We start from the raw sequence: 72,089 nt of genomic DNA on the forward strand, positions 1-72,089 counted from the left end.
TGAGGAGGGGTAGATTGAAATGGTTTGGGAGGAAGGATGGGACTGGAGTCTATTGGTGTTGTGATGAGGAGGGGTAGATTGAAATGGTTTGGGAGGAAGGATGGGACTGGAGTGTATTGGTGTTGTGATGAGGAGGGGTAGATTGAGATGGTTTGGGAGGAAGGATGGGACAGGAGTGTATTGGTGTTGTGATGTGGAGGGGTAGATTGAAATGGTTTGGGAGGAAGGATGGGACTGGAGTGTATTGGTGTTGTGATGAGGAGGGGTAGACTGAGATGGTTTGGGAGGAAGGATGGGACTGGAGTGTATTGGTGTTATGATGAGGAGGGGTAGACTGAGATGGTTTGGGAGGAAGGATGGGACTGGAGTGTATTGGTGTTATGATGAGGAGGGGTAGACTGAGATGGTTTGGGCATGTGGAGAGGATGGAGAATGACAATTAGGTGTGGAAAGTGAGAAGTGTGAACGTCGGGGATTGGGTTGCGAGAGGCAGACCGAAAAAGACCTGGGACGAGGGATAAGGGAGTGAATAGGGAGGCTGCCAGAGATTGAGCAGCATGAAGAGGCGCCATTAGGTGACCAAGGCTGACGCAAGCAAGCATTTTGGATCCTTTATAAACAAAACGAAGTACTGCAACATTCCATTCAGTCGTTGTGGTGATAATGATAATAGTGATGATGTCAAGGCAGTTATCCCATTGTGGTGGTAGTGATGATGATAGTAATGGTAGTCGTGGTGGTGATGATGATGATAATAATAATAATAATAACGATGATGTTAAGGCCGTTATTCATTGTGCCAACTCATGTAAACACTTCATACATATTACCAAGGAAGTAGGATGGTAATGGGCAGCCTTCACGTGGTGGCACTGTGTATCTGGCAGGAGCAGTTGCGGCGTCCACCCAGGAACCAAACCACCACATAGTTCCCTGCACCTCGCCGTGGGAAGGACACAGGTGTGACCCTGGTGGGGGCGGTGTGTACCACAAGGGGGCGCCAGATCCCTACACAGGCTATGTACCTATAGCACGGCCCCACAGGTCTTGCTTACCTGTGGTCGATGGGTCTGCTCATATACCATTGTGACCCGTTTGCCATCAAGCTGCCCTGCCTCCATCCTGTTACTCTTATCTTTCAGTACCTTTTATAATCTTAATATGTCTTACAATAAATCTTAAGTCTAGTGAGGATTTTCGTAAGATGGGCAGACCCAACCCTTCCCAGAAATCCTCCTTAAGATGAAATAAATTGTCTTAAGATGAATTAAACGGTAAAGAAAAAGTTTATATGATTGACCTGCAGGGATTAAGGCCCGTTATTCTCCCTAACACCTCTTCCTGAGCGATTTACTTTCCTTATTACATCTTAGCCTCCTCTTCTGTGTTCCTAAGTGATTTGCGTATTACACCTTCCCTAACACCTCTTCCTAAGTGATTTATTTTGCGTATTACACCTTCCCTAACACCTCTTCATAAGGGATTTATTTTGCTTATTACACCTTCCCTAACACCTTTTCCTAAGGGATTTATTTTGCTTGTTACACCTTAGCCTCCTGTGTTCCTAAGTGAATTATTTTGCTAATTACACCTTCCCTAACACCTCTTCCAAAGCGATTTATTTTGCTTATTACATCTTAGCCTCCTCTTGTGTGTTCCTAAGTGATTTATTTTGCATATTACAACTTCCCTAACACCTCTTTCTAAGCGATTTATTTTGCTTATTATACTTTACCGTCCGCTTGTGTTCCTAAGTGATTTATTTTGCTTATTCCTAACCCTGTTCCTAAGCGATTTATTTTGCTTCGTATACCTTACTCTCTTTGTTACTTGTAATATCACCATACTTTGCATAAATAACATACAAAACGATATTAGCCAGCCATATCCAAGAATTAATCGGTAAGGAAGAGGTGTTAGGGAGCTCCATGAATGCCCAAAATACCTTTCAGTCCATATCACATCTTCGCTATCACATTTTTTTTTATCTACACATCCCCTACCAGTCCTAAAGCCATCTCATTCGTCCCTTAACACATTCTGATATCCTCCTTACCTTATGTATGTTAAATCTGTCACATACCTCACATACTAGGCAGATATACCACCGTTAGTTACATTTTTGTACATTTAAATCTCATTACATGGAAAAAGTGCAAAAATATAGGTGAGATGTTCGAGACGAGTGCCTGCCCTGAAAGATTTGAATATTTAAAAGGCAGAACAGACTCAGTGGCTATAGTGTTGCCATTGTGTGAGTCTACGTTGAGTGTCAAGCTAAATTATATGCTGTAATCCATGAAACTATTGGCTACATTCTTTTGATCAAATGCCCTGCACATCACACATGGATTGAGACAGTAGGATGTAGATGGAAGTAGTGAATATGTGTAGAACGAGTGAACTGCACAATTATTATTATTAATAGTAGTAGTAATATATATCTACTTTTCATGTTTTCATCTACCAATTATGTATTATTGGTAAAAATAGAATGTGGGTTATAATAACAGTGATGAATATTTAAATTTTCAAAAATAAATTTCCTCACCAGTTTGATTTAATTGGATTGAAAGAATGTCGGTTATATAAATCGTCCTTATTAACTAAATTCCTATTCAATTTTTCTGGCTTCAGCTTAGTATAGAAATATAATGAAGCAAAGGGAAATTTTAATGAAGAAAGCGTATAGGTATGGCGGACGGTGAGTATAATACAGGAAGTGAAAATAATGTTGGAATTGCCTATAAAAAAGCTGCCCGTTCAGAGCGTCTTCAGTCGTTGAGGAATCGTCAGAGGGGAAGGGTGCTCGCTGCTGAGTTCTCCCCGATTCGCCTCGACTATCTTTAGGTATTTATTCCAGTGTTATCAGTGAATTTATACCTTACTCCAATCTGAGAGTACAAAATGTCGGTGTTGGTGCCAGGAGGGGCGGTGAGGGACTTAAACAGCCGTATACCACAGCTTGATGAGGTGCGGTACATGTGTCAGCAGGAAGTGACGTGGATGTTAAGTAACTCCACTCGCTTTGACGGTCGGTTCTCGTTGGTGGACGTGGCGGAGCTGCAGGAGTGGGTGCTGGACCGGTGTACCGGGTTTATCGTGATTATCAACGTGCAGAACAAGATGCGTCACGCCGTGGTTCTGTACCGGGACGCGTGTGACGGGTACTACTATTTCGACAGCCTGGCAAATCCAATTCCTGAACCAATTACGCAGTATCTCCAGACCAGGTACTCCTGCCCCCCACACCAGGTGATTTATAAGCCCGTTTAGCTGCAAGGCAACCGCTACGGCACCTGTTTATTCCATAGCCTTAACCTGGCCATGTATATATATATGTAGCAGAGTGGGCTGGCCAGGTAGCGACATCAGCCAGGCGTACCTGAACGATCCACGCTCCTACGATGAAGTTGGTCTTGTGCACAATGTGATGGATCTGGTGGCTGAATTTCCAGAGATTATTGCCCTCAAATTGCCCTTCCTGCCCAAAAGCTTTTCCATTCGTTACTGAGCACCTCATTCAAATTCCCCAGTTATTCATTTTTGGGGCATTTCGAGTTTTAGCATCTTTTGGTTTTTACTTTGGCATTGTTTTATTTTTCTGGCATTTCTTTGGTCTTTTTAATATGCTTCGGTCTTAACTTTGGCATTTCATCATCTTTTGGTCTTTCCTTTGGCATTTGTAGGTGCTCAAACTGGGGTCCTAAATTTATGGCCTTTTGATAACCAACTGTTTGACCTTTTTGGACCCCACCAAAACCCAGGCAACATTTCTATATAACCCTTGGCATTTTTTGGATGCTAAACTGGCATTTTTTGGATGTAACCTTGGCATTTTTTGGATGCTAAACTGGCATTTTTTGGATCCTAATGGCATTTTTGGATCTAACCTTGGCATTTTTTGGATGCTAAACTGGCATTTTTGGATCCTAATGGCATTTTTGGATGTAACCTTGGCATTTTTTGAGCCGTATCTTGGCATTTTTCAAACGTAACTGGTTTTGCCCTACACCTTTCTCAAGTTTCTTGCTGTTACCATGGGGTTGGCCCTTCATTTCTTAGTAGAGTATTCACTTCGGGGTCATACATACATATATACCACACATTATCCTATATATTCTTCAGTCATGTCCCCCATACACGCTGATAAGCCATACAAGGCAATGTTATTAATCGTTCTGGGTAACTGTGAGGTTTCCTTCCCGGCATCAACTTCTGGGCTGTTCAGAGGACATGTTCCACCATTTGTGTCTTTCATCTTGTATGGTGACCACACAGACTAGACATATTTATTCCAAGTGAAGTGAGACAGGTAATGACATTTGGCTTTAAACCATAAGAGGCTGACAGTTTATAGTCAAGGTGAGTATGGTCAGATGAAACCCCAGTTGGTGTGGAAGTGTACAAGGATTTATATTAGTGTCTTTGTCTCTATTGCCAGACACCTTAATTTCGCAAGGGGTGGCCACAGATAAATCGGCTCCATGTCGCCCTGTCCCTCGCCATGTTACCCTGCTCCCAGCTCACACACCCCTCTCATTTTGATACAAAGAAAAAAAAAATCGCTTGGACTCACCCCAAGAAAGCTGGGGTGAATTGAGACGTCTTGGGGTGACTGGAGACGGGTTTAAAGTTGCTATAGTAATAATAATGACAACGAAGAGAACATCATTGTATTTGTTTAATAATCTTGATATCTGAAGCAACACAGGATCAGCTTAAACAAAATAATACCTGTTGTAATATTTTCCTTTTGATTTTTTTTTTTTGGGGGGGAATATTAATTAGTGATATATATAAAAAAGACCTATTGCTACTTATTGGCAGTGGATGTGTTTTATGTACTCGTACCTGTGCTGCCACTCCCTAGCAAGATTATACAGTCTTTTACATGCTCGTTACTGTGCTTCTTCTCCCTGGCAACGTTATACTGTCTTTTATATGCTCGTTACTGTGCTTCTTCTCCCTGGCAACGTTATACAGTCTTTTACATGCTCGTTACTGTGCTTCTTCTCCCTGGCAACATTATACTGTCTTTTATATGCTCGTTACTGTGCTTCTTCTCCCTGGCAACGTTATACTGTCTTTTATATGCTCTTTTAAGTCTGTAGAAACTGAAGAGCCCACCTGAATGGCCAGGTAAGGTGTCACTGAAGGAATGATCACGTATGTTAGTATAAATCTGGAAAAAAAAAAAAAAAATGGTCTTACTATAAACTTTGTCTCGTCTTTCGTGGGAGCTGATCACACCACGCTTCAAATAAAATAATAATAATAATTAAATAATGTGTCACTGAAGGAATGATGAAGTAGGTTAGCAAGATTCTGAATAAGAAAAAATGGTCTTCGTTTACTTCAAATTTTGTCTCGTTTTTCTTGGGAGCTGATCACGCCACGCATCAAATAAAAAAATAATGATAATAATAATACTAAAATAAATAAATAAAAATAAATAAAAAATGTGTCACTGAAGGAATGATGAAGTAGGTTAGCAAGAATCTGAGAAAGAAAAAATGGTCTTCGTTTACTTCAAATTTTGCTCGTCTTTCTTGGGAGCTGATCACACCACGCATCAAAAGTGAATAAATAAGCTGGATTTTGGCACTATGTTCATTGCTCTTGCTTCTGCATCTCCCTAATTATAAAAGGTGTGCTTAACAATACCGCTGGTCCTTTGCTTATTATTTGAGCCGCCTCAGTATTACGTTTGGGCCAGTCATACCCAGTGTTCATCCGTCTAAGCATTTGTCACTGTTTTTCCCTCCCTTCAGAACTCTCCCAGTGTATACTGATACTTTTCAACATAGTACTTCTCTTCCACACGCAGTCTTTATAGGGAAAAACTACATTAAGAGAAGCATAGGTAGCATATAAAAGACAAGCAGTTAATAAAAAGACTAGAAGCAGTTAGAATAAGCTGTGTGTACTTGAAGTAGTGAATTAAATGTCTCGATTAACCCAAGGAAAAAAAGAAAGAAAAGGAATTGGGACTTTAAATATCAGGAATACTAAAAGAGGTATTTAATTTATTGAATCAAATAAAACTAATCCTTTGAATAGTTCACCTGCAACAGTTCATGTGTTTTCCACCATAAATAACTTCAATAGAGCAAAATTACCAACAACTTTGATGTTCACCATGAAATGTTACTGAGGTGCAATTTCCTACACTCACCAAAATGGGTGTTACACGCATTTAACATTTTCCCTCTGAAAAGTTGTATTAACATGATTTGTAGTGGAAGCCCTGAGGTACCTTGTGAGCATAACAGAAAAAGAAGGATGAAGTAGTGAACGTTATAATATTGACTGTCAGATCATCCCGTCACCCGTCTCACTTCACCCCACTCGACGCCATAACCCATACAAATATTAAAGTGCCAAATGGTATATCTTTCCAATTTACCCAGTCAGTCCTGTGCCAAATAAATTAGCTCAGTTCTCTGTAAAGTGGCAAACGTTTTCTTTTATCCAGAGTCAATGAGAGAAAACGTACAGAGAAATAAGCTTTCCAGTTTGAACGAATATATAGCGGAAAAATTGAACCATCTGAAACAGGCACTAGTTGAGATGGGGCTTTCACTGGATTTCGTCAGGTTTAAATTTTCTTCAGACGGTACTAGGAAGAAATTGAATGTACAAAGACGTGGAACAAGATTAATCCCAGAACTCTCAAACAGAAACTACGAAAGGAAGATTGTGATTGTGAGATGGTATGGGAGGAAGGATGGGACTGAAGTGTATTGGTGTTGTGATGAGGAGGGGTAGACTGAGATGGTTTGGGAGGAAGGATGGGACTGGAGTGTATTGGTGTTGTGATGAGGAGGGGTAGATTGAGATGGTATGGGAGGAAGGATGGGACTGGAGTGTATTGGTGTTGTGATGAGGAGGGGTAGATTGAGATGGTTTGGGAGGAAGGATGGGACTGGAGAGTATTGGTGTTGTGATGAGGAGGGGTAGACTGAGATGGTTTGGGTATGTGGAGAGGATGGAGGTTTGTCAGTTGGATTACATCTTAAACTCTGAACCTAACACCTCTTCCTTGGTGATTTATTTTGCTTATTTCACCCTATTATGCAATCCAGGTGGACTAAGAGGCTGCATAACACCTTTTCATTAGCTATTTATTTTGTATATTCCACCCAATCATTGTTTTGTATGTAATTTATACAATTTAAAATTAACTTTGCATCAGTGTAGTTAGGTTTTCAACTGACAAAATCTCTGACCCTTTTCATCTCAGTGGCAGAGTGTAGTCAGAGGGTCAGTTTGATTAGTAACCAAGGAGACCCATTCCTACCTTCATGGTCAGAGCAACTCTAGCATTATGTTCCTGCCAACCCCAAAATATTTACGTCAGCTGAGACAGTGTGAAGGAGCCTAAGTGTCACAGCCTCCCTCGTATACCTCTCAACCCCATCCTTCTCTCATATACTTGTTCCCTTTTTCCACTCCACATACTCTCCTAGTTAGTCTCTCAACCCCATCCTTCTCTCATATACTTGTTCCCTTTTTCCACTCCACATACTCTCCTAGTTAGTCTCTCAACCCCATCCTTCTCTCATATACTTGTTCCCTTTTTCCACTCCACATACTCTCCTAGTTAGTCTCTCAACCCCATCCTTCTCTTATATACTTGTTTCCCTTTTTCCACTCCACATACTCTCCTAGTTAGTCTCTCAACCCCATCCTTCTCTCATATACTTGTTCCCTTTTTCCACTCCACATACTCTCCTAGTTAGTCTCTCAACCCCATCCTTCTCTCATATACTTGTTCCCTTTTTCCACTCCACATACTCTCCTAGTTAGTCTCTCAACCCCATCCTTCTCTCATATACTTGTTCTCTTTTTCCACTCCACATACTCTCCTAGTTAGTCTCTCAACCCCATCCTTCTCTCATATACTTGTTCTCTTTTTCCACTCCACATACTCTCCTAGTTAGTCTCTCAACCCCATCCTTCTCTCATATAGCCTACTTGATCTCTTTCCACGCCACATTCTCTCCTTGTCAGTCTCTCATCATTTAGTCTTGCATTCCATTTAGTCTTGTGTTCCAGGTAATGCCAGAGGGTTTTAGTCAGCTGAGTGGGGTATAGGACCCTTAGTCTGTATATCTATAATCACATGTCTTAATCACGGAAGGGGTGGCCACAAACAAATCGCATCCATGTCACCCTGTCCTCCATCACATTGCCCTCTCTCCATCTCACCACCCTTCCTCGTATACCTCTCACCCATCCCTCTATCTCATACACTTGATCTCTCCCACCACCTCACACTCCTTGTCAGTCTCTCATTCTCCATTCTCTCGACATGGCCAAAACATCTCAAGGTGCTTTAAATATGGTGAAATTAATCTTTTAATGGTGACTTGCAGTATGTTAAGGAGTAGCAAAGAGGAAGGGAGTGGAGGGAAGAGGAAGAGAAGGGGGAGATAAGGAGATGAGAGGGGGAGATAAAGAGGGCAAGGAAGGAGATATGAGCAAATAAGAAAAGGGAGAGGTAAGATGGTGAGTGATGGGGGGGGGGAGTAGGTGGAGGGGAAAGAAGATGAGGAAACAAGGGAAGAGAGAGGAAAAGAGAAATAAGAGATGGTGTAAGGGAATGGAGGAGCCAGGAGGTGAGAACGGAGAGAGAGACGAAGAGAGGATGTAAGAGAAGGAAAGAGAGTTGGTAAGTAAGCAGGGCAGATCACAGAAAACACACAATGCCGTGGTGTTCCTCCCTCAGTCATTTGAAAGGATTTGTGGGTAAGCTTTTTCCCAAACCAGTGCTTAACAATTACGTAAATTAAGAAAAACAATATTGGTAAACGCTTAAGCCATTTTAAATTTATACCAATCCAACCAGGCAAAAGAAACATCATTATTCAAGCTGATTTAGATTTTAAAAAGGCCGGCAACGTAAGCCAGCAACACCTGCCTCCGGGCTAGAGAGCAGAATAGTTTTGGAACATTATTTGTATAGTTAAATAATGTGGGTGAGAGTTCTGGTTAGTGCGATAATAAGGGTAGAAATAGTGTACATTTTTAAGGAAGAATTATTTAAATGATGTGCTTTATGCTTATTTTAGCGAGAAATATTGGTCTCATAAGCTGGTATTAGTAGAAACGTTCTCTGCCTTTCGTCGTATACATTAATTTCAAATATATAATAAACCACGGCTAATTTTATGAACAAAACATATTCAGAGTACAGACACTAATTTATTGTACATAATTAACCATCAATAACCAGGAAATTACGCATAATTCAGTAAGTGGATATTTAGCCAGATACGACGCGTGAGGGAGGGACGCCATGCTGGGGTAAGTTCATCATTTTATCGTTATTTTGGTGATTTATAGACCCATTAGAGGCCTTTACGTTATATTATTAAACAAAATGGATGACGGGGAGGATAATGAGGTAGGGATGAGGGCTGAAAATGCCAGGAATATAAAGTTACCAGATGTTAAATGACTGAGGCAGGAAGTTGTGTACTCCACTTATGTATTTAGTATTTTGAGAAACATTTCTTCCCTGTCAGGCTCACGAAAATTATTCCATATATTCCAGGTGATTTTTGGTGATTTTTATATTTGAGGGATTATATTACAGCATCAGGGATTATATTACAGCATCAGGGATTATATTACAGCATCAGGATTTGTATTTCAGCATTAGGGATTATATTACAGCATCAGGGATTATATTACAGCATCAGGGATTATATTACAGCATCAGGGATTATATTACAGCATCAGGGATTATATTACAGCATCAGGGATTATATTACAGCATCAGGCATTATATTACAGCATCAGGGATTATATTACAGCATCAGGGATTATATTACAGCATCAGGGATTATATTACAGCATCAGGGATTATATTACAGCATCAGGGATTATATTACAGCATCAGGGATTATATTACAGCATCAGGCATTATATTACAGCATCAGGGATTATATTACAGCATCAGGCATTATATTACAGCATCAGGGATTATATTACAGCATCAGGGATTATATTACAGCATCAGGATTTAACTTTCATCATTTTAAATCACTTGTAACACCTCAAATCATGATAAACAATATAAATAATAGTAATGTTTCGTCCAACGGTCATTCCTTTCATAATGAGGTCAGGTTGGGTGTCATTAGCCTTGTATTTATGTGTATAATTGATTTGGTGTATAATTAACTACTTATTACACTTTTATGCAATTTTTAAAACCCAAGATTTTGATAATAAACTTACCATATATTTTAAAACCTACAAATACTCATAATCTGATATATCTGTCTCTCTATTTCAAAACCAGCAAATATTCACACCAGTAATCTGTCAAATCTCTCTCAGCCACCTATTCTCAGTTCTCTCACTCATTAATCCCCCACTCCTGTGTCTCAACGTTATCATAGCTGTGTGTCTGCCTCTATCCTCCTCATTTATGCTACTGTCTCCCTCTGTCTGTATTTCCCACTACCTATGACCTCCAGTCTTTTAAACATATTGTATCCTGGCATCTTGATATGAATGGATCTTAAATTTGGCTCTCAGTCATTTTGTTTTTGTGTTTTCTTGGAGGGAACAGTTGGTGGACTTCTGGGCTTTGGTTACTTCTTTCTATTTACAGAAAAGCATTGTTATTGCTGTATGTCATAACCTTATATCAGTTTTGTATGCTATAATACTTGTAAGTTTGGGGCAGGCCAGTGAAATGGCAGGGGACAGGGTGACATGGAAGGGATTTGTTGGTGGCCAGGCCTTATGGGATTATGGCATCAGGTTATAACAGATAGATGACACTTGTACTACAGTAAAACCTCAATGTAACAGACTAATTGGGGCCCAAGCCATTCCGAAAAAAACAAGAGTCCGATAACAGCGACGTAGGGACTTCCCCCTGCTGAGCCAGACTTTTTCCAGTATATCAGACATTAGTCCAGATGGCACCAACAGGTTTTAAATGACAGCAATAATCAAATGGTATAATACTGTTTATATAATCTGTACTGTACACTGATAAACATGTCTTTTATTTACCTTATTGTGGTGAACACAGCTGAAGTGGTCAGGCAGTCCGGACTGCTTCTGGCTTTATCGGACTTTTTCAGATATATAAGAATTTAGTCCGGTAGCTCCTCGACTCCGATAAAAGTGAATTCCAGTCTGTTGAAGTCCATTTTGTACTGTATGTCTGTCTGGCCTAATGCTTGTCACAGATGTGTTCACTACAATACCCTTAGCACAAAAGAACTGCCTCAACACCTTAGCATTTGTTATTTTTGTTCCTTATCCCCGGTCTGTGTGGCCAAGCAGACCCATCAACCACATGTAAGCCAGTGGTTCAGTGGGGCCGTCCTACAGATACAGTAAAGTCCTTCATGTATGCAACAGGTCAACTCTGGAACTGTCTTCCTCTGTATTTCCTACTGCCTATGATCTCCAGTCTTTCATACGCAGTGTGTCCAGGCACATCGAAATGAACGGATCTTGAATTTGGCTTTTTGTTGTCTTGTTTTTTCTTGGAGGGAACAATTTGTGGGCTTCTAGACCTTGCTTACTTCTTTGCATTAAAAACAAAACAAAAAAAGAAAAAGGAATCCTGTAGGGAAGCAGCGTCCCTTGTGGTAGACAGCAGCTCGGTAGGGACAGACAGACCTAAGTCCTTGTGTGTGATGAGGTGTAGGGAAATATAAAGATGTTTGTGTCCTTAACCCCCAACTGCCGGCTGATGTGTAAAGCCGTCACGATGTCGGGCGCAGAGCAATGATGGTTGATGTGTATAGCTGTCACGATGTCGGGTGCAGAGCAGTGCTGGTTGACGTGTATAGACACAAGCATCATCCCGCCACCCATTGTACCGGTATTTTAACTTATCCATACTCATCAACGGCACCGCCTGCAGATGTGGGGATACATTCATTTGAAAGAGGAAGAGTTGCTGAGTCCTATGTATCATTAATTTTTTTCTTTAGCTGTTATAGTTGGGCAGATATTAGGGTTTGAAGTAAGGGTATTTTTTTCTGTCACAGATATCCCCCGTAGGGAGCAGCGTGCAACATGGGAAAAACCACGGCATGAAGGGGTTAAGGAACATGACGATGAAGGAATATATCTGGCCTTCCTGTATGTACTCAATGGATGGGTTTTAATGTGTACAGGATGGATTCTTATGTGTACTGGATGTATTGTAATGTTTGTATATAAGTAACAGTTTGTCTTTCGTCTTTTCAGGCAGTACAGCATCTGGTCAGCGTCAGCATCAGCAACACAGCCACAACATCTACAAACTTCATCTCTGCCGCTGCACGTCACTTCAAGCATCACCTCAGCAAGTTTTTATCACATCTGCTCTCCATAGATGACTTCTTTTGCAATTATTATTATTATTATTATTATTATTATTATTATACTTTATGACTTCTTTTGCAATTATTAATATTATTATTATTATTATTATAGTTTGCTCATTTTTGCCTGTGGATTATTGGACTTGACCCAGTGGACTGCAGGCTGAAGTTGTCCTTCCTCTGCAGTCCACTGACCTCCTTTTAGGGATAGAGAGGGAGCTGGGGGACGTTTGTATAACCAGGGCAGTAGAGCTGACTGTGTAAATCAGTGCCACTACTTGAAGGCTTCCCCTCCCTCATACACTCCAAGATATGCTGCTATTATTATTATTATTATTAGTATTATTATTCAGTAACCTTGGTCTGTCTTGGTGAGCATACCCATCAACCACAGGCAAGCAATCACCAGTATTTAACATAGCCTGCAGCAGCACACTAAGTCCTCTTTATAAAGCATATAATGATCAGTGATTTTTGCCATTAAATTAACATAGAAACACTGCCATGGAAAACAAATTAATTGGTACATAAAACCCTGATTATTATTATTATTATTATTCATTTCAGTAACCCTGGTCTGTCTAGCTGAGCATACCCATCAACCACAGGCAGGCAATCACCAGTAAATAATTTAACATAGCCTGCAGCAGAACACTAAGTCCTCATTATTAAGCATATAATGATCAGTAATTTTTGCCATTCAGTTAATGTAGAAACACTGCCATGGAAAAAAAATTAATTGGTACATAAAATCTGGATTATTATTATTATTATTATTATTATTATTATTATTATTTATTTCTTCATGATGTGTTAGGGTAATGTAATATGTGCTCCCATATTTGCAGCATCTGAAATGACATATGAGGTAAGATTCTGTTGCTTTTGTTTGGTGTGTAAGAAAACGCTGTTGATTCTGGTGAGGCTGTTTTCATTATATACTTGTTGACGTTGTATGATTGTATTCGCCTGGCAGAGAGTATTTACACTGAAGGGGTTACATACACTCTACTGTATTAAGAGTTGTATTGTATTGTTTATAAAGGCTCCAGCATGCATTGAGGCAGAGAGTATTTACACTGAAGGGGTTACATACACTCTACTGTATTAAGAGTTGTATTGTATTGTTTATAAAGGCTCCAGCATGCATTGAGGCAGAGAGTATTTACACTGAAGGGGTTACATACACTCTACTGTAGTGTCAACTACACTGAAGGGGTTACATACACTCTACTGTAGTGTCAACTACACTGAAGGGGTTACATACACTCTACTGTAGTGTCTTAAGAGTTGTATTGTATTGTTTATAAAGGCTCCAGCATGCATTGAGGCAGAGAGTATTTACACTGAAGGGGTTACATACACTCTACTGTAGTGTCTTAAGAGTTGTATTGTATTGTTTATAAAGGCTCCAGCATGCATTGAGTCAGCCATGGTCACCTAATGGCAGCTCTCCAAAGTGCTTAATCTCTGACAGCCTCCCTATTCAGTCCCTTATCCCTGAGGTCACACTCTATGACCTCGTTGCACGTCGTTTTCAGCCTGCCTCTTGCAGTTCTACCTCTCACGTTTACACTTCACACCTTCCACAGCCAGTTATCATCCCCCACAGGCCCAAACCATCTCAGTCTACCCCTCCTCATCGTAACACCAATACATTCCAGTTCTGTCCTTCCTTTCAACTCTTCCATCGTAAACCTAGCCCCCCCAGGCCTCGCATTCAAGGACGCACTACACATCCATCTAATCATTGTTGTTTTTGTACATTTGACCCTACAAACAACTTCCTCCATTACTGCCCAGGTCTCACTATCATACAGCATTACACTCCTGACACATGCCGCATACAAAGATCCCTTAGCGAAGCCCTCTCACTTTCAGGAGAGGCAACAGCTCCCTGAACTTCTTCCAACCACTCCTTACCCTAGCTCAGAGCTCCAGCCCCACCTCCAGCACATAACATGTCTTCCAAATAACAAAACTCTTCCACACACTCAAGAGACTCACCAGCAAGTTCAGTCCTTTCTTGCCTGACAATCTCCACCTGCTCTCCCCGACACACCATCCCTCCATCCATTGCCAGACGCCATGTATCCCAAACGGGGTGGTCAAGGGCTTAGAGTTAATTGTTTTACAGGGAGGGGCACTAATCCTCCACTAACCCCACTTGACACGTAGGACACACGTGAAATCAGCATTATCTCACAGTCTACCTCTAATACCACTACATCTCTTATGCACCCACTTATCACAAACACTGCACAAGATGGAGTTACTTCCCACACCCTTGTGGCAAATTGCACATGGCCTCTCTCTCACTCTCTCTGCTTTGACTACCATGACCAACCCTTGTGCCCCATTCCGTCTCCTCTTCCTGAGTTTTTCCCCGGTCTCCGTTTCATTCTCTGCAATCAGCACCAACTCATCAGCATACAACATCTTCCGTGGGAGTCTGTTTCTGAAGTCTTGTGAGAGAGCTTCAAGTCTGACAGGCAATAAGGGGCTCAAGACTGACCCCTGAAGCACACCAACATTAATGGAAAACTCATCACAGAAATCACCAATCACTCTCACCTGGGTGTGAGCACCCACATACATGGCCATAACCACCCTATCCAGCCAGTCCTCAATCCCGAGCTTTCTTATTGCCCACTTCACCACCTCCCCAGGGACTCATGCCAAAGACCTTGCTAATGTTTTATATAACCAGTCAGCAGAGTTGTCCAGCCATATCAGTGCCACCACATGAAGGCATCCCACACCTGAACCACAGTAGTATTAGACTCCTTCAGTAAACAATGCCTTTACTGTGCTGAATATAATTGTGTCTCAGCAGCAACAATACAATGAAGAGGACATCACCTGAATTAAACACCTCAGGGCTTTCACAGTTGATTAGTGTACCAGTGATAAAAAAAAGTATTGGAAATCTTTGAGTGTGACATTGTGATAGATTGACTATGATTATGGGAAGTGACGCAGTACTATGATTTATGGGAAGTGACACGGTACTATGATTTATGGGAAGTGACACGGTACTATGATTTATGGGAAGTGACGCAGTACTATGATTTATGGGAAGTGACACGGTACTATGATTTATGGGAAGTGACGCAGTACTATGATTTATGGGAAGTGACGCAGTACTATGATTATGGGAAGTGACACGGTACTATGATTTATGGGAAGTGACACGGTACTATGATTTATGGGAAGTGACACGGTACTATGATTTATGGGAAGTGACGCAGTACTATGATTTATGGGAAGTGACGCAGTACTATGATTTATGGGAAGTGACGCAGTACTATGATTTATGGGAAGTGACGCAGTACTGTGATTTATGGGAAGTGACACGGTACTATGATTTATGGGAAGTGACACAGTACTATGATTTATGGGAAGTGACACGGTACTATGATTTATGGGAAGTGACGCAGTACTATGATTTATGGGAAGTGACGCAGTACTATGATTATGGGAAGTGACGCAGTACTATGATTTATGGGAAGTGACACGGTACTATGATTTATGGGAAGTGACGCAGTACTATGATTTATGGGAAGTGGCACGGTACTATGATTTATGGGAAGTGACGCGGTACTATGATTTATGGGAAGTGACACGGTACTATGATTTATGGGAAGTGACACAATTATGTTGCTTTGCATCCTGCATTTGTGTTGTTGTCTTACATTTTACGGTTATATAAGCTGGATTCGTCATAGTAACATTGTACTACTTGGCCAATTAACTATTTTCGTGAATTAAACAGGCATGTCAACACTACCCAATGAACCAAAGACGAAGCATTTCACATCTTATCTGACCCAAGAGTGCCCATACTTGTTTTTATCGAGGGTACCTGCATATATTTATACATTTATACATACTGTACATCCATGCATTCATATCCATACATATAGTGTTTTATGCAGAATAGGATTATTTAGAACAGGGGCTCAGTCAGCTTTGGTTTTATTCTTGCTGCCACCCATCCATCCCATTACTGCCCCGTTGAGAGTGTAGGAGACAGAGGCTAGGCTGTGGACGGTGCACTGGACGAGGGAAAGTATATGGAGTGGAAATGAGTACATGCTGTGGAGATGAGTGGTGTAGGTAGGGCAGTGTAAAGGTGTGTTGTGTTATGAGTAGGACAATAAGGTTAAGGTTGAGAAGTGAGGAAGGCGTAAACACAGCGTGTGTGTTAGTAGAGAGGAGAGTTTAGGATGGAATAGGATGGTGGTGGGTGTAGTTCTTTCACCTTAACTTGGCCCAGATTTTAGGTCTTTCTTGGCTTATATTACATAGCTCTGTGGCAGAATCAGATAATGCTGCACCTCTGTGTTCTTTCCATAGCACTTTTTCGTGACTAGCATCATTTTAGGGAGGTAATAAGTTGTTACAACTCATTCTTCAAGATGGAGTGATGTCATTTTTAGGCCAGGTTCAGCTGGGTTGGTAAAGTGCAAATCACACGTGTAAAGAACTGCCAAGCCCAAGCTGCTCTTGTTACTGCATAGGACTTTAAGACGAGGGTACTGTAATGCATAATTAGGGGCAGGAGACTGACCTATGCCCCTGGTTGCATTTTATATTATAGAAGTTCCAGTCACATGTGGGATGAGGATCGTATCATGTAAACCACAGCTCATTCTGACCCTAGAGCTTTGTTAGATCACCAGGCAGCTTCCCTTTGTCATTCAGCTCTCATACACTTTCTTCCTCCGTCTCCATAACATTCTTGGGTTTCCTCTGAGTCATGTCACAAGTCTAATTATAGGTCTGCAGGTTAGTTTGTATGGCAAGAACACTGTTTTTCATCTTTCCATCTTATATACTCGTGATACTGGGTTATGAACATTGTAAGACCGTCATATAAGTCCATATGTTAAGGGGTCTTCACTCCATAAACTTATCAACGTATCGTAAAACTTTTACTCTTGGTACCACTACATGATTTGATTCAGCATTAGGGATATATACTTCTGATTGTAAATGGGTTAATGAAGGCCATAGCTTATCTGTAGTCACTTTGGTTTTCACTTGACAAAGATCCCTAACTCCTTTCAGCCCAGTTGATTGCCAAGTGTAATGATAGTGAAGGGTAAATTTGACTAGTAACCAAGGAAACTTCTGTCTCATTACTCGTCATGCAATCACAACTTAGTATAAAGATTGTAACTCAGGCCAAAGGGTTAACTAGTCAGCACTTTATTGTTGCTAGTTTTAGAATCACCTCCATTTTCTCAGCATTTGTACTGACAGTTTCTCTTTTCTTTTCAGGTGGCTGCAGACTTCATCCTCTCCCTCAGTCCTTCCCTCCATCCCCATCCTTTATCCTTACCTCTCTTCTTCCCTGCACCTCTCCCCCCTCTCTGTGGGTCGATGCAGCATCCCAGGAATCACCCACCTTCCCTCTATCCTCTGTCTTTCCTTCTGTCTGTGTGTGTTTGTGTGTCTGTGGCTTGTATTGTCACTGGTATAGGGGCTCACTACCACCTCTTCCCTGGTGAATTATTTTGCCTATTACACCTATAAATACTTAGGTGCTAATATGTATAAATAATACTCTGGCAGGGGCAGGTGGTAGGGAGTGTCCTTACCCAATGGCAATACAAGCCAGTGATGTGCAGGGGTGGTGGGGGAAGGGGGAGGGCTGGGAGGAGGGGAGGGAAAGGTGGGCAGGGGTTTAGATAGGGCCAGATTACCATCCCGGATGGGATTTTCGGGGTTGGCCTTGCCGGCGGGGCAATCTGTCTCCCCATCTCGGCCCCAACCCATCGTTTCTCTCTTCTCCTCCCAGCTTAAAGCCTTTCCCTTCCCCCACCTGACCAGCTCCAGTGGGTTTCCCCCCCCACCCAGTACCTCCATCAGAGTGATCTGACTCAGTCACTCACCCCAGCCAAGATGGTGGTGGTGGTGCTGGTGGTGGGAGTGTGTCCTGGGTGTGTGTGTGGAGACTTAGGTCCTTCCACACACACACATACACAGCACACTCCCACCACCAGCACCACCACCACCATCAATAGAAGGGCTGATGGTGGTGGTGGTGGTGGTGGTGTGGGTGTGTGTGTGGACTTACCCACCACACACACACCTATACCACCACCATCAGTGCTGTGGTGGACCCAGTGAGTGGAGGGTATGGTGGCTGCTACTGCCAGCCACCACACCCTCCACCCACTGGGTCCACCCTGATGCCTGGGGTGAGTGACTGGGCCAGACACCCTGGTGGAGGTGCAGCTGGAGCTGGTCAGGTCACCCCACCCCTGCACATCAGTGTGAATGAGTCTCTTCTTCCTTTCTACTAATAATATATTTTCTCTTTTATTACAGGTCACTAATATATCTTTTTTTTACAGGGTTCTCTTTTATTTCAGATTCTACACACAATGGACTTCACAACAGGTAAATATTTTCTTATATTTATTACACCTCTATGTCATTTCTTTCAAATATGGGAGCACATATATTATTTGTACATGTATATAAACCTGTGTACAATAAAATTATACCTTTGTACCAGAGACTTTTACTTCCCCAATAGTCAGGGCTGAGAGAGAAGAGAGGAGGAGGGAAAGTTAGAGGGGAAGGAAGGGGAGGAGAGGAGAGGGGGGAAGGAAGGAGAGGGGGGAAGGAAGGGGAGGAAAGGAGAGGAGAGGGGGAAGGAAGGGGAGGAGAGGAGAGGGGGAAGGAAGGGGAGGAAAGGAGAGGAGAGGGGGAAGGAAGGGGAGGAAAGGAGAGGAGAGGGGGAAGGAAGGGGAGGAAAGGAGAGAGGGAAGGAAGGGGAGGAGAGGAGAGGGGGGAAGGAAGGGGAGGGGAGGAGAGGAGAGGGGGGAAGGAAGGGGAGGGGAGGAGAGGAGAGGGGGGAAGGAAGGGGAGGGGAGGAGAGGAGAGGGGGGAAGGAAGGGGAGGAGAGGAGAGGGGGGAAGGAAGGGGAGGAGAGGAGAGGGGGGAAGGAAGGGGAGGGGAGGAGAGGAGAGGGGGGAAGGAAGGGGAGGGGAGGAGAGGAGAGGGGGGAAGGAAGGGGAGGGGAGGAGAGGAGAGGGGGGAAGGAAGGGGAGGGGAGGAGAGGAGGGGGAAGGAAGGGGAGGGGAGAGGGGGGGGAAGGAAGGGGAGGAGAGGAGAGGGGGGGGAAGGAAGGGGAGGAGAGGAGAGGGGGGGGAAGGAAGGTACGAGGAGGGGAGGAGACAGGAGAGAAGGAAGGTAGAGGAGGAGGGGAGACAGGGGAGAAGGAAGGTAGAGGAGGGGAGACAGGGGAGAAGGAAGGTAGAGGAGGGGAAGGAACGTAGAGGGGGCAAGGGAGGAGAGGAGGAGGAAGGAAGGGGAGGGGAGGAGAGAAGGAGGAAGGAAGGGGAGGGGAGGAGAGGAGGAGGAAGGAAGGGGAGGGGAGGAGAGGAGGAGGAAGGAAGGGGAGGGGAGGAGAGGAGGAGGAAGGGAGGGGAGGAGATGAGGAGGAAGGAAGGGGAGGAGAGGAGGAGGAAGGAAGGGGAGGGGAGGAGAGGAGGAGGAAGGAAGGGGAGGAGAGGAGGAGGAGGAAGGAAGGGGAGGGGAGGGGAGGAGAGGAGGAGGAAGGAAGGGGAGGGGAGAGGAGGAGGAGGAAGGGGAGGGGAGGAGAAGAGGAGGAAGGAAGGGGAGGGGAGGAGAGGAGGAGGAAGGAAGGGGAGGGGAGGGGAGGAGAGGAGGAGGAAGGAAGGGGAGGGGAGGAGAGGAGGAGGAAGGAAGGGGAGGGGAGGGGAGGAGAGGAGGAGGAAGGAAGGGGAGGAGAGGAGGAGGAAGGAAGGGGAGGGGAGGGGAGGAGAGGAGGAAGGAAGGAAGGAGAGGAGGAGGAAGGAAGGGAGGAGAGGAGGAGGAAGGAAGGAAGGAAGGAGAGGAGGAGGAAGGAAGAAAGGAAGGGAGGAGAGGAGGAGGAAGGAAGGGGAAGGGAGGAGAGGAGGAGGAAGGAAGGGGAGGGGAGGAGAGGAGGAGGAAGGAAGGGGAGGGGAGGAGAGGAGGAGGAAGGAAGGGGAGGGGAGGAGAGCAGGAGGAAGAAGGAATGGGAGATGAGGAGGAAGAAGGAACAGGAAGGGAGGAAGGAATGGGAGGGGAGGAGAGCAGGAGGAAGAAGGAACAGGAAGGGAGGAAGGAATGGGAGGGGAGGGCAGGAGAGGAAAGGGTTAAGAGGGGAGGGCAGGAGAGGAAAGGGTTAAGAGGGAAGGGCAGGAAAGGAGGAGAGAAGACAAGAGAAGCAGAGAGAGGGGAGGAGACTGGAGAAGAGAATAGGAGAGGAGACAGGAGAAGGGAAGAGGAGAGGAGACAGGAGAAGGGAAGACAAGAGACAGAAGGGAAGAGGAGACAAGAAGAAGACACGAGGAGACAGGAGAGAGGACGACAGGTAACATAAACCAATTACCTACGTTAACAATTGGATAAAATACCATACTGAATGAAATACAAAACCATGTATAGGAAATAAAAGAATAAGTTATATATGCTATTTCATTTTGATGGAAATAAGTCACCAAAGGGATTACGACAATTATGAAAATTAATTGTATACATGACCAGCCTTAGCAGATCAACTATACTCTCTTCACATTAACTTGGCCCAAATTTTCATCCATTTGTAGCTTTCACGTAGCTAGTAGCTGAAGAAGATACTATGGCTCTGAATCCTTTCCAGTGAACTTCATAACTACAACATATTATAGTGGCCAGCAATAGACAACACACTAACTCTACATCTCTCCACAAAACTTCCTTGTACCTAATATGATATTCTGGTGCTGATTTAGTGTTACAATGCAGCATTCTAGATCGAGACAGCAAGTTCAGGCCAAGCTAGAGTAAAAAGAGTGTATGTACCTGATAACTCCCTTCATCCGATCACATCTTTCATTATAATCAGGCTTCCATGATGATTTTATTCAGCTTAGGCAATGAGAGACCTGTAGTGAAGGGGTGGCTGAGGGCTGCTGTGTCTAACCCCTCCAGTCCTTTAAGTCTATCTCAGTATAAAACCATCTGAAGATAACCATAATAATGAAAATGCATCACCGGAGTTATGAGAATAATCAGCACAAATTACCACACCTACACCTTGGTAATTATGGTTCATCTGGAAAACTTACTATAGTTCCAAGTCAAGCTGAACCAAACTACACAATACTTAAGTCACAATGATATAGTCCCTTTACCCTAACTTGGCCCAGATTTCTGTCCTTTTGTGGCTTACTTCATGTAGCTCAATGGCTGAATGAAACATCACAGCTCTACACCCTTCTAATAGCACTTTTTTTATTACTATAGCGTTCTAGTGCTAGTGTATTGTTACAGGTCAGTATTCAAGATGGAGATGGTAAATTTTGGCCAAGTAAGTGTAAAAGGATTATACCTTACAAGTACTTAACTCATTCAATCAGATAATGTACAGTACTTGGTTTCATTCTTGCTATCTCCAGACTGTTTCAGCTTTGGACACACTTTTCAAACTAGATCAGATCAGATCCTGCCTTCATTTACAACAAGCAGTCGCCCAAAAGCTGAAGAAAAGCACCTAAAGGCAGCACGAATATCACTACAGCATGTCACACGGTTGATGGGTTAAGTTAGACATATTTCTGGATCTACTTCATGACTAAGAGGGTTGAGAGCACAAAAAACACTTACTTCTGACTTCAAACCAACTTCGTACAGACTCACAAGCAACGTTAAGTGAGGATAAAGATGTTAGCACTTTCCTGTTCCTTGGACACCCTGGAGCGACAAAGATTTAAATGCACAGATGTTCTTTTGGATGCCCCTGGGTGTGTTCGACTTCATCATTTAAGTTATTCTCTCAAAAAAAAATCAATACCGCTGCGACTATGGAAGATACTCTGAATCCAAAAAGCTCTTCAGAATCTACATTAAGTGCTCTGACAGCTAGACAAGCATGGGATTGGGTGGTGAGCTGGATAGGGGGTGCAATGAGATGGAACAGGAAAGTGTTAATACATCAGCAATGTTATACAAGGATTAACCATCTTTATCCAACCTCACCAGGTAAATTTCAGGTACAATTGTTTGACCCTAAAAATATCCACATATATACATCCTACATAATACTATAACTGGGAGGCAGCCAAACCACACACTATTATATTCAGCTCAGGAGAGACCTTTTGAATGAGAAGGGTTAGATTTTTTAATTCAAAGCTTCAGCGTGAAAGAGGGAGGTGTTTTGTAAGCTGGGCAAAGAATAGTCAGATGGGTTTTATTAAACTTAGGAGACTTTTGTACAAGAGTGGTCTGATACATCCTTCATTTAAAGCTCCTTGTAACTGCCTGACATTAGCTAGAATTATTTATCCATCTTATAAGACACTTAACTGCCCAGATTAAAATAGTCTTAATCCCTCACCAAAAAGTCTTGCCCTAAGCTCATCACACTGTCTGCCACAGCAGTTATAATACATGAAAAGGCATCACCACAGCGTTGTTTGCCCCCTTCGAGTGGCTTCTCCCAAGCTGAATACAATTATCTGGCAGGAACAGGAAAATCCATTTAAAAAAAAAAAAAAAAAAAAAAAAAAAAAAAATCAGCCTTATACCCTCAAAGATGTATAGGACCAAGACTGGGTTACAACAGTGCAGTGCATTTATACACAGATGAATACACTACTTCCCCTGACAGTATTCTGTGACTGAAAATTTGGCAGTAGCAAGACCATCCATAACAAAACAATCCCACACAACCCCCTTCAAGGTATACAGAACAGAAACTGGGCTATTATGATACAGTACATTTAAGTCCCGTCCACACGAGCGGGCAGTGTCCGACAGGTACACATGGTTATCAAATCACATTCCACATAACGCTGTACTTTTATCCTTCAGCATCCTGCGACAGTTCTTACTGTAACCCATATTGTCGTACTGCACTCAGTTCCGCCAGACACCTACTCTGGCCGCTGCCCAAATTCCACAGCCCAACCACTGCCCGGCCTGCCGTGTGGACAACAATGCAGGTGTGCCCAGTGGTAGCCACAGCCTGCCGGGAACTGCTCGATCTGGTAACACTGCTGAAGAAGCGAGGGATATATGTTCACAGCAGACAGTGCACTCGCAGCCCACCTCTCAGTGTGTCAACATCACCCCAGTCCACGGTGGGACCGGCTCTGCAGCAGCCGAGGGAGTCTGGCCTGTCCCTTCCACCTGGAGGTCGATGGCCATGGTCCTCTTGACCTGGAGGTTGAGGCTCCTCCGCCTTCCACCCTTCGACAAAGGCCAATGACCCTCCCTCTGTCACCACCTGGATTGGGGCCTTCCCTGCACACAACTGCAACCGGGCCTTCCCTCCTTGGTTTCCATCTGCTGCTGGGGAGCTGGTCAAGCCTACACAGCCCTACTCCATCACGGGCAAGGGGGTTGAGGGCAGCAATGGGGCGGTTTCAACCTGCAGCTCGTCGTTGGCGTCCCTTCCATCGGCACTGCAACTTCCACCCTGCTCTACTCGTCCTGCCCTGCCCTTGTCGACCATCTGCAGCCGGCCTCACTCTTCCACCATCGAGTCATCTCCTGCCCTTGCCGCCTTTCCTCGTCTGTCAGTTTTGCCTGCCCCGCTTTGCTCTATTTGGAGAGCATATTTCTGCACACACACTGACGGGCTCTCATGTTTGCCCGTGCCCCACCGCTGTTGTGGGGCGAATATCTCAACAACAACAACAACTCAGGCAATGCTCACCAGGGCACTGCTGCTCGTGTGGATGGGACAGATGACTGGCCTACTTCTGACTGGGGCACTACATAACTATAAAAAAAACTGCAGCCACTTCCTGAATGCCAATGCAACTGGGGCACTGATCATGACACCACCACACATCCCACTGAAAGTCATGGAGGCATTTTCCAACATTACAACTGACTGATTAACCAAAAACATAACTGATAGCACACCTGCCACTTATTATGCAGCTGGACCTAATCAGTGAAGTCTTCTCAACATAATATCATATGGCAGTGGTAATACAATTCATGGGAGGCCACCCCTCACAGCATGGAGCATCAGGAAGTATAAATAATGGTGAGGGATGGACTCAACTGCTGGTAACTCCTTGAGAACAATGATATAGTGTTTCTAATCAGTGCTATCACCTGGACACAGTTTCAAGCCTCTTATGAAGACTGGTTTTCCTTTCCAGCAGAGAAAATTTGTATGACACAGAGGGAATGAGGGGCAGCCACCATGTTTATCTGCAGTACTCCTATTAGTTACCTTAAATCACCAAGCCTGTACCAGGTTGTTCAGCCACCACCCCAGGATATGGGGCCACACTAATCATCCAGTTAACCCATCACCTCCCCCTTGGTGTTACCCTGGGTACTCTACAACCCCAACAGGGTGGAAGGACACCCAAGTCAAGTGGTATAATCTGCCCACATCAAGATCTTTATATTTCTAAATGCTGTCTACCAAGATTATGACTACACTAAAAATTGTTCTCAACTGCAATGGACTCAAATACAGAGCTGTTCTGTCCATGATTGGCTAACATCTGATGGTTTTATCCTTACTACTACTGTATACAGGGGAAGGAATAATGAAGAAACAGCACCAAGCCACTGCCTATATGGCAATGTAGAAGTAGGGGTAAAATAAAGGCTGCAAGAAACATGGAAATATAATGAAGAGAGATACAGAAGAGAATAGTAGAGAAAGATTAGAGACAAAATGGCCCCTTTTAGTCGCCTCTTACAACAAGCAGGGATACTGGGGAAGTATTCTTTCCCCCCCTCCCCAGGGGGCTGCTACTTACACAACTTTATCAACTTCAGAAGTGGCCTCCCATCATTCAAGGGTTGGAAAATGACAACAAAAGAAATCACAATTGTTTTATTCCTGCTACAAAAACAGGATTTTATTAAACATACACTGAGCTTTGTTGTATACAGCCTAATTTCACTGGTCACGTTTCAACCACCTGTCAATGTTCCAATACACTTCCAAGCAACCCACTGACACTGGTATCCTTATATTCCTGCCATTACCTTACACTGTGTTGGTATTTAATGAAGCCTGTATCTAACCCATCTTAAATAGGGGGGGGGGAATCAAGTAATACCACTAATTAGAAATACTATTCCTGTACTCAACGGGTTACCATCAGCTCATTCCATCCCTCTTCTATAACTTCCTGATGCTGCATCCTGTGAGGGGGTGGCCTTCCATAGCTACTCAAAATCTTAACCTTTACTCCTACTGTGGCCACATCTTACAATACACTGGAATGGGTTTGCATACAAGTGACAAGTGCTAAACCCACTACATTATACATACTACTGTTACTACAAAGATTTTATTCAAACTTCACAAGTGGTAGGGTTAGGAAGCACAATTAACCAGACCACAGGATATATACTTATCAGGAAATCTATATTCTAATCAGGGCACTTATTTCATCAGGTCATTTATCACAACTATAATCCAGCCTACTAGAATATGAAAAAGGCATACTTGAAATCTAGCACCAGGCAGGAAAGACCATGTGGCACTAAGATTAGGAAATACAATAATTCAAGGCACGGGAAATCGTTAAATGAGGAGCAAATTATAAGAACAAGAAATCATAAACCTAGATAAGAACAGGAGTCTCTCTCTAAAAGGAACACAGCAGCAAAAACTAATAGAGCACGGGAAGGGGTTGGATACAGCCTTCACTGACCTCAATACACAATCTACCTTCCCCTCCCTGTGGCCAGACCTTGTGGATTACGGACACTGAGGACAGGAGCCATAAAAGGAGTCCCATGAAATATTTTAGAAACTTCAAGGAGTTAATTTGTGGTACTGGATTATGGCAGGATATCGAGCTGGGCGGGGGATGGGGGGTGGGGGGGAGGTGTCGGGCGGGGCAGGTTTTGTGTGTGTGTGTGTGTGTGTGTGTGTATTGGGCCAGGGCGGGGCTGTGTGCAGGGCTGGGGCTGGGACGGGAGCGTGCGTCGGGCTGGGGCAAGGGTGTGTCGGGCTGAGGGGACGGGCGTGTGTCGGTCTGGGGGCAGGTGGGGTCTGGGGGCAGGTGGGGTGTCTGGCCGGGGCGGGGGTGTTAGGTTATTCTGGGGCTAATTCTGACCTACACCAACAAGGGTACCAATCTCAACCACCATGGAGCTACAAAATTTCTGATCTTTATGATGGACCTTTTATCACAAGGTCATTAGTTACTGCAGCTCTTTAATGGCTAATAATGGACCATATTCTCCTCAGTTAAGCAGGCTCCCTAACACCTCATCCTAAGTGCTTTATTTTGCTTATTACATCTTATCCTTTTCTGTTTAAGTGATTTATTTTGCTTACTACACCTTGCTATCCTCTTCTGTCACTTCTAGTATCACCATACACTTCAAGACCAAGGTGCAAAATTATATCCAGTCATATCCAAAAATAAATAGCTGAGGAAGAGGTGCTAGGGAACCTCTGAGTGACCAGAATATAGCTCAATCAAACCCATGTTGGTACAGCATTCTTTATTCACCATTACAGATCTCAAGTTCCCAAAAAATCTCATGGCACATCCAATACACAGCCTACATTAGCCTCTTCATACAACTATACATGGTAGTCAACTTAGCTCAGATATTTTACAACCAAAGTCCACATAGGCTTCTTCAATCTTTCAGAACATCTTATTAGTATTACCATTACAGTATTTTATTAACCTAGTCAGACTTTACCTAATCTAAAAATAATATATATATGAACTGGATGGGTTACACAGCTTTCATTAACATCTTAAATACAGCCATAGTTTCAATATCGTCATTAACTCCAACTGGACACTTTACATCTTATTCCTGCTACTGATATTTCAACTTGTGCTTTCAGAACTACAGGTTTTAGATGTAACCTTCATCAATCAATCATCATTAATCATTAATCATCAATCATTAAAAAACAATCATCAATCATCATCATTAACCCATCATGTCCAGGGGTTATTTTCATCACCCAAACCACCAGCAGCTGTTTCTCTTAAAAATCACCCTAATTTTAAACCATAATTTCAGCTAAACCTACAAAATTATAGTATATAATATGATGCAATAACCATACTAATACAATACTACTACAAATCACTGGGTCATGTATACATCCCATCCAGACATCCCCAGGTGGTCACGTATACATGCCACCCAGACAGAATGGGTTAATCAACATCAACATGGGCAAGACTTAGGGAAATATTCTCAATGTAAGGAAGCTCCCTACCATCTCTTCCTTAACAATATATTTTCCAAACTACACAAGAAAAATGACTGAGCAGCACCACAAATATATTGGTATGAAAGAAATGTTAGTAAGCTTCCTAACTGCACAAGAATTAGTTTAACCCCTAAAACGCGGGTCGTCCGTTTGCGACGCTCACCAAAAAGGACATAACGGCGGAGCGTCACGTTTGTGATTCGAGTTAATTTTGAATAAACGCGGGCAAGGATGTTCCAGCTGGTATTGTCTATCAGTACCGCCACCCTTTAGCTACAATTAGCATACTTTACCTTTGTACTACTGACCCCCGTTGTTGCCAAGTATCGCGTTTTTTTCCCCCCTACCCCCCCCACCACGGCCTGGCCAGCCTGGCTGTGATACATGGCAGCGCTCTGACTGCTCAGAACTGTAAATCTGCACTCTCCTCTCACAAGCAGTTTATGCTAATAGGAAACGCTTGTTTCCCCTGTTGTCACACTAGCTTTTTTTCGCACGGTTTGCCCCTGTTTAGCGTCAGTTTACCGCAGGCTTTCACAGTGACATTATGGCGAGTTCTAGCTCTTCCGAGTCAGTGCAAGCAGCCGACAGGAACGAGAATAAAGTGACGGGCATAAGGCAGAATAAAAAGCGCGCTGCGGTGATCTTTTGGGAAGTACAGTAATATGATTGAAAATAATGTAGTATATGTGTTTTTAGCTGTGAAAATGGAAATGTTTGTTGAGTGATGGGAAGACTGCTGCCGCGCTGCATGTCGGCCGTATGCATCGTTGATTTTAGCCTTATTTTCAGTGCTTATTGTACAAATACGGATTCCAAACTACCTGTACGTTGTAGTATAAAGTTTACTGTCACAGAATGAGGCTGTGGTAGAGGGGAAACCAGGTTGCTGGAGGTGTGAAAGTTAAGATTTTGTTACCCAACTTTGCATGTCTCCACAAGTCCTTGGGTAGTCCACGAAGGCTCAACACCTGTCTCTAGAGAAAGCTGAATGTAAGTACTATCTGCCATACCAAGTATAATGTTCTAGGGTTAATCTCTGATTTTTGGCTATTTTCCTACAGGTACTCAGACCGCGATACAACCCCGCCACCCGGGGTGGGGTCGGATGTTCATTGGCCGCGTTTTAGGGGTTAATGAGGTGGAGTAGAATTTGATTTCAGTGGAATCAACTCTTCCAGTTGATTCTGCCCCTTCGGGGCCTAAGGCCATTGAAGGTGGCTTTCCTTTTCAATTCAACCTTGATTAAAGGAAACCTGCCTGAACAATTAAGAGCATCCAGAGTCACCTTCACTGAGACTGAGAGACCTGATGGGCCGGCCGGGTTCTGTCCCATCGCGGTGTCCTCTTACGAGGTTAGGATAATACACTCAATCTTGGATGCACGGGTCCAAGGTGCAGACGTTCTCTGGTGCACAGTGCACTTTTCTACCTGTTGACGGCTGCACAGAGAATATAACCACGATGGATGCAATCCTGTATCAGGGCTATAGGTGGCGGCATGATGTTTATGTGGCGATGTTGGATGTCTGAAGGGTGATCGACACACTATCCCATTCTGCCCTGGGTGCTATTCTTTGCAGAGTTGGCGTGCCACCTCCCCTAGCTCTGTACACACTCCAAGACTACGAAACTGCGAGGTTGGACTTCCTGGGGATGACCATCAGTCTCACCAGAGAGGTCCAATGGGGAGATCCTCTCTCCCCCTCTCCTCTTTAAGCTCAGATCTAGGTCTTCAAGGGTTCCCAAAGTTATCCCCCCCCACCCCCAGAACAAGTCCATGGAGCTACCTGGGGCACATCACCTTGGTGACAGCCCACATCATCTGCTGAGGGTGCAAGGACGCAGCTCGTATGCGCCCAAGCATCTCCCTCAGTCTCTCTCGATATATTGTGAGAGAGCCTCCAGCCCACATCCGCACCCAGATACTTTGTGGTCTGGGAGGCACTCAGTGTGAGAATCACATGACCACTGGCAGTAAGGAACTGGTTGGCTGACCAGGTGTCGTCCTGGGCCCTCCCATCCTGCACCACAGCAACTGATCTACACTTGTCAGCATTAATCAACAGACCCAGTTGACCCAGCCCATCTACAGCTGTGTCAACCAGGGCCCGGAACTTACCCAGCTTCTTCAATCTGTCCATACAGAGTGTACCTGGGCAGTGTATCAACTACGCTGACGCATTATCCAGAATCTGCCTGGATTCCACATCCACTATTACTCCATACCACATCTTCTGCTGATTTAATTTACCCGACTTCTTGAATACCATATGTCTACCCGCAGAGTGTACCTGGGCAGTGTATCAACTAGGCAACATATGTACCAGAAGCTGTCTGGATACATGATCTCCTTCTGTTGATAATCATTTACCTGACTTTTTGAATCTGTCTACCCAGAGTGTACCTGGGCAGTATATCAACTACGCTGCCACATTAAGCAGAATCTGCCTGGACTCTATATCCACTATTACTCCATAACACATCTTCTGTTGATTTAGTTTGCCCGAGTTCTTGAATACCGTATGTCTACCCACAAAGTGTACCTGGGAAGTATATCAACTAGACGACATGTACCAGAAGCTGTCTGGATACTTGATCTCCTTCTGTTGATAATCATTTACCCGGCTTCTTGAATATGTCTACCCGCATAGTGTACCTGGGCAGTAAATCAACTAGACAACATATGTACCAGAAGCTGCCTGGATCTCCTCCTGTTGATTTCATTTACCTGACGTCTTTAATACGTCTAGTCGCAGAGTGCACCTGGGGAGTATATCTACCACACTCCAGACACTGGCCAGAAGCTCCACTATTACTCCATAATGCAATCTCTGTTGATGATATTTACCAGACACTGCCTGGATTGTGCCTACACTGATACTCCATAATGTAATCTCCTTCTGTTGATATTTACCAGAAGCTGCCTGGGTTAATCATCCTCTACTACTCCACTAAAATGCAATCTCCTCCTGTTGATATCAAAGATGAGGTCCTGGAGGCCTGGCTTGGTGGGTGACGTCAAGACTTGGTCATCGGCATGGGCATGACCCGCCACACAATGTTCCCCTAGCTTGATTCCCAACTGGGTATCCAAGCCTCCTAGCAAATAATCAGTTGTGGCATTAACCTCTACGTGCTAGTTGACGTGGATAACCGTCACAATTTTGGGCACGGAGCAATGCCGGTTGACGTGTATAACTGCAAGCATCTTCCCGCCACCCTTTGAACTTTAACTTATCCTTACTCATTGACGGGACCACCTGGAGATGTGTGGATACTTTCACTTGAGAGGAAAAGCTGGCGAGTCTTAGGTATGTATCTTTAATTTTTTCTCTAGCTATTATAGTTTGGCACGTTTTAAGGTTTGAATTAAGGGTATTTTTTCCGAACTAAATCCCCCACAGGGAGGAGCATGTGACATCGGACCCTCGGCGTGTAGGGGTTCAGGGTGGCAGTGAGGGACATATTACACCTCCCCAAGGACACCTGCTCCGTTTACAAAGATCTACTTGCCTGAGTATGAAAAGTCTCCATTAGCATCCGTACATCATGGACTGCTTGAACTGGACCAGATGGCCCGTCATACAGAGTGTCAGGGTCTCGGATCAACGCACCAAGTTGTACCAGTGAACCCTTGACCTCTGTCGATGGTATGACAGTGAGGGCCTGATGGACTACAGTGCTCGTCAGAAGTATTCAGCGTTGTCCGCCGGGCGCGCAATACTTATGGCCCAAAAAGAATCACCCATTTTGGGGGGTAAGAATTGAGCCACAAGTTTGAGCTCCGAGCATGACGTCACGGTAGCCTGAGGCCTTCTGATGCGCTGGTTGGTTCCCGCCTCAGTCGCCCACGGGCTGCCTGAGAGAGAGGAACTCCGCCGAGTGTCCCTCTCAAATTGCGCCATTTTTTACCGAGTGTCCCGCAGTGTTTTGGCCTTCAAAACTTTGTTATGGCACCTACCCGTGAACTATCGAGTGAAATCATATCCCAGATCATTGCTCTAAAGGAGGCAGGCCACCAGACAAAGGAAATTAGTGAATTGGTTGGTGTGGCACGATCGACAGTGCGTCGTTGGTGTGCGCGGTTTCGGGAGGAAAACAGTGGTGAAGTTCCCACAAAGAAACCGAGGTCTGGTAGGCCTAGGAAAACTTCCCCAAGGTCTGTTAATGTTTTAAAACGTGCAGTGGAGTTTAATCCTTGTGTGAGTGCAAGGAAAATTAAGGAGAGCAACCCGGAAGTGTTTGGTGAGGTGTCAGTGAGAACAGTGTCTCGTAGGGTGCATGAGCTTGGTTACACAAGTCACAGGCCTGTGAAAAAGCCTCTTCTCTCTAGCAGCCAGAGAATTCGTAGGCTTGCCTTTGCTAATAAATATCTAAATTGGGGTGAGGAGCAATGGTTGTCAGTGTTGTGGTCTGATGAGGCAACGTTTAGTGTTACCTGTAACAGAGGAGCATGCAAAGGTAGTGACCCACTTGACCCACGGTATGTAGAAAGCACAGTTAAACATCCTGATTCACTCATGGTATGGGGTTGTTTTTCAGGGAAGGGTTTGGGGAAGCTTGTTGTACTTCCCAAGAACCTCAGAGTGAATCAGGATGTTTACCTGGAGCTTCTGTGTGATCATTTACCAGACTCCTTCGAGCTAACAGGTGCACGAGTGTTTCAGCAGGACGGTGCACCTGCTCACAAGGCCAAATCGGTCACCAATTGGCTTCATGACTGCGAGGTATCATTCATGAAAGACTGGCCAGGAAATAGTGCAGACCTCAACCCGATTGAAAACCTCTGGTACCTCGTAAAGAAGAGTCTCCAAGGGAAGGACGTGAGCTCTTTGCCTAAGCTGGAAGCCGCCATTCGTGACTCCTGGGACAAAATACCCCTCCAGCACCTCAGGAGCCTCGCCCTTTCACTTCCAAGACGTCTCAGGTCCGTGAAGAAACGTAAAGGCTACCCTACGAAGCACTAAAGGTAAATAAAATGCATTATTTATACGTTTTTTCAATGTTGAAAGGTTTGTTTCTCAGGAGGGACGCAGGGCGCCCCATACTTCTGACGAGCACTGTATGCTCAGCAGGCTCACGGAGCATCGCACAAGTGGATCTATGAGGGTTCTGGGCAACTCAGCAGCTCGAAATACATCGGAGCCTTTAAACTGAGAGGTAACTTTAAGAGCACTCCAGTTCAATCATCTAAAGGATGTGGAGTACCGTGAGGAGATCTGCACTGAGGGTAGAAGTGGGACCCCACCCTCCTTGAACAATGTCCTCCAGGGCTGTGCTGTGACGCACGAGATTTGTGTTGCCCAGCATGACAGGCTCGTTGAATACATCCAGGGGCAAATAGAACGAGACACTCTCAAATAACTTGTCAGGAAAGAGGTTTTATTGCGTGCAGGTCCAGTTATGAGGCAGCCAGAAATGATTGACACCGGGACCACCATTGTTGTACCTGATGCGCAGGTAACATCTGACGCCCGCTGTACTTCATTGTATTCAGCTTATGCACGCCAGGTAGAATACTAAGACACCCCCGACGTGAAAGAGGCGACGTGTCAGTGGGCAGCACAACCCACAGCAACGGTTGAGGCAGTACTGCTCAACTGGCAGGGCACAGTAGCATCTAAAAGCACCGCAGCCCTCAGAAAGTTGGGTTTTATGCCTGAGTCCCTTGCCATCCTGGTTATGAGATCTTTGGAAAAGGCATGAGCAGAGCGAGATGCCTAATCCCTTCACTTTGAATGGCCTCTCCCAAGCTAAATACAGTGAGTCCTCGAAATACGAAAGGGATAGGGACCAAAAAGACCTTTCGTAATCCGAAATTTCCTATATCGGAACGATTTTCCCCATTGAAATATACATATAAAGGGGGGGAAGCGTCCCAGGACCCCATTGGACCCCCCCAGTAAAACTTTACCTCTCCTATTTAGAAGTATGCAGTACACGTACACAGTACTGTACTACTGTACAGACAAAAAATAAAACATACAATTACAGTAAACTCGCCCCCAACACGTTCTCGCTGAACGCGCTCGCAAATATACACGGTTAGTGCTGGAATACGTAAAAGACAACTTAAGATTTTAAAAAATTGCGAAAACTATAAATTTACGCAAAAGAAGCCTTTGAAAGGCCAAATCCTCGAACATCAGCTCAGCACGCACGGTTTGCTTTGATCACGTGATATGATTCGCTGTACTGCTTTTCCTCAGTGCTGTATTTTTAAGTTAAATATTTACAGTACTGTTGTGGTAAGTTTATGTGCAAGATAAAGTATTATTAAATAACGTTCAAGCAAGAAATAAAGTCTTATAACCAGTTTTCTGATAGGCTTAAGAATATTACCTTTTTTATTTGTTTGTTAAATATTTGCTGTACTGCTTTTCCACAGGACTGTATATGTAAGTTAAATATTTACTATTCAGGTATGCACTTGTAAATTAAAGCACTGAAAGAAAGTTAAAGCATTAAAGGAAGTTAAAGCATTAGATAAAGCCTTGTAACCAGTTAACATTTATTTGATTACCCACGATCGATGGGTACTGAGACAATTCGTCGTCATGTCAATTCCCCGTCAAAACATGGACCATTCCCCGTCAGGACAATTCGCACCCTGGATGATTCCCCGTCCTTATATAAATATACTTATATTAATTAATCAATACTTTTGTAAATATACTTATTACTAATTGATCAACAGAGTACTTTCATAACTATATTTCAGGGGGATCCATCAAGGTCTATGTTGTCTTGTTACTGTTGTGATGGCGAACTGGCATGACAGCGAATAGTCCCGAAACCATTTTGCTCCCTAGACTCCCTAAACGTGGTATTTTGCTGTTATCTGCCATTGGTAATCAATATGAAGCACTTTAAGTGGTTAGAAGGTTTATTTAATGTTATAACTTACAAATACAGTACTGCACAGCAAAACTTCGACATACAAATACGTAAACACAAGGCAACATTCGGACGCCGACTGGTTTCGGCATCGGAATGTTGCCTTGTGTTTACGTATTTGTATGTTGAAGTTTTGCTGTGCAGTAGCGTACTTGTAAGTTATAACATTAAAAAAACCTTCTAACCACTTAAAGTGCTTCATATTGATTATCAATGGCAGATAACAGCAAAGTACCACGTTTAGGAAATCTAGAGAGCAAAATAAGTAGTTGAAACTTACTCGGTTTCGTGCTGAACGCGCCACGTTAGGAACGAAACCCACGCATTGGGGGCGAGCTTGCTGTACTGTAGTATTAGTACACTGTACAGTTAAATATAGACCTGTGCTGCAGCTGGAGATTCGTGTCGTTGATATGGTGCTAAGTCACATGGTGGCACCCTATTGCTCCTCTGGTACTGGTACTTCCTTGACTGGTGCAGGAGATGATGCAGGGCGCTTGGGAGGCACGGTGAAAATACGAAAAGGTGAAGAACGGCGAAAAACAGCATAACGTACAGAAAGCTGAGAGGAGAGGACGGCTGTGACTCGGCTGGGAAGCGCGCGAAAATGTGTTTACCAGAGAGAGGTTAGTTAGTTTTCTCGCCGCAAGCAAGCACGGCGCTGTGCAGTGCGCCCATTTTGAATTTTTCTTATTTCCTCTGGTATCGTTTTTCGTACCATCGAGACAGATACTTTCGTATTGAGGAATTTGTCCTACATTTATGGCTTTCATACCATCGGAAATTCGTACTTCGAGTTTTCGTATTCCAAGGACTCACTGTACAATTATCTAGGAGGAGAAAGGCATTCCATTAAAAAATATTATATATATTATACCCTCAAATATGTATGGGACTCAGGCTGAGTAACAACAGTCCAGTGTATTTATACACAGATAAACACTGCACTTCCCCTGACAGTACAGTGACTGAAAATTTGGCAGTAGCAAGACATTACATAAAAAAAACAATCCCACACAACCCCCTTCAAAGTATACAAAGGCTGGGCTATTATGGCACAGTACATATATAAGCAGAGGACAGGCTACTTCTGCTGGTGGCACTACATAACTGAAAAAACTCCAGCCACCTCCTGAGTACCAATGCAAAGCTGTCACTGCAACTGGGGCACTGATCATGACACCACCACACATCCCACTGAAAAAGGTCATGGAGGCATTTTCTAACATTCTAACAGACTGATTAACCAAAAACATTACTGGTAGTGCACCTGCCACTCACTCTGCTGCTGGACCTAACCATTAAAGTCTTCTAAATTGAATAACATCATGTGGTGGCGACAGTATGGGAGGCCACCCCTCACAGCATGCAGAATCAGGAAGTATAAATAATGGTGAGGGATGGACTCAACTGCTGGTAACCCCTTGAGAACAATAATATAGCATTTCTTATTAGTGCTATCACCTGGACAGTTTCAAGACCCTTATGAAGTCTGGTTTCCCTTTCCAGCAGAGTAAATTTGTGTGACACTATTGGAAAGGAGGGCAGCCACCATGAGATGTGTCTATGTGCAGTACTCCTACCAGTACCTTAAATCAAGTCTGTACCTGGTTGTTCAGCCACCACCCCAGGATATGCGGCCACACTGAACATCCAGTTAACTATTCACCTCCCCCTTGGTGTTGTCCCGGATACTCTACAACCCTATCGGAGTGGAAGGACACCCAAGTCAAGTGGCACCAGCTGTTAAAGTTAATAGCAAAAACAAAAAATAAGAAAAGCTGCCTAACAAAAAAATACGTACTCAGTTACACACACTGAAATACGTCAACAGCATAAAGGAGGACAATCACCTACTGACCTACAAAGAAAATTAAAATAACACTGAATACTCTGTACATGTCAAACCTTCACATGGCACTGCTTGGCCACGAACACCTTCCATCCACACGAGTAAACCCCAGGACTCCTTCAGGCCTGGCACGAGATGGCATTGGTGGGGGCGTCTCCGCAACAGGTCAGCAGGTCCTGTGGCAGCTCGGTAAAGACAGAAAACAGATCCACAAACTCATCCCCACCTCAGACTGGAATTATATCTCACTGTACATCATCACACTGGACGCCATCACACCGCCCTCCCTCCTGCACCACAATAACCTCACCCAACGACTGAGATGCAGGGTGACTGTTCTCTGCTTAAAAAAAAAAAAAAAAAAAAAAAAAAGTGAATGTAAAAAAAATAATAATATAAATAAAATAATTCTGCCACTTCAGGTACCATGTGTTTTAAAAGTGGATGAAGTGTTGCAAGTAATGGGCTGCCCTGCAAGTGTACTTATTATTATGAGGAACACACTGAGGTGGTTTGGCCATGTGGAGAGGATGGAGGGTGAAAGACAGACGAAGAGAGTGTATGTGAGTGAGGTGGAGGGGGGAAGAGGGAGGGGGAGGCCGATGATGAGATTGAGGAATGGGGTGGAGAGGTATATGAGGGAGGGGGTGTGAGTTGGAAGCAGGGCAGTGAAATGGCGGGGGACAGGGCGACGTGGAGGCGATTTGTTTGTGGCCACCCCAAACGGGATTGAGGCGTCTGGCAATAGATAGATAGACTAAAAAGGGTACGTACAAAATGTGATATAGTGTAAGTACCAAAAAGGGTAAGTACAACGTGATATAGTGTAAGTACCAAAAAGGGTAAGTACAACGTGATATAGTGTAAGTACCAAAAAGGGTAAGTACAACATGTGATATAGTGTAAGTACCAAAAAGGGTAAGTACAACATGTGATATAGTGTAAGTATCAAAAAGGGTAAGTACAACATGTGATATAGTGTAAGTACCAAAAAGGGTAAGTACAACATGTGATATAGTGTAAGTACCAAAAAGGGTAGGTACAACATGTGATATAGTGTAAGTACCAAAAAGGGTAGGTACAACATGTGATATAGTGTAAGTACCAAAAAGGGTAGGTACAACGTGATATAGTGTAAGTACCAAAAAGGGTAAGTACAACGTGATATAGTGTAAGTACCAAAAAGGGTAAGTACAACATGTGATATAGTGTAAGTACCAAAAAGGGTAAGTACAACATGTGATATAGTGTAAGTACCAAAAAGGGTAAGTACAACATGTGATATAGTGTAAGTACCAAAAAGGGTAAGTACAACATGTGATATAGTGTAAGTACCAAAAAGGGTAAGTACAACATGATATAGTGTAAGTACCAAAAAGGGTAAGTACAACGTGATATAGTGTAAGTACCAACATATAAAATCCATCTGTCAAAGGACCTGCTCTTCTCTCTATTCTAACCTCAGTCGTGGGACATTTCCTTGAAGATGTCCAGGTACGAAGAATTTTGTTGAAGAGGTCCTCAGGTAAAGGGTTATCCGAGACATGGCCAGCAAAATATTACTACTATATCTAACAGACACAGGGACTGACTAGGGAAGCTGCCAGAGACTGAGCAGCATCGAGAGCCTTTAAACAGGTATAAGGACTGACTAGGGAAGCTGCCAGAGATCGAGCAGCATGGAGAGCCTTTAAATAGGTATAGAGACTGACTAGGGAAGCTGCCAGAGATTAAGCAGCATAGAGAGCCTTCAAAAGCGAAGCAAAGATGCACTTGGCCATAAGGAGAGGATGGAGTGAGAGACTTACGAGGAGTGTGAGTGAGGTGGAGGGGGGGGAGAGGAAGAGGGGACCAAGGATGAGACGAAGGGATGAAGTGGAGAGGTATATGAGGGAGGGGGGTGTGAGCTGGGAGCAGGGCAGTGAAATGGCAGGGGAGAGGATGACATGGAGGCAATTCGTTTGTGGCCACCACTTAAGGGATTACGGCGTCTGACAATAGATGAATATATAATGCTATCTATTTATCTATTACCATACGCCTCAATCCCGTCCGGGGTGACCACAAACAAATCGCCTCCACGTCGCTGTCCCCCGCCATTTCACTGCCCTGCTCCCAACTCATACCCCCCTCTCATATACTTCTCCACCCCATCCCTCCATCTCATCCTCGGCCTCCCCCTCCCTCTCCCCCCATATATATAATGCCAACAAAGGAAATTGCTTTTACTTATCGCTTCAGTGATGTTTGATTTTTTGTGTAATATCAATAACTATCCTTGTCGCTGATGTCAGTTTGAATATATAAAAAAAAAGAAAAAAGTCTGGGGACAGTAGGAATACGGGGAACACATGAACTAGTTCACCCAAATACTATGTTGATGGGTGGAGGGAGGCCTTCACGTGGTGGCACTGATATAACTAGGCGGCTCCACTGCCTGGTTGTAACATCCCTCAACTTCTCTACCCTCAAAAAAATAATAATAATAAAATAATAATGGCTAACTGCTGGAGGGGGGCAAATTCAACCTGCAGTTTGTAATAGTCTCCTTAGCACATTTTCCTTACCTATTTTTCTCCCTATCTGCAATACTCCCCAGTGTTACGCAATATACATCAATATTATATGGCCAGTAATACCATAAGAGAAATAATAAAGTGTAACGCAAAATAAATGGCTACCGAAGAGGTGAAAAACAGTGGATGTTTTAGGAAACTGCTTGGTGCCGATAATTCCTTGGTAGCGCTGCTTTTTGTTGTACGGAAACTAGAGAAATGTTCCAAATAAATACTTGATCATAAAATTACGCTGATAAAAGGTCAAAATGCTTACCAACCGAGGAATGTAAATTGGTGACGCACTAACGCCGCTGCCCAGCCGCTGTAATGGCGGCCTGCTCCCCTATCCAACCAATTCGAATCGTTCACACCTCAATACCAGCGCTCCCATTAGTTATATGGCCAGATAAAAACATGCACAAGAATACCAAATCCATAATTCTACCAGTGAAAGTTCAAAAAATGCTTACCAATGAGGGAATGGAGATAAAAAGCAGCGCTCGTACGTCCTCCGCTCTAGCGTCTCAATGGCCTCTGGTTTCCACGGCCCCCCCCTACCCTCTCACCCTCTCCTTCTGAGTTGCCAAATACAAATTCACATATATTGCTAAAAATTGCCGTCAGGAATTACCACAAGTTTGTTAACTAATCCATAACTCTAGGATACCAGTATAAAAAGCCCCTAATCTCCAAAACTTGGCTTATATGTTGCACGAACTTAGAAAATATTACAAAATAACTTGTTGCTGGGCATTAACCACAACCTTTTCCTTCCTTCCCGCCTCTATTTAAATCCCTCATGTTTCCTTTTTCCTGCCATTTAAACCTATGTATCATTCAGGATTTTTAATAAAATATGTATTACGTTATTTCTGATAGCTAATTCTATGTAGTTAGCTAGTATAAATGGACTAGCAGGTAGTAATACTGAGGAAGGCAGTACTTAACATGTCTTCCTACGCCCATCGCCCTCTTTCGTTTAAATATCCCCATTTTAGAGCTTTCTTGTACTAATATATCCTACTTATTACCTAGAATCATTAATGAAGTACAAAATATAATCGATACAAGCTGCCCCAAGTAATTTAACAGCACGAGCGGGAAATTTGATGTTAAAAGTGACGGTACAGAGACCCAACCACAACTCAGCGAGTCAGCTGGCACAGTTGAAAGTCAAAAGTTGCTTTACAAACCCAATGGCAAAGCACAGTCCCTCTGTCTTTACTGATGGTACTTCTCTCTCTCTCTCATTAAACTCCTACAGAACCAGCGTAGGCAGGGAGGTGGTATGGTGAAGCTTGTCTCTCCTACTGACCCTGAACACAGCCAGACACTAACATCCTCTGTACACCATATACTAACACCATACCACAAGCAAGGCCCACAAGTACACATTTTGAATACAACATTCTTAATTCTCATAAAAGTACTTTAGTAAGGAAAGTGGTATGGTGAGGCTAGGGTCTCTTACTGATCTCACGTACACCACATACACCATACCAATACACCACATGTTGAAAATATTGTCCTTAATTACCATAAAACCAGGTAAGGTAGGGAGGTGGTATGGTGAAGCTGTCTCCTACTTACTCCCAATAAAACCCAGCAGCGAAATCTAACGCACACCATATTCTAACACTATACCGGAGCACCATACTTTGTAAATAGTGTCCTCAAAACCCATATAACCACATTACATTAGGTAGAAAGGTGGTGAGGCTAGGGTCTCCAACTGACATACAACAATCACTTAAATCTCACAAGACGGGACATCACCGCCGAAACATAGGAGGTATTTGGCAAGGGGAAGCTTTCATTTGCCTTCACTGCAAAGACCACTCCTCCTTGCTCTTGGGGGCAATCTTTCACGGAAGCACCCTTGCAATGACAGCAACGTACTGTCTTCGATGTGCAGTGTTCCAGCATGACCCAGACTTGCTGCACACTTGCCTCATACTGTTTGGCAAGACACAGAGTTGATATTTACAAGGAAGGGGGTTGGGAATGTACGGCCAACGTTAACAGTTCCATATCCAACTCTGCCAATACTCAAGATACCTTACGTCTCTCTCCCTCGCCTCCTGAGAGAAATTATAAATCGAGTATCAATAACATTTTACTGTGGCAATTCCCATACCATGTCATCCTCTTCCAGAACCATAAGGTCCTTGAAGGTGATAACCCCCTTGCAGGAAGTTATGGAGCAATGTTTGTAATAGCAGTCACACACAGGCCAACACAGCAGCAGTATTACACAATTGGCTACACTTCTACAACAGTCCTACCCTCAGTTAAAATTCAGATTAAATATCAATATAAAAACCAACAGGGCATCAATTTTGGTTTAAAGATAGAATTCCCCACAATCTTCGGCTCCACATAGTAATAATAATTGAACTTCCACAGCTTAACCTTAACCTGGATCGAGTTGACAGTCTATACGAGGTCTCCATATACCGGTACCATTTTTTTTTTTTTTTCCGCGTTTTATCTCACCAGCACATCCATCAATCATCAACTAATCACTGTGATGAACCGGGGACACTGAGTATAACAATCAACGCATTATGTACAGAAATGTCGAGTGGGGTAGGGGGTCTGAGGACGGTGACGTATGCACGGAGTGACTTTATGCAGGCTAAACAGAGAAGGGAACGGTAACTTCCAAGATGTCACTCCATGCGTACGACACCAGGTTCGATTCCCGACACTGGGGTAATATACTGGATGATTTTTTTTTTCCTGTGTAAAGTACTGGTTTCTCTCTTCATTCTGACTTGCTGTAAGTGCTTGGGATAGATTAAAAGTATCTCTTTGCCCAAGTACCATGGGGTTATCTTAGCCTCTTCAGGCTCACAGTGAGGCCGGAGGGACATTGGTTACAAGACTGTGACAATGTGAAGAAACTATTACCTGGTCGTGGCCTAGTAGATTTCTGCCTGGCCCTCACCTGAGAGTCCCGGGTTCGATTCCCGACATAAGGGTAATATACTGGACGGATGGATGGATGTGTAGACTACTTTTGGTATGCCTGGGACTGCCTGTCACATACATCAAGCTCCGTATTCTTCCTTAGCCATTTATTTTTGGATATGGGTTGTTAATATCAATTTATATGTTATTTATGCAGAGTATGTCGATACTGGAAGGATTTATGTACCGCAGAAGAGGATTGTAAGGGGTAATAAACAAGTTAGGTTAGGTGAAGGTTATTGAACTTCCTCCTATATTTGTCAAACCTGCAACAACAGACTCTACATCCACAATGCCCTGCGTTTAACACAAACATCGCATCTTTAGCATTATAAGCATACTGGTCTATCATATCCATCATAATCACTGGTATATATACATACATACACATATGTGTGTGCCACAGTTACATCAGTCCTTAGACACTTAGTGCTACCACACGTGAAGACATACGTGGTAAGGGTCTATGACTTCGTGGGGGCATAGCGTATGGCTACTGACGTTACGGTTACCCACGTTTGTGGCACACTCACAGCCGCAGCTCACGGACTCTATGTGTTAACTCTCCAAACCCAATCTCCTGACTCATTTCTCTCCCTACCGCTTTCTGTAGCGTAAGCACTCCCATCATCAAAGATGACCAACACGTGCGGGGCCTGAGCCTCTTATCTCACACCAAGGAACTCCTCTCACCATTCTTCACCACCCTGCACCAACAGCAGTAAATTTAACCTTCAGTTAATAATCAACGATCTAGGCAAAACATCTTAAACCATGTGAGTCATTCGTCTTAACCACAGTAAAATGCTTACCACCTCTAAAATGCGTGCAGCAGCGCCATCCCCTCCCTCCCTTGCTACTTCCGCTGAAAGACCTTACAACAGGTTCCCTTTCCCCTTCTTGCTTCCTTTCCAAATCCACGTTACTGCTATTACAAAACTACTAGTTATCATTTATCCATACATATAATTTTCCATGAGGTAATTATCTGAAAAGAGGACGAGAGCGAGAGAAATTTTACACCGATCATCCCTACCGTAGCTACTGTAAACAAAACAAACCCTGTGTGGAGGATTCTGTTTACTAATGTTTAAAGCTATTTTCATGTGAGTAATGCATCAAATAAGCTCGTATATAAGGTGAATTGGTCGTGGTCGTGTGTCTATATAATGCCACTGAATTTTTACTATTTTTTTGATGCTTTACTGCTATGGGCGATGACTCACAATATCAGGAATCCGTCAGTCGATTGCAGGTGTCATTATTACATCATCGGGCTGAGGAACGAGGATAGAATTATGGTAGAATCTTTTTTTCCATCGTCGTTTAGAGTGGAAATCACGTAAAATCTCAAATTGGTGCTTCTTGGGAATAATATTAATCAAGTACCATATAATTTTCTAAGTTAGCTTACTGTATTTTGAGTGTAAAGTTTAAGCCTATAGTCTCGTACAGTTTTTAAAATACGTATTTTAACATTGTCTGACTTAATTGGAGGGGGGGGGTCTTCACTCTGGCATTTCATCAGACTCTCTGAGATTTGAAGTGTGTTCATGATGAATTTTTTGTCTTGGATGCTTTTATAGTATCTTGTAAATATGGAGAGGAATTGCGTCAATCCTAGCTATATCCCTAACCACATCTGCATTAAAGTGAACCAACCTGACCAAGCCTGACAACATCCATAACTGCATCTGTGTTAAAATGACCTAACCTAACCTAACTACTTAATTGTACTTAACCTAACCTAATTGTAGTAATATCATTCACAGAACACCTAAATGAAGAGGAAACAGGAAGAATGTGAAGGAGAGGAGACAGTGAAGAGAATTACATCATCAACAGCTTTAGTGTCTGATCAGGTAGGGGTTGGGAGCATGCATTCAATGTTTTTTATGCCTTAGTTACTTGTATGGATCTATCTGTCTATCTGTCTAATGCCAGATGCCTCAATCCTGTAAAGGTTGGCCACAAACAAATCACCTCCATGTCGCCCTGTTCAATGCCATTTCATTGCCCTCCCAGCTCACACCCCTGCTCTCATATACCTCTCCATTCCATCCCTCCATATCATCCACAGCCTCCCTCTCTTCCCCTCCACCTTACCTGCATACACTCTCCTCATCAGTCTCTTGCTCTCCATCCTCTCCACATGGCCAAACCACCTCACTGTATTGTACCTAATGCTTTCGATCACTTAAATGGATGCAGTAGGTGATTAGTGAAGTATTTTGTATCATACTGTGCAATGAAATCCTAGATAGTGTGTGTGTGTTATGTTATGTGAAGAGTGTTTTATATGTAGTATGTATAGTGTGTGTGATATGGTATGTATGCTATGATATGTAGTTAATAATTGAGGCATTTAGATGTGAAGGCAGAGAAGTGAAAAAGGTTAATAAATAGGAAAGGAAAAAGGCAGGAGAAAAAGTGACTTGTTTGTGGCCACCCCTTATGTGATTAAGATGTCTGGCTATAGATAGATAGATAGATAGACCCATATTGCTAGAACATAGAAGAAGAGAAGTCGAAAAGGAGAGAGAGAGAAAGAGAGACAGACAGACAGACAGAGAGAGAGAGAGAGAGGGTCTTCAGTTTTAAAGCTGAAATCTCGCCAAAGGCCTGTTTGCACTAGTCTTCACACAATTCTGAACACTACTGATATTTTTATGTATTTATTTATTTATTTATTTTGTGCTATATATACAGTACTAATTGCTTGAATGGTGAGTGAATGGAAGCATGGCTTGTTGGATTGGGCAAATTTGTGCTGTCTGGACATTGCTACTCCTCACCTTGCCCTAGGGTGGGAAAGCAGGTCCGGATGATGATGATGATGATGAATATGAAGATATACTAATTCCCTTGTTTCATATTTTTTTTCAGTATATGGTTCAACCTCCTCATTTAACTGCTGTCCAACTCCTGACCCCAGCAACCTCTAGCCCCCTCCTCGGCACACCCACTGTTGGAACGCTCGCTGTCCCTGCAGCTGTGGCGGTGGCAGTGCATACCGAACCCGCACCGTTAGGGAGCGATACGTGCATTCTCGGGGGAACCATCACATACACCCAACCATCGTCACACTCCTCACCTTGTAATATTGTTTTGGCATCCCAGCCTTTCGCCCAGACATCCATCCCTGTGTCAGAGCCTCCCTCCATCCCTAATTCCTGCTCCAGTTCCTCCCCAAACCTCATCTCAGCATCCAGTGCCCCTCCAGGTGGGGTCATTCTCGCCTCAGCTGAAAATAACATCATATCCTACACCAGCAGCACAACAGGCAACACACTGCTCTCCTACAGCAACACCAACACTGAGAATTCCGGTAATTTCTGTTCCACCACCTCTGTCAATACCGCCACAGCTTACTCCACTTCCTGTGTTGCTGCCACCACCACACCCAATCCCACACCCTCACCACAGCCTACCACAACCCCCCTATCGGAAGCAAAGAAGGCGTACGTCTCAAGAAGAAGTCAGGAGTCTGTAAAAGAACGACAACAGCGACTGACGAAGAGATTTGATGCACTGATCCGGGCAAAAATAATCGAATTGGTCACAGCCAGAGGAGTGAAGAAAACTGTTTGCCCTTCTGAGGTGAGAGACTGACGAGGAGAATGTATGTGAGTGAGGTGGAGAGGGGGAGAGGGAGGGGGAGGCCAAGGATGCGATGGAGGGATGGAGTGGAGAGGTATATGAAAGAGGGGGGTGTGAGCTGGGAGCAAGGCAATGAAATGGTGGGGGACAGGGTGACATGGAGGCGATTTGTTTGTGGTCACCCCTTACAGGATTAAGACGTCTGGCAATAGTTAGATAGATAGTTTTTTGTCTTTTCATCTTTGTAAAAGAGAAAAAGAGAGAGAGAGACCGACCCTGAACTTAGGAGGCAAGAATTTGGTTAAAATATTTCCCTTGCAGTGGGGGTAAGTTCATTGGCAAGTTTCATTTTGCAGGTGGCACGGGGACTGTCTCCAAAGGCGTGGCGGGACTTGATGCCAGCTGTGCGTAAGATTGGAGCTCAGCTGGTACAAGAAGGACTCATTCTGGTGACTCAACGGGGGACCATTGTTGACTTGGCCACGGCTCAGGGTCCTGTGCGATTTGGATTAGCCAAGTAAGGGGAAAAAATCCAGTTTAACAATACATTGACTCAATCGGATACGTTTATGTGAAGCTACAGAACGTGGTGAATGTTTTGGCATATCCGATCGAGCCAGGATTCCGGGGGCTTGAATGATGAGTGAATGGAAGCGTGGCCCATTGGACTGGGCAAATTTGGGCTGTCTGGACATTGCTACTCCTCACCCTGCCCGTGGGTGGGAAAGGAGGTCCGGATGATGATGATGAATATATACGAAAAATAGTTATAAAATTGTGCATCAGTTTCTTTAAGCATGGTAAGGGGTAAGAGAAGTTTTTCTTGTAATGTTTATTGTGCATTTATATTTGGGGGTTACCTTTACAATTGACAATGCCAGGTAAGTTATTTCACCTAATGGCAGTTCTCCATGTGTCACAGTCAAGTCATTTCCCTATTTAATCTTGTAGTCTAGAGGTTAAGGGACTGATTAGGGAGGCTGCCAGAGATGAAGCAGCATGGAGAGCCGCCATTAGGTGACCAAGACTGACATGTTGGAGCCTTTTATAAATGAACGAAGATGATGAAGATTAATTTGTTCTTTCTAAAGGATTATGAGATTATGTTTACTGGGGATGAGATAGAGGGATGGAGTGGAGGGTATATGAAAGGAGGGGGGGGATATAAGTTGGAAGGAGGGCAGTGAAATGGCAGGGGACAGGGTGACATGGAGGTGATTTGTTTGAGGCTACCCCTTACAGGATTAAGGCATCTTGCTGTAGGTAGGTAGATAGATAGTTAGTACATGACAGAGAGAGAGAGAGAGACGTATAAATTGAAGGGAGGACAGGGAGATAGCAGAGGACAGGGTGACGTGGAGGTGATTTGTTCGGGGCCACCCCTTACAGGATTAAGGTATGTGGCTGTAGATAGATTGATAGATAGATAATTTATCCCTTTTCAGAGATGGGTGAAGTATGTGTAGGTGCAAGGGTGGAGTGTGATGGTGCGCGAGGAAGGGTGGTTTGGGCAGGGGAGGTGGAGGGCACGGAGGGTGTCTGGTACGGCATTGACTGGGATGACCCTGCACGAGGCAAACATGACGGCTCACACAAGGGGGTCAGGTACTTCAGCACCAGGTATGTTTACTGAATCATATACAGTTCACCCCATCATGAGGTGGGAAAAAGAGTTATGATGATGATGATTATGATAATACATATAATACTGTTACTACTACTACCACTGTACTGCTTCAACTACTGTTACTGCTACTACTATTACTTCTATTACTGGTACTGTTACTGTTACTACTATTACAGCTACTACTACTACTACTAATAGTACAGTATAAGGAAATTGATGGGAGAATGACCTGTTTCACTGGTCACTCTTATTATCGTACAATCTCCTGTTTTTTTTTTTTTTTTTTTTTTTTTTTTTTTTTCCAAAATTGTATCTGGCTTCAACTGCTACAGATTTCTTTTGACGAGAGGACACCTGTAATCTGATGTAAGGAATTCTGTGTGTGTGTGTGTGTGTGTGTGTGTGTGTGTGTTTGTGTGTGTGTGTGTTTGTTTTCCTTCCTCAGCTTATCTTGTGTGTAAAAAACCTGTTGCATTCATTTATTTGGATACTGGATGGAATAGAGAGGTATATGAGAGAGGGGGGTATAAGCTGCGGGGAGGGCAGGAAAATGGCAGGGAACAGGGTGACATGGAGGTGATTTATTTGTAGCCACCCCTTATGGGATTAAGGCGTCTGACAGTAAATAGATAGACAGATAGATAGATAGATACAGGATGAAGGTGTATGTGTCCTTAGACTGCAAATCTCTCCCCAGCCATCCCACATCAGGGTCGTTCGTCCGTCCTTCAAAGGTGAGCGCTGGAATCACTCTGGAAGCTGCTATACGAGGCCGCTACCAGGACGACACCACCATAGCATTGCAGGTGGGTGTTATTTTTGCTATTTTGAGGCTTTAGGTGATATAATTCAGGGGCTCAAATGTGCAAAAATGATGATGATTAGATGGATGTGCGGTGCGTCCTTGAATTCGAGGCCTGGGGTGTCTGGGATTGCGATTGGGGAGTTGAGAGGAAGGATGGGACTGGAGTGTATTGGTGTTGTGATGAGGAGGGGTAGATTGAGATGGTCATAGGGATAAGGGACTGAATCGGGAGGCTGCCAGAGATTGAGCACTGTAGAGAGCCACCATTAGGTGACTAAGGCTTATACAGGCAAGCTTATTGGAGCCTTTATAAATGATGCAATACAATTTGAAACAATATGAATAATGATTGTTGCAGCATGAAAGGTATACAGTACAGTAAAACCTCAATATAACGGACTTCAATAGAGCGGAATTTGCTTTTACCGGAAATGAGGAGCTACCGGACTAAATTCCTACACAGGTATATTAGAAAAAGTCCGATAAGGCCAGAAGCAGTCCGGTCTGCCTGACCACTTCAGCTATGTTCACCACAATATGGTAAATAAGAGACATGTTTATCGATATATATATATATTTTTCATTCATTCATTGCCAGACGCCACGTATCCCAAACGGGGTGGCCAAGGGCTCAGAGTTAATTGTTTTACAGGGAGGGGCACTAATCCTCCACCAACCCCACTTATATATACAGTATATATATTATACCATTTGATAATTGTAGTTACTGTATAATACACTACAGTGCTGCAATGGTAGTGAAAACAGGCTAAAAACTGTTGGTGCAATCTGGACTAATGTCTGATGTATTAGAAAAAGTCCAGCTCTGCAGGGGGAAGTATGAATGTCACGTTTATCGGAATCTCGCATTTTTCGGAATGGCTTGGGCCCCAATTAGTCCGTTATAGTGAGGTCTTACTGTACTTTGCGTTTTCTTGCAGGTCACGGAACAGCTGCAACGAACCATCAATGCCAGATTTGTTGAGGTGGTGGGCATGGAGAAAGTTGGAGCCCAGCAGAGGTGAGGCATGGACAAAATAGATAACTTTTATGTATTAATTTATTTATTTATAGGCACCCATCTGGTCTAAAATGGAGTGTAGGTGGTTCAGTGTTTATTTTAACAAGATGAGCAGAGGAAGGAGAAACAAATTAAATATAAAAAAAGTCTGTACATCAAACTACAGGTGTCCTCCATTCATTAAAAAATCCAAAACAATAGGACTAGAACTGCCGTAGGGTGAAGTTTGGGGGGAAACTAGTCTGGGGAAGTGAGTTATAATTTTTTTTTTTTTTTATGCAAGGAAGAAGGAACCAAAGGCCATGAGCCTGCAATAACAGTTCCCTCCAAGAGAAAAACAAAATACAATAGAGAGCCAAATTCAAGATCCGATCATTTCGAGATGCCTGATTGCCTAGTATGCAGAAAAGTTTGCCCTATGTCGTGCTTCCATTAGGTGACTCGACACTGAGTGACTTGCCAGATGGTGTCCTGTAACCTGGAAAACCATTTACTATGTTGGGTGGTAACCATATAGCCAGGTGATGCCATGATGTCAGTTCATTCCATTCAGAGTTGCATTATAGTTTTTACCATGAGCTTGGAGCAAGGCAACGGAATGGCAGGGGACAGGGCAACTTGGAGGCGATTTGTTTGTGGCCACCTCTTAGGGGATTAAGGCGTCTGGCAATAGATGGATAGAATAGACCGTGACCCTCCTTTGTTTACAGCCAGCTAGACCACCTCGAGACTGTTGTCGTGGGAGGCTGGCGTGTGTGGGGCAGTGATGATGTGGACCTGGCCCACTTACTCCCCCGCCTACGTGACCTGGACCTGTCGTGTTCCCTCCTGCCCTCCTGGCTTGCCGTCGCCCACATCACACGCCAACTCCCCCGCCTACGAACTCTGAATCTAAGGTATCGTTGGATGTTTGTATGGAGGAATTACACCCATTGCTGAATCTTTATTTTATTTATTTATTTAGAGCTGGCTGGATGAATGTTGTGAGAAATAGTGCATGATCAGGGATTTGGCACCCCTTTTTAACGTGGCAGCGTCCGGACTGACTCTGTTGGATACGTTTATGTGAAGCTACAGAACGTGGTGAATGTTTTTGGCGTATCAGGTAGAGCCAGGATTCGTGGGGCTTGAATGATGAGTGAATGGAAGCGTGGCCCATTGACTATCGGATACGTTTGTGTGAAGCTACAGAACGTGGTGAATGTTTTTGGCGTATCAGGTAGAGCCAGGATTCATGGGGCTTGAATGATGAGTGAATGGAAGCGTGGCTCATTGAATTGGGCAAACTTAGGCTGTCTGGATGTTGCTACTCCTCACCCTGCCCTGGGGTGGGAAAGGGGGTCCGGAAGATGATGATGATGATGATTTACTTAGAGTGAGCAAGAGAAAGAGTTTTTTTTTATGCTGCCAGTGGGATAGTAAAGGATTAAATTGTGGATGATTCTTTATTGACTTGTATTTATCATATGGAAGAATTACACCCATTGCTGATGCTTTATTTATTACACCCCATTCTCATATACCTCTCCACTCCATCCCTCCATTTCATCCTCAGTCTCCCCCTCCATCTCATCCTAAGTCACCCCTTCTCTCATATACCTCTCCACTCCATCCATCCATCTCCTTCTTAGTCTCCCCCCTCTCTCATATACCTCTTCACTTCATCCTTCCATCTCATCATCAATCTCACCCTCTCTCTTATACCTCCCCACTCTATCCCTCCAGTTCATCCTCAGTCCCCCCCTCCTCCTGCTCTCCTCCGCCTCATCTTCACACATAACTGGAAAGATACATATTTCCCTTTCTCCGTGCATTCGTTCCCTCTTGTAGCGGGAACTGCCTGACTCTACCCGAAGATGGCAATGATCTGGTGAGCAGTTTTCGCCATGTCACTCACTTGGTCCTGAACAATATGCTGGGGTATGATTGGCACCATCTTCTCAAATGTTGTACCATGTTCCCTGCCCTCACCAAACTGCAGGTTAGTTGTGGTCTGTGCTTTTTAACCCCTTCTTGATCAGGATAGATTTGTGTAGTTTATTTTTGCTATTGTTGTTATATGGATGTGTAGTGTGTCCTTGAATGTGAGGCCTGGGGGGGCTAGGTTTACAATGGATGAGTTGAGAGAAGGGATGGGACTGGAGTGTATTGGTGTTGTGATGAGGAGGGGTAGATTGAGATGGTTTGGGAGGAAGGATGGGACTGGAGTGTATTGGTGTTGTGATGAGGAGGGGTAGACTGAGATGGTTTGGGAGGAAGGATGGGACTGGAGTGTATTGGTGTTGTGATGAGGAGGGGTAGATTGAGATGGTTTGGGAGGAAGGATGGGACTGGAGTGTATTGGTGTTGTGATGAGGTGGGGTAGATTGAGATGGTTTGGGAGGAAGGATGGGACTGGAGTGTATTGGTGTTGTGATGAGGAGGGGTAGACTGAGATGGTTTGGGAGGAAGGATGGGACTGGAGTGTATTGGTGTTGTGATGAGGAGGGGTATATTGAGATGGTTTGGGAGGAAGGATGGGACCGGAGGGTATTGGTGTTGTGATGAGGAGGGGTAGATTGAGATGGTTTGGGCATGTGGAGAGGATGGCGGATGACAGTTGGGTGCAGAAGGAGAGAAGCATGAACGTTGGGGATAGGGTTGCAAGAGGCAGACTGAAAAAGACCTGGGATGAAGTCATTGAGTGTAACCTCAGAGATAAGGGACTGAATATGGAGGCTGTCAGAGATCGAGCAGCATGAAGAGCCGCCATTAGGTGACCAAGGCCGATGTATACCTTTCACATTGGCAGGTAGGGAGGCTGGCAGAGATCGAGCAGTGTGGAGAGCTGCCATTAGGTGACCAAGGCCGACGTGTGCATGTTGGAGTCTTTATAAACAAACAATAATGCTAGAATTCAGACCACTAAATTTGACCCTCCACATTTACAGGTAGCGTTCAATAAGTTAACCGAGCTGGGTGCCGTTCCTGAGGGGCAGCTGGCGTGTGTGGAGGAGATGGATGTTGGCATGAACCCTCTCTCTGAATGGACACAGATCATGCACCTCGGAACTCTGCCAAAGTAATTCTGAACTTGTGCATTTTTTCGTATATTGTCGTTCTTTCATCGTCAGCTGCATTGTCGTTGTAGTCATCATCATCATCACCATTACCATCTTCATCGTCTTCATCATCATCATTATTGTTGTCTTCATCATCATCATCATCATCATCCTCATCATTACACACATCATTTACCTTAGAACTCTACCCAGGTAATTCACAGCCTGTTTATTTTATTGTATGCAGTTTTATAGATTTCTTTTATCCTATTTTTTTATCACTACAAATAGACTGATAGACTGATAGTAGTAGAGATCTTGTGTAGTTATGGTGAAGTCAGGATGCAGTAGTGTGAATGGTGAATGAATGAGAGTGTATGGTGAGTGAATGAGAGTGTGTGGTGAGTGAACGGGAGTGTGTGGTGAGTGAATGTGTATGGTGAGTGACTGTGTATGGTGAGTGAATGTGTATGGTGAGTTAATGAGAGTATATGGTAAGTGAGAGTGTATGGTGAGTGAATGAGAGTGTATGGTGAGTGAATGAGAGTGTCACCCATTTTTAACTACACATGTTGATAGCTTGTTAATAATTTGGGGTCCTTGCTATTTCACTGCCCTCCCCCCAGCTCACCTCATATACCTCTCCACTCCATTCCTCCACCACCTCATCCATGGCCTCCCCCTCCCTCTCCCCCCTCCACCTCACTCGCATACTCTCTCCTCATTAGTCCTTTGCTCTCCATCCTCTCCGCATGACCATTATCCTTATAACAGCAGAACTGAGCGTGGATAAGAATTTATTGTGTACATAATTTTTCCTGGTGGTTGAGAAGGTAGTTAAGGTGCTCCAGTCAGATTGATCCGGTGCAGGTTTATATCCAAGGGATGGTTGGGGTTTATTGCTCATGTAATGCCACTTGGGGATGAATGAAGCTGGTCACTCATCTTAAATGTCAGGACCAACTTGCGTAACTCTGGGCTCCTACGCTTCTCATGGGGCAACACAGGATTAGATGATGAATGAATGAATGAATGAATATAATTTTCTGCACGTGTGTGTTACAGATTGGTGACTCACAGGGCAACACAGGATTAGATGATGAATGAATGAATGAATATAATTTTTCCTACGTGTGTGTTACAGATTGGTGACTTGCAGGGAAACACAGGATTAGATGATGAATGAATGAATGAATATTATTTCCTCCATGTGTGTGTTACAGATTGGTGACTCACAGAGCAACACTGGATTAGATGAATGAATGAATGAATGAATGAATATAATTTTTCCTATGTGTGTGTTACAGATTGGTGACTCATGTGGCAACACAGGATTAGATGATGAATGAATGAATACAATTTTTCCTACGTGTGTGTTACATATTGGTGACTGACAGGGCAACACTGGATTAGATGATGAACGAATGAATGAATATAGTTTTTCCTACGTGTGTGTTACAGATTGGTGACTGACAGGGAAACACTGGATTAGATGATTAATGAATGAATGAATATAGTTTTTCCTACGTGTGTGTTACAGATTGGTGAGCCTCAACGCCAACAACTGTGAACTGCAGCACGTTACATTTCCCGACACGCCTCCCACTGAAAAGACGCCTCTCTTCCCGAGCCTAAAGTATCTCATGATCGCCTCCAATCCAGTTAACCAGGTTGGTGTCTCGGAAATGGCAGGACATGGTTGAGTTTTGTGTGAATGCATGTAACAGGTCAACTCATGAACTGTCTTCCTCTGCCTGGATATCCTACTGCCTATGACCTCCAGTCTTTTAAACGCAGTGTGTCCACTATTGATCCATCAGCAGTATTGATCAGTCAGTAATATTGATCCATCAGTAATACTGATCCGTCAGCAATATTGATCCGTCAGCAATATTGATCCGTCAGCAATATTGATCCGTCAGCAATATTGATCCGTCAGTAATATTGATCCGTCAGTAATATTGATCCGTCTGATATTGATGTCGGTATTATTGATCCTTCAGTAATATTGATGCATTTTAATATTTGATGTCAGTAATATTGATCCATCTAATATTGATGTCAGTAAAATTGATCTGTCTAATATTGATACATCAGCAATATTGATCCATTAAAAACATTGCTCCAACATTTCAGTGGGAGTGTACTGGTGAACTGGACAAGCTACAGAGTCTGGAGGAACTGGTAATCAGCCACGATGAGAAGGCATCACCGTATTTCCAGGAGTTTACCAGTGCACGCATCGCCAACTTGAAGGTACGCAGACTATCACCAAAGAACAGGTGTTGGTTATCCATTTTCTGTGTAGCTTAATAAAGTTACTCTGGTCCTTACTTATCTCCTTTTCTGTGATGGCTTTATTTTATTTGCTTATATATTTATTTTAGTATCAGTTTTATTGTTGTTATTATACCTGAGTGAATTTGAAGGAGGGAAGAGGTAAGGTAGGCCAAGATGGTGGAGGGATGTGGTGGATGAGTGAGTGAGGATGAAAGGTGTGGAAGTTGGTGAGGCTTGGGGACTGACAGGAGATCGAGCTGGCTGGATGAATGTTGTGAGAAGTGCATGATCAGGGATTTGGCACCCCTTTTTAACGTGACAGCATCCGGATTGACTTTATTGGATATGTTTATGTGAAGCTACAGAACGTGGTGAATGTTTTTGGCGTATCAAATAGAGCCAGGATTCCGGGGGCTTGAATGGTGAGTGAATGGAAGCTTGGCCTATTGGACTGGGCAACTTGGGCTGTCTGGACATTGCTACTCCTCACCCTGCCCTAGGGTGGGAAAGGAGGTCCGGATGATGATGATACTTTATGGTCATGATTTGTTGTTTTCTGGCTTTCAGAACCCCAGCGCACCCCACCATTGAACAGGAAAGTGAGACAAAAGAATGATGATGATGATGATAATGATGATGATGATTATGATTTTAAACTTTTACATCATGTCACCCCACTGTTGGACAGGAAAATTAGGCAAAAGAGTGATGATGATGATGATGACGACGGTGATGATAATGCCGATGATGATGATGATTTTAAATTTTTACGTCGCGACCCAGGTGTTGAATCGTAGCCGCATAACCCCAAAGGAGAAGCGCGATTGTGAACTCTTCTACCTCAAGTCCTTCAGCAACGAATACTACAACAGCGGAGGCACAGAGGACCCAGACCAGGCACGACTCTCGGAGGAATTCACCCGAAAACATCCCACTTATCTTCGACTTGTGCGAGGTTAGAGTTCTACACTCCTTTCCCTTTAACTTGGCCAAAAATTGTCATCTATACTCCTTTCTCCTTAACTTGGCCAAAAATTATCATCCATACTCTCTTCTCTTTGGCCTAAAATTGTCATCCACACTCCTTTCATTTTAACTTGGCCTAAAATTATCATCTATACTCCTTTCTCCTTAAGTTGGCCAAAAATTGTCATCCATACTCCTTTCTACTTAACTTGGCCCAAAATTGTCATCTCTGCTCCCTTCTCTTTGGCCTAAAATTGTCATCCACACTCCATTCCCTTTAACTTGGCCTAAAATTGTCATCTATACTCCTTTCCCTTTAACTTGGCCTAAAATTGTCATATATATTCTTTTCTCTTGGCCAAAAAATATCATCTATTCTCCTCTCTCTAACTTGGCCAAAAATTGTCATATATATACTCTTTTCTCATGGCCTAAAATTGTCATCCACACCCCTTTCATTTTAACTTGGCCCAAAATTGTCATCTGTATTCTTTTCTTTCTAATTTGGCCCAAAATTGTCATCTCTGCTCTCATGTCTTTGGCCTGAAATTGTCATCTATACTCTTTTCACCTTAACTTGGCCCAAAATTGTCATCTCTTCACCTTTATCTTCAACTTGGCCTAAAATTGTCATCTCTCCATCTTGAAAGCTGAGTTTTAAGCACTTGAGTAGGTTGCTAGTCATGAAGAAGTGCTATAGAAAGGCTGTAGTCATTGCATTGTCATAGATAGTTAGACAGATAGGTAGATGGATTGATGTATAGATAGATAGATAGATAAATTTGAATCACTTGCTAGAGAGAGAGATTAATAGATAGATAGATATAAATCACTGACATGCTCTTGTTGTAGATAGAGATATAGATAGATAGATAGGTAGATAGATATAAGAGAGAGAGGGAGAGAGAGAGAGAGAGAGAGAATTCACCACCGTACCCTTCTCATAATTCAGCCTTGGGTGCACCAGTGGATGAGACCAGCTACAAGTTAAAGAAATCACAGAAGCTACGCGACCTGAAAGTAGAACTGAATATTGCGACCCCAGACGACAGTGAGAGAGAGCGCTGCGTGAAGACCTTCCTGCCGTCCACCAAGATCTCGAAGCTGAAGATGATGCTGAAGAGACATTTGAAGATTAGCCCAGCAACTGTTCTCAAATTAAGTGTCCACAGCAAGGTAAAGAGTTGTAAAATGGATATGACAGGTGGTGATAAATGAGGGAGTGAAGGAGCGTTGTGGTGTGGATGTGGATGTGATAGAAAGCGTTAGAAATACATTGAGGTGGTTTGGCCATGTGGAGAGGTGCATGTGGAGTTACATGGAGAGACAGACTGACAAATGAGGAAGTGAAGGAGCATTGTGGTGTGGATGTGGATGTGATAGAAAGTGTCAGAAGTACATTGAGGTGGTTTGGCCATGTGGAGAGGATGGAGAGTGAGAGACTGACAAGGAGAGTGTATGTGAGTGAGGAGCATGTGGAGTAACATGGAGAGACAGACTGGCAAATGAGGAAGTGAAGGAGCATTGGGGTGTGGATGTGGATGTGATAGGAAGCGTTAGGAGAAACACACTGAGGTGGTTTGGCCATGTGGAGAGGATGGAGAGTGAGAGACTGATGAGGAGAGTGTATGTGAGTGAGGAGCATGTGGACTAACATGGAGAGACAGACTGACAAATAAGGAAGTGAAGGAGCGTTGTGGTGTGGATGTGGATGTGATGGGAAGCGTTAGGAGAAACACACTGAGGTGGTTTGGCCATGTGGAGAGAATGGAGAGTGAGAGACTGATGAGGAGAGTGTATGTGAGTGAGGTGCATGTGGAGTTACATGGAGAGACAGACTGACAAATGAGGAAGTGAAGTGAGGAAGTGAAGATTAGTCTGGCAACTCTCCTCAAATCAAGCGACCACAACAAGTTAAAGGGTCGTAAAAGAGATACAGTTCTGCGGGTGGTGATGTGGTTTACTGTATACTTGTTGTTTTAGCAGGTTTCTTTTCACCTTAGTGGTCGGTGGGGGCGCTCACCATCCACTCACCCAGTGTAGTGCTGCTCTCAGGTGCCTGCCCATTCCTCTCTTCTTTCTTTCCATCCTTCCTCTTCTGTCTTTCTTTCCTTCATTCTTTATCTCTTCCTTCTGCCTGTGGGTGACTCTACACTGAGTGGCAAGCCAAATGGTTTCCTGTACACCAGAAAATCATATACTACGCTGGGTGGTAACCACATAACCAAATTTTGGTGCCTGGTGGTTTAGTGGGTAATTAAGGCGCTCCAATCAGATTGAACTGGTGAAGGTTTATATCCAAGGGGTGGTTGGGGTTTATTGCTCACATAATACCACTCAGGGATGAGTGAGGCTGGTCACTCTCATCATAAATGTCAGGACCAACTTACCTAGCCCCGGGCTCCTATGATTCTCTTGGGGCAACACTGGATTAGATGAGGAATGAATGAATGTTTTCACCTGATGGAACTGAGCCACTTCCACAACTTATACTGTAATATCAAGATCCACCAAAACAGAGATTGTCGTAACTGGTTTATGTGAAGCTTCTGCCTACACACTTACACACATACAAAAAAAGGACTTACACACACACATAATTCCCACCCAATTGGAAAACATTGTAGTCTTTCCTTGAATACAAAATTCTCTTGACTTGGACACATCAGATACACATAATCTCATACAAAATAATCATATCCCTCAACAACACTAATAGTTTTCGTCCAAGCATGTGGCAGACAACAGTAAGGCTCAGTTGTTCACATGGCCTTACTTTTTACTCCTAATACATTACATATAACTATCTATCTATCTATCTATTGCCAGACGCCTCAATCCCGTTTGGGGTGGCCACAAACAAAACGCCTCCATGTCTCCCTGTCCCCCGCCATTTCACTGCCCTGCTCCCAACTCACACCCCCCTTTCTCATTACATATAACCTATACAAATAAATGGGGCTTATTTCTACCTCCATATCTGCTCTATAATGAATCAAAAGCAAATTTAGATGAAGGTAAGAGTAATTAGCCTCTTACTTTTTAAACTTTACTTGAAAAGACTTTATTGAGGATTAACTGTACCTGTGCTAATATTTTTTACTAGTTTGTTTTGTTAGTTGTGTTGTATTTGACACGGAAGTTGTTTCTGTTTACAATGCAGGGTGGTAACCATATAACCAACCCATATGTGTTCTCTAGCATCAGCAAGTGGGTTGGCAGAGGGTTAGTGCCCCTCCCTGTAAAACGACTAACTCAGAGTCAAATGGCCACCCTCACCCCTTATCGGATTATGGCATCTGGCTAAAGGTAGATGGATGATTATTTTTTCTCACATTGCAGGGTGAGGACGACTTTGAGATCCCACTGGAAAATGACATGCATGAACTGTCCTTCTACTCACTCAAGAGCGGAGATACTTTGGTGGTGCGCTGGTAGATGCCAAGAACAGTTTACCCCTGAGCTGAACTGGGTGGCCCTGCTGTCTAGTTTGTCCCTCAACTCCCTCCCTATCCACCAAAAGAAGGGAGGTAAACTGCAGGAAAATGTATCGCCAGCATGCAGTCCACTGGGATCACGTCTAGATGAACCTGGGGCCTCAACAAGAATAACAATATCCCTTGAGTCAATAGAACTGGGTGGCTCTGCTGTCTGGATTGCCCCTCAACTCCCTCCCTATCCCTCGAAGGAAGGTAAACTACAGGAAAAGGATAGTGCCAGCATATAGTCCGCTGGGTTTGTTTCTGGATGAGCTCAGGGTTAAGGAATTGAATTGGAAGGCTGCCAGAGATTGAGCAGCATTGAGAAGATTGGGTGACCAAGGACGACGCATGCAGACCTATCGGGGCCTTTATAAACAAAACGAAATGAAATGAAACAAGCCTGCAGCCTCAACAAGAATTACAATATCCCTTGAGCCTCTTTCCAGTTCAGTGTACGAGATAGACAAATGAGGAAGCATATGAGTGTTGTGTTGATGAGGATGTGTCAGGAAGTGTTGGGAGTACGCTGAGATGATTTGGTCATGGAGAGCAAACTGGAGAGCTAGAGATGGACTGGGAAAATCACAGGTGTCCTCCAGTCAGCCAGGTGTCTTAAGTCCAAAAGAGGCCACAAACGAAGCACCTCCATGTCATTCTGTCATCCACCCTCATTCTACCCTCTCCCCAGCATACACCCTCCTCACTCATGTACACTCGCTCAACAAAGTATCGGTGCAGAATCTATCTATCTATCTATTGCCAGACGCCTCTATCCCGTTTGGGGTGGCCACAAACAAATCACCTCCAAGTCGCCCTGTCCCTCGCCATTTCACTGCCCTGCTCCCAACTCACACACCCCTCTCTCTTATATGTGTTAAATATTATGACACACGGAACAAAGGAAACTGGAAATTGCGGTTCTGACCTCGCACATGCAGGCATCTCAGACGACAGATGACAGCTATATCAGATACCTCTTGTGTCCTTCATAATAAGCAGGGAATGGCCGTAAATGATATAATATATGCAGGTATTAACGGACTGTCACTGGCACATGGTCGAATCATTCCGGATGTCACTGAACCCACAGTGAACCGATACTGTCTGGAGCGAGTGTACCTATTCACCCCATCCCTCCAACTCAACCTTTCTATTCACCCCATCCCTCCATCTCATCCTCTCTATTCACCCCATCCCTCCATCTCAACGTCTCTATTCACCCCATCCCTCCAACTCAACCTCTCTATTCACCCCATCCCTCCAACTCAACCTCTCTATTCACCCCATCCCTCCAACTCAACCTCTCTATTCACCCCATCCCTCCAACTCAACCTCTCTATTCACCCCATCCCTCCAACTCAACCTCTCTATTCACCCCATCCCTCCAACTCAACCTCTCTATTCACCCCATCCCTCCAACTCAACCTCTCTATTCACCCCATCCCTCCAACTCAACCTCTCTGTTCACCCCATCCCTCCAACTCAACCTCTCTGTTCACCCCATCCCTCCAACTCAACCTCTCTATTCACCCCATCCCTCCAACTCAACCTCTCTATTCACCCCATCCCTCCATCTCAACGTCTCTATTCACCCCATCCCTCCAACTCAACCTCTCTATTCACCCCATCCCTCCAACTCAACCTCTATATCTATTCACCCCATCCCTCCATCTCAACCTCTATATCTATTCACCCCATCCCTCCAACTCAACCTCTATATCTATTCACCCCATCCCTCCAACTCAACCTCTATATCTATTCACCCCATCCCTCCATCTCAACCTCTATATCTATTCACCCCATCCCTCCAACTCAACCTCTATATCTATTCACCCCATCCCTCCAACTCAACCTCTATATCTATTCACCCCATCCCTCCAACTCAACCTCTATATCTATTCACCCCATCCCTCCATCTCAACCTCTCTATTCACCCCATCCCTCCAACTCAACCTTTATGTCTATTCACCCCATCCCTCCAACTCAACCTCTATATCTATTCACCCCATCCCTCCAACTCAACCTCTATATCTATTCACCCCATCCCTCCAACTCAACCTCTATATCTATTCACCCCATCCCTCCATCTCAACCTCTATATCTATTCACCCCATCCCTCCAACTCAACCTCTATATCTATTCACCCCATCCCTCCAACTCAACCTCTATATCTATTCACCCCATCCCTCCATCTCAACCTCTATATCTATTCACTCCATTCCTCCATCTCAACCTCTATATCTATTCACCCCATCCCTCCAACTCAACCTCTATATCTATTCACCCCATCCCTCCATCTCAACCTCTATATCTATTCACCCCATCCCTCCAACTCAACCTCTATATCTATTCACTCCATTCCTCCATCTCAACCTCTATATCTATTCACCCCATCCCTCCATCTCAACCTCTATATCTCCACCTCTTACAGGATTAAGGCATCTGGCTGTAGATAGATGGATAGATAGAAATGGTAGTACATTGTCAGGTTGCCTCTCAGTACATGGAAAGGTATGATATTTACTGTGTAGGAGAAACACAGTAACATTGCACGGTACTGGATGAGGTGGAGGGATGGGGTGGAGAAGTACCAGAGCGAGGGAGGTGTGAGCCAGGGAGGAGGGCAGTGAAATGGTGGGGTACAGGGCAACATGGAGGCGGTTTGTTTGTGGCCACCCCTTATTTGAAATGGTGGGGTACAGGGCAACATGGAGGCGATTTGTTTGTGGCCACCACTTATGGGATTAAGGCGTCTGGCAACAGATAGTATGGTACCAATAATTTCACAGTGCGGTATAATTGACCATTGATGTAACAGACGTAAGGTATTAGGGTATTTTGTTTTTTTCTTGGAGGGAACTGTTATGGTGGGCTCATGGCCTTTGGTTCCTTCTTCCTTGCATTAAAAAATAAATAAATAAATAAATAAAATAAATTAAGAACATTTTCCAGTCACAGTTACTTTATGACAAAATCCTCTTTTAAAGAATAATGTAAAATTTTAGTAAGTTTTATGGTTAGGATTACTGTACTGGGCTGGCGGAGGGTTAGTGCCCCTCCCCGTAAAACAACTAACTCAAAGACACACGGCCACCTCTTATGGGATCATGGCATCTGGTTATACATTAATAGACTTACTTAAAATCCTAATATATTTTACAGCCCTCACTCTGATGAACTGCGCATAGCTGAATCCCAAATTTATTGAAATTTATATAACTGAGCCCAATTATGTGGAAAAGATCAATATACCCAGTGTTTATCAGTTATTGTAGAGAATTTATTTTGCAATGTGAGACAAGTGTAGCTCTAAAGTTTAAAGGGAGTGTGAAAAGAGCAGATAAAAAGAGTGTGAAAAGAGCAGATAAAAAGAGTGTAAAAAAAGCAGATAAAAAGTGTGAAAAGAGCAGATAAATAGTGTGAAAAGAGCATATAAAAAGAGTGTGAAAAGAGCAGATAAAAAGAGTGTGAAAAGAGCAGATAAAAATAGTGTGAAAAGAGCAGATAAATAGTGTGAAAAGAGCAGATAAAAAGAGTGTGAAAAGAGCAGATAAAAAGAGTGTGAAAAGAGCAGATAAAAAGAGTGTGAAAAGAGCAGATAAAAAGAGTGTGAAAAGAGCAGATAAAAAGAGTGTGAAAAGAGCAGATAAAAAGAGTGTGAAAAGAGCATATAAAAAGAGTGTGAAAAGAGCAGATAAAAAGTGTGAAAAGAGCAGATAAAGAATGGGAAAAGAGCAGATAAAAAGAGTGGGAAAAGAGCAGTTAAAAAGAATGGGAAAAGAGCAGATAAAGAGTGTGAAAAGAGCAGATAAAAAGAGTGGGAAAAGAGCAGATAAAGAGTGTGAAAAGAGCAGATAAAAAGAGTGGGAAAAGAGCAGATAAAGAGTGGGAAAAGAGCAGTTAAAAAGAGTATGAGAAGAGCTAATAACCAGTCAGTGATTTTTATGGGTAAGCCTTAAGTGTCGTTTATCCTGAAGACTTAGAGGGGAAAACAGGCTTTGTAATACACCTACAGTTGGCAACATTTAAACCTGGGACGGCATCAGTGTGTAGCAGAGGTCTAGCATTTGGTACACTTAACCTTGACAGAATTACATGTTTTTTGGTGGCACTGACATGAATGGAGATGTTAAATATTAGCTGAAATGACCAGGTAACAATGATGCATAAATGTTGGAAATCATAGCCAGACCTCCACTTCACACACATGCACAGACCCAGGTTAACTCATGTGTGTCCAACTGTGCAGTAATATCAGCATAAGTATACTCCTGTGTATTGTAGATTTGCTCCAGATAAACTATATAAAACCAGCTCAGTATTTTGTTTTACACACCTAGATTCTCCTGTATTTTATTCTGAACTTTGCCATAACTGTTTCATTTTGACTTATTTGCCGTTCTCATCTTAAATGTCAGGATCATCTTGCCTAGTCCGGGGCTCCTACGCTCTTCATGGGGCAACGTAGGATTGGATGATGGATAGATGGATGAATTTATTTTTTAATGAAAGGAAGAAGGAACCAAAGGCCAGGAACCCACAAGATTGTTCCCTCTAAGAAAAAACAAAAACAATATAACAGAGAGCCAAATTAAAATGCACCATTTTCAGAACTCAGATACCAAGTTGTGGCTGAAGGAAATCTGATGATCCATAGGGATGGGGTAGGAATGAGTCTCCTTGGTTACTAGTCAAATATGCCCTGCAATATGACTACATTTGACTATAAACTAAGCTGAAAGGGGTTAGAGATCTTTGCCAGGTGAGATTGAAAGCACTATAGCAATACTGAGCAAGTATTGTTAGTGCACACCTCAGTAGGCCTACTGGTATTTTATTATTGTGATGGTTATTCTCTAGTTCATTTTATCTATTATTAGTGTTAAATCAGTCAGTTCTTCATGGTGTTAAGCTTTTGGCCTATATTAGTGTGGTCAACTAAGAAATAATTTAAGAACATCTCTCAGTCGTCACAGAAAAAATAAAAATATCGGGATACTTGAGTAGGGGCTCTCTCGTCAAAAGCCCTCTCATGATAAGGAGTTATTAAACGTCTGTGATGATAATTTTTAAATATTTTATGTAATATGCATTGTGTATTTAATCACTGTGTAGAATCCTCGATTAATCTCGATTAAAGATGCTTGTACTTCGCATTTATTCAGGTTAGGAAGGACATCCCATGGCTCCAGGCTCATTTGAAACAGCTCAGTAGACTGAAGCTCAAGTTACCCTTCTTCATTTTACTATCGTCTTTTCTGGATGTAAGGAAATATTTTAAGGACGTTTATATAACCAGGTAGATGAGTCACCCGGTTAAGAAGTTATCGGTGCCACCACATGAAGGCGTCCCACTCCACCGTCACTACCTCGTAAAAAATTTGTCCATTAAAAGCTTAGCAATAAACAGGCCTGTTTTAGAATGGCAACTGGAATTACAAGAATTTGATAACTTTTTTTTTCATCTGTACAGTACATCATATTTTCAAATCAATAAGTTTGTTATATAATCGGTGATGTTTATGTAATCGATGTAGCGTTGCTTTTTTCCTCTGGAATTTTTGCTTAATAACTTTTAAAAATTAATATTATTTAGCAATGGAGTTTTAATTAGGTGCACATTAATGATACAGAAGGTTTGAGGATAAGAAAAAAAAAATTAATAGTAATTTGAAGAATGCATTCGAATAATAAAAACACAACAGTGCAGACGACAGCTTGGTGGTGCGGAATATAGACTCTCCTCATTTTGACCTTCAGGTTTCTGCCAGTGCTGCAGTCACTCATTTTCTTGAATTAAGATCGAAGTTTTGGGGCCTGAGGATTATTTGTGCCGCGTGTGAGCCGTACAGGAAAATAGAGAAGCCCAGGAAAGAGGTGTATTAGTGAGGGCCATAAGTTACGGAGACCCAGGACGAAGGCGCAATATCACTGCAATTTTAGCCACGTCATCTGAAGGTCGTAAGTGGCAGGGTGATGGTGTTATAAGAGGTGTTTGGATGCCATTTGCTTGTGTCACTGTGAAGGAATAATAACTAGCAAGGAAAAGACAAAGAGTAGGTATATAGGAAGGCGAGAGGTGTGAAGTGACAGTAAGCACTCACTTCCTCTCTCTCGTATTTGTTTAACCTCATTATTAGACAAAAATTTGAGCCCATTGAGCCCTTGTTAACGAGGTGATATTTTGTGGCCTTGGTGAATAAAAAACTGATTATAAAAAGACGTGAAATGGTTTAAAAGGAAGCTGAAACGTGTGAAGTGACAGTATTTCTCACTTCCCTTGTTTAGCCCCGTAATTAGCGAGTCATTGAACCCAGCCTGTTTCTCTAAAATCATCCCAGCATCAATAAATTCCCAGTGTAAGTTGAATTATTGATTTTTCTTTGCTCTCCATGGACTCAGAATAAATTTACATCATTTTACTTTTTAGAGGAGAGGGAGGGGGAGACTGAGGATGAGATGGAGGGATGGAGTAGAAAGGAATATGAGAGAGGGGTGTGTGAGTTGATGGGAAGGCAGCAAAATGGCAGGGGACAGGGTGACATGGAGGTGATTTGTTTTTGGCCACCCCATGTAGAATGAAGGCATCTGGCTGTAGATAGATATGTCTTATAGTGACATTGACAGTATAAACCTATGAACTATGTTAATAATAAAATACTCTACAGGTTAACTTTACTACCTGTATCCCTACATGTCAAGTGGGTTGGTGGAGGATTAGTGCCCCTCCCTGTAAAACAAATAACTCTGAGTCCTTGGCCACCCCGTGTGGGATTATGGCGTCTGGCAATGAATGAATGAGATGAATGTGTAGAATATTAGCAAAGTGCCGTTACTCCTCTGGCTAACTTTATTTAATCATCAAGACTTTGCTGTGTTCAAAATATTAATAAAATACTTCACTGGTTTACTGTGTTTAGAATGTCAGTATAGTAGCTTACACTGGTTAACTTTACTATGTTCAGAATATTAATACCATAAACAGGTTATCTTATCTGGTTATCGTACCTGGTGGGCTTCCCGGACCCTGAGCCTGCCTAAAGGAAGGGCCGACGGAACTGGTGATGCGCCAGGCCACAGAAAATAAGAAATAAGAAAGAGCAAAGCAAGGACATAGGCTGGAAGGTCTACTATATGCAGCCAAGGAGTAACTACTTGCAGAAGAGTGAAATGGGGGGAACAAGGGCAGAGAGCATTAAGGCAAGAGAGAAAAAGTAGATAGCAATAGGGCAAGAGAGAAAAAGTAGATTGCAATAGGGCAAGAGAGAAAAAGTAGATAGCAATAGGGCAAGAGAGAAAAAGTAGATTGCAATAGGGCAAGAGAAAAAGTAGGTAGCAATAGGGCAAGAGAGAAAAAGTAGATAGCAATAGGGCAAGAGAGAAAAAGTAGATTGCAATGGGGCAAGAGAGAAAAAGTAGATAGCAATAGGGCAAGAGAGAAAAAGTAGATAGCAATAGGGCAAGAGAGAAAAAGTAGATAGCAATAGGGCAAGAGAGAAAAAGTAGATAGCAATAGGGCAAGAGAGAAAAAGTAGATTGCAATAGGGCAAGAGAGAAAAAGTAGATTGCAATAGGGCAAGAGAGAAAAAGTAGATAACAATAGGGCAAGAGAGAAAAAGTAGATTGCAATAGGGCAAGAGAGAAAAAGTAGATAGCAATAGGGCAAGAGAGAAAAAGTAGATTGCAATAGGGCAAGAGAGAAAAAGTAGATAGCAGTAGGGCAAGAGAGAAAATGTAGATAGCAATAGGGCAAGAGAGAAAAAGTAGATAGCAGTAGGGCAAGAGAGAAAAGGTAGATAGCAATAGGGCAAGAGAGAAAAAGTAGATAGCAATAGGGCAAGAGAGAAAAAATATCATCACAACAGTTAATGGAATTGGAACATGGAGTCGCTGAGATGAGAAGTGAGAGCTGCCTTAAAAGAAGCAAGGTTAACTTTACTACCGGTATTTTCATTATATCAATAAAGCAGCCTACAGGTTAATTTTATTTAGAACATTAATAAAGTACTCTACAAGTTAACTTTATTTAGAACATTAATGAAGTGAAGCTTGGACATTGCTGGAAGGACACAAGTCAAGAGAGAGAGCAGTGGAAATGAGTTATTTAAGAGGAGCCTGTGGGGTCACGTGGAGACACAGGCTGACGAATGAGGATATAAAGGAGCGTTGTGGTGTGGATGTGGATGTGATAGGAAGTGTTAGGAGGAATACACTGAGGTGGTTTGGCCATGTGGAGAGGATGGAGGGTGAAAGACTGATGAAGAGAGTGTATGTGAGTGAGGTGGAGGGGGGAAGAGGGAGGGGGAGGCTGAGGATGAGATGGAGGGATGGGGTGGAGAGGTATATGAGAGAGGGAGGTATGAGTTGGGAGCAGGGCAGTGAAATGGCGAGGGACAGGGCGATGTGGAGGCGATTTGTTTGTGGCCACCCCGAATGGGATTGAGGCGTCTGGCAATAGATAGATAGATATATAGATAAAGTACTCAACTGGTTAACTTTTACTGTGTTGAAAATAGTGTGGATTTTTTTGGAGAGACTGAATTTTAACATAACGGTTCCCGATTCCCCTCCCCTTTTTTTTTTCAGCCTGTGAGGTTTCATTTATAATATTCTGCATAGCTGTTGATGATGGAGAGTGGTCCCTAATATATGAAGGGTGGGGGGAGAGGGAGGGGGAGACTGAGGATGAGATGGAGGGATGGAGAGGTATATGAGAGATGGGAGTGTGAGTTGGGGGGAAGGGTAGCGTAATGACAGGGGACAGGGTGACATAGAGGCGATTTGTTTGTGGCCACCCCTTATGGGATTGAAGCATCTGGCAATAGGTAGATAGTTTATATGGATGTGTACTGTGGTAATGCTTGAATGTTTGGACCAAGAATCATGTTGAAATGGAGTTAGTATGATGTGGGGATGGTATATATAAGGCTTAGAGTTTCTATAGTTATGATGATGTGCAGAACAGTGCTATTGACATATGATTATGGGAAAGTTGTTGTTACAGCCTGAGAATTACTAGTAGGATTATTTATTTTAGTTATTAATTTAATTTTTATTTTTAAGATAATTAGGATTTTCTATAGGATGATTTATTGTTTTATTTTATTTTTATTTTAAGATAATTGGGATCTTCTGTAGGATGATTTATTTTTTATTTAATTTTATTTTTATTATTTTGAAGATAATTGGGATCTTCTGTAGGATGATTTATTTATTTTTATTTTATTTTTATTTTCCTTAAGATAACTGGGATTTTCTATAGGATTTTTTTAAGGTAACTGGGATTTGTTTGTCAGCCCTGGAAGAAGGTGGATGGAACCTAAACTGAGTGACACCAGGATTAACTCTGATGCAATCGGTCTGACAGCTTCAAACGTACCGTACCTGTGCTAACCTCATGGCTGTAATTAAGCTTATTCGATTACAAATTTATCCAGTCATCTATCTATTGCCAGACGCCTTAATCCCATAAAGGGTGGCCACATACAAACTGCCTCCATGTCGCCCTGTCCCCCGCCATTTCACTGCCCTGCTCCCAGCGCACACACCCCTCTCTCATATACCTCTCCATCCCATCCCTCCATCTCATCCTTGGCCTCCCCCTCCCTCTTCCCCCCTCCACCTCATTCACATACACTCTCTTCGTCAGTCTTAAATAAATAAAAGGGAAAACTTACTGTCCCACTGGTCCACATTCAAGACACTGCATTTCTCACTACAGTATCTCCAGTGTTTGGTTGTGAGTGTGATGTCAAGGATAAGGGACTGAATAGGGAGGCTGCCAGAGATCAAGCAGTATGGATAGCCACCTTGAAGTGACCAAGGCTGGTGTGTGCAAGCATGTTGGAGCCGTTTTATACAATACAAACGATACAAAACAGCTTCCTCATAATGTGACTAAATGTAACTGTGTGCTCTTCTTTCAGTTTTAATCCTGGCCTGTGACTGACTACCATATCTATCAGTCTATTGCCATACGCCTTAATCCCATAAGGGGTGGCTGCAAGCAAATTGCCTCCATGTCGCCCTGTCCCCCACCATTTCACTGCCCTTCCCCCTGTTCACAGCCCCCTCTCTCATATTCCTCTCCACTCCATCCCTCCATCTCATCCTCTGCCTCTTCTGACTCCAGAATTTTTACTGATTAATTTTTACAGAAGCTGAACAGAGGAAGAAAGAATCAAATTACAAAAACAAAAAAAAACAAAAAAAAACATACACCAGAATACTAAACAGGGTGGCCACCCCGTACGGGATTATGGCGTCTGGCAATAGATAGATAGGTAGATAGTGTCTCCAGTTCATTAAAAAATCTGTAACAATGGTAACTGTGCAGGCAGTTGTGGTGTAAGAGCCGAGGATGCATGGCAGAACATCACCATACACTCAGACCATGATTTAAGGGACTAATGGGGAATCAACTTGTCCCTTACTTGAAAATGTCCCTTGTTTTACCACATATAAAGATGTGGATGTGATAGGAAGCATTATGAGGAACACACTGAGGTGGTTTGGCCATGTGGAGAGGATGGAGGTTGAAAGACTGACGAAGAGAGTGTATGTGAGTGAGGTGGAGGGGGGAAGAGGGAGGGGGAGGCCGAGGATGAGATGGAGGGATGGGGTGGAGAGGTATATGAGAGAGGGGGGTGTGAGTTGGGAGAAGGGCAGTGAAATGGCGGGGGACAGGGCAATTTGTTTGTGGCCACCCCAAATGGGATTGAGGCGTCTGGCAATAGATAGATAGATAGATAGATAGAAAGACAGTCTTATTATGAAATGCAATAATTGTTTCACTTATCTTACTTACTTATATGATTATTATTTTACGGGTGCTGTATAAAGAAACATATTAATGTGTATAAACCTAGACATTATCATTTTTGAATGATCTTGTCTTTCTATCTATCTATCTGTCTATTGCCAGACGCCTCAATCCCGTTTGAGGTGGCCACAAACAAATCGCCTCCAAGTCGCCCTGTCCCCTGCCATTTCATTGCCCTGCTCCCAACTCACACCCCCCTCTCTCATATACCTCTCCACCCCATCCCTCCATCTCATCCTTGGCCTCCCCCTCCCTCTTCCCTCCTCCACCTCACTCACATACACTCTCTTCATCAGTCTTTCAGGTAGAATATGGAGTCCCTTAAATCCGAAATCCCTTAAATGGAGGTCCCAAGGTTTGAGTGCATCTTCCTTGTATCACATTTGGTACTCTAAGCTGGGGGAACTGGGCAGGTGAACTTTACAGGGAGCAATGGAACCTTAATAGTCAGTTTTTCTGTGATTTTCTGTAATTTGATAGGAACAAAAAAAAAAGACTCGGTATGAAAAGAAGTGACTTAATTCACTGCAGCAGTGGGCCAAGTAATCTGGTTCTGTTTGAGCTCATTTGCATTATAGATGGGGTAATCTTGTGTGTGTTTTTCAGATGAGTGTGGTGTGAGTTGGAGGAAGGCAAATTGATGGTGGAACAATTGCATATCATATTCAGGGGGAAAACTGGGACTTAGCATATCATATTCAAGGAGAAAATTGGGACTTAGAAGTAGTAATGTCTACCGTAATGACCATATTGATGCAAAACCCTCTTCTTCCTCTGCTATAGATGAGCGAGCCTTGTGACATGGTGGGTGTAGGGGAGAAATGGGACTTAGCATTGTTGATGTCTGGCTTGATAATGTACTGATCCTAAATCTTCTTCAATTGTGGTTATATTTTAGTGGATGATTGGGAATTAGCAGGTGTTGGTGTCTGTCTAAATGTCTGTTGTAATCCTAATAATTCTTCTGCCGATGTTTAGATGAGTAAGTCCTGTGGCAGTCTAAGGGAAGGTTAGCAAATGAGGAGTGTCTTGCTAAATGAGGAGTGTCTTGCTAAATGAGGAGTGTCTAGCAAATGAGGAGTGTCTAGCAAATGAGGAGTGTCTTGCTAAATGAGGAGTGTCTAGCAAATGAGGAGTGTCTAGCAAATGAGGAGTGTCTAGCAAATGAGGAGTGTCTTGTTAAATGAGGAGTGTCTAGCAAATGAGGAGTGTCTAGCAAATGAGGAGTGTCTAGCAAATGAGGAGTGTCTTGCTAAATGAGGAGTGGCTAGTAAGTGAGGAGTGTCTTGCTAAATGAGGAGTGTCTAGCAAATGAGGAGTGTCTTGCTAAATGAGGAGTGGCTAGTAAATGAGGAGTGTCTTGCTAAATGAGGAGTGGCTAGTAAATGAGGAGTGTCTTGCTAAATGAGGAGTGTCTAGCAAATGAGGAGTGTCTTGCTAAATGAGGAGTGTCTTGCTAAATGAGGAGTGTCTTGCTAAATGAGGAGTGTCTTGCTAAATGAGGAGTGTCTAGCAAATGAGGAGTGTCTTGCTAAATGAGGAGTGTCTTGCTAAATGAGGAGTGTCTTGCTAAATGAGGAGTGGCTAGTAAATGAGGAGTGTCTTGCTAAATGAGGAGTGGCTAGTAAATGAGGAGTGTCTAGCAAATGAGGAGTAGCTAAATTACCATAATCATCCCGGGCCATTTTTTCTCAGCTTCAAATGATCCTTGTAACGTGGGCTTGTAAGCTCCCCAACACCTCATCCTTAGTGATTTATTTTTGGATGTGGCTGGTTAATATCCCTTTGTATATTATTTATGTAGAGTAGAGGAGCATTAGAAGGGTTTATGTAACACAGAACACAGTAAGGGGTAATAAACAAAATAGATCACTTAAGAAAAGGTATTAGGGAGCTTCCTTACCTGGTGAGAAGACATGTTATTCTCCTAAGTCTTCCTCTCCTGTCTTTTCCTAAGCCTCCCCTTCCTCTCTTAAGCCTTCCTCTCCTCTCTTTTCCTAAGCCTCCCTCTCCTCTCTTTTCCTAAGCTTCCCTCTCCTCTCTTAAGCCTCCCTCTCCTCTCTTAAGCCTCCCTCAACTCTCTTAAGCCTCCCTCAACTCTCTTAAGCCTCCCTCAACTCTCTTAAGCCTCCCTCTCCTCTCTTTTCCTAAGCCTCCCTCTCCTCTCTTTTCCTAAGCTTCCCTCTCCTCTCTTTTCCTAAGCTTCCCTCTCCTCTCTTAAGCTTCCCTTTCCTCTCTTAAGCCTCCCTCTCCTCTCTCAAGCCTCCCTCTCCTCTCTCAAGCCTCCCTCTCCTCTCTCAAGCCTCCCTCTCCTTTCTCTTCCTAAGCCTCCTTCTCCTCTCTCTTCCTAAGCCTCCTTCTCCTCTCTCTTCCTAAGCTTCCCTCTCCTCTCTTAAGCTTCCCTCTCCTCTCTTAAGCTTCCCTCTCCTCTCTTAAGCCTCCCTCTCCTCTCTTAAGCCTCCCTCTCCTCTCTTAAGCCTCCCTCTCCTCTCTTAAGCCTCCCTCTCCTCTCTCTTCCTAAGCCTCCTTCTCCTCTCTCTTCCTAAGCCTCCCTCTCCTCTCTTTTCCTAAGCCTTCCTCTCCTCTCTT

General features: G+C 43.4%; 3 protein-coding genes across 3 annotated transcripts in view; all 3 read left to right on the forward strand.

The window, feature by feature from the left end:
* Positions 1 to 1,154, forward strand: part of LOC145399240 (uncharacterized) — a 15,900-nt gene extending 14,746 nt beyond the window's left edge. The window contains exon 9 of the mRNA XM_080271928.1: positions 1,045 to 1,154. Within this exon, the coding sequence (XP_080128054.1) occupies positions 1,045 to 1,154 (110 nt within the window). The remainder of the gene's footprint in view (positions 1 to 1,044) is intronic.
* A 41,770-nt stretch (positions 1,155 to 42,924) lies between these two features.
* On the forward strand, positions 42,925 to 45,977 carry LOC145399241 (uncharacterized). The gene is made up of 4 exons (XM_080271929.1): positions 42,925 to 42,962; positions 43,629 to 43,718; positions 44,743 to 45,456; positions 45,813 to 45,977. Exons 2-4 carry the CDS (start codon positions 43,638 to 43,640, stop codon positions 45,975 to 45,977), a joined length of 960 nt encoding a protein of 319 aa, XP_080128055.1. The 5' UTR covers positions 42,925 to 42,962; positions 43,629 to 43,637.
* A 926-nt stretch (positions 45,978 to 46,903) lies between these two features.
* Positions 46,904 to 58,862, forward strand: Tbce (Tubulin-binding cofactor E). The gene is made up of 11 exons (XM_080271930.1): positions 46,904 to 47,076; positions 47,781 to 47,889; positions 48,830 to 48,909; positions 49,620 to 49,805; positions 50,740 to 50,890; positions 51,840 to 51,970; positions 53,491 to 53,620; positions 54,087 to 54,206; positions 55,014 to 55,185; positions 56,149 to 56,372; positions 58,539 to 58,862. Exons 1-11 carry the CDS (start codon positions 46,904 to 46,906, stop codon positions 58,632 to 58,634), a joined length of 1,572 nt encoding a protein of 523 aa, XP_080128056.1. The 3' UTR covers positions 58,635 to 58,862.
* Positions 58,863 to 72,089: the final 13,227 nt, after the last annotated feature.

This window comes from Coenobita brevimanus, chromosome 48 (assembly GCF_032717465.1).
Source record: "Coenobita brevimanus isolate Jiangsu-jjx chromosome 48, ASM3271746v2, whole genome shotgun sequence".
Classification (NCBI taxonomy): Eukaryota; Metazoa; Arthropoda; class Malacostraca; order Decapoda; family Coenobitidae; genus Coenobita; species Coenobita brevimanus.

What these genes read in the sequence shown, in the direction of transcription:
- Tbce (XM_080271930.1), top strand. Translation starts at nt 46,904, where the DNA reads ATGGGTGAAGTATGTGTAGGTGCAAGGGTGGAGTGTGATGGTGCGCGA. An exon ending in GTCAGGTACTTCAGCACCAG is followed by an intron (nt 47,077 to 47,780) that starts GTATGTTTACTG and finishes ATCTCTCCCCAG; the next exon opens with CCATCCCACATCAGGGTCGT. An exon ending in TTATCTTCGACTTGTGCGAG is followed by an intron (nt 55,186 to 56,148) that starts GTTAGAGTTCTA and finishes CTCATAATTCAG; the next exon opens with CCTTGGGTGCACCAGTGGAT.
- LOC145399241 (XM_080271929.1), top strand. Translation starts at nt 43,638, where the DNA reads ATGAAGAGGAAACAGGAAGAATGTGAAGGAGAGGAGACAGTGAAGAGA. An exon ending in CAGCTTTAGTGTCTGATCAG is followed by an intron (nt 43,719 to 44,742) that starts GTAGGGGTTGGG and finishes ATTTTTTTTCAG; the next exon opens with TATATGGTTCAACCTCCTCA. An exon ending in AAACTGTTTGCCCTTCTGAG is followed by an intron (nt 45,457 to 45,812) that starts GTGAGAGACTGA and finishes TTCATTTTGCAG; the next exon opens with GTGGCACGGGGACTGTCTCC.